General features: G+C 41.7%; 1 protein-coding gene across 1 annotated transcript; it reads left to right on the top strand.

The window, feature by feature from the left end:
* Positions 1-27,283: 27,283 nt before the first annotated feature.
* LOC135517967 (zinc finger protein 618-like) lies at positions 27,284-64,181 on the top strand. The gene is given in 16 exon segments (XM_064942711.1): positions 27,284-27,626; positions 32,244-32,334; positions 38,426-38,688; positions 39,351-39,428; positions 40,299-40,343; positions 46,443-46,532; positions 48,585-48,668; positions 54,817-54,906; positions 55,079-55,174; positions 56,377-56,454; positions 56,874-56,918; positions 57,339-57,422; positions 57,626-57,703; positions 58,344-58,514; positions 58,704-59,236; positions 59,239-64,181. Coding segments are annotated over 14 exon segments (2,805 nt in total). The 5' UTR covers positions 27,284-27,626; positions 32,244-32,334; positions 38,426-38,456; the 3' UTR covers positions 60,340-64,181.
* Positions 64,182-72,089: the final 7,908 nt, after the last annotated feature.

The following is a 72,089-nucleotide window of genomic DNA, read 5'->3' as shown; positions in this document are numbered from 1 at the left end:
GGTGGTTAATATGAAGCCATAAATTCACAGACGATGATTCTCCCCCTCTTACTAAGACTAGGGAATGGGGGCGGCTGAGGTCATAGGAAGTCTTTGGTCTAATTGGGATAGCAGTGAGGGAATAGGCTATTCTACTACTGCTGACATGGTTCTGTTTCATCCTGGCCTTGAACACACAACCGCAGTGTGAAACAGTAACTTTGAGGTTCAATGAAAAAGGGAGGGAGGAAGGTTTTCCTCATATCCAGCCAGCACAAGGAGGGGTGGATGATGTCAGGTTGGGTTTCTGTGGTATTGTTTAAAATGCTCACCACCAGGGTCAATAGACGGAATTGGGAGGCAGACAAAACAATGCATTCCAAAACAGGAAGACTGGGACTAACAGGAAATGCCATTTTTTTCATGTGTGATTTTTGGGACTGTTGAGTAATCAAGGGCCAAAATGACCTTATTTGGTGGTTACAGTACCACCAGTGGTAGGGAGATGTATCTTCCAAATGTTGTCCACAGTGTGATATCAGGGCGTTAGTGTAAGGATCAGAGGAAATTATTTATGTGGGCCCTGCATGTAATCGTTTATACATGGAAAAACTAAGTACATACATGCAACTGCATAAAAGTACAGCTTGGCTTAACTTTGATCCTAGAGATCCTCTGTAGCTCAGTTGGTAGAGCATGGTGCTTGCAGTGGCAGGTTGGTGGGCATGATTCCTAGGATCACCTGTATGTCGTTTTGGATAAAAGAGTCTGCTAAAAGGCATATATTATTATTTTAGAACAACCACTGTTTCTGGCATGGGGCGCTACATCAAAGCTTGGCAGGCTGTCTCTTTTAAATAGATCTGAGTTTTGGAGAGGATTGTCTTTGAACTGCTAGCCATCTGATCTGAAAATACCCATCCAGCAGCCCAGTGAGGGAGCCATCTCTGTTCTATTCAGTTGACCTTAAAAGGTATTTCCCATTGTCACAAAGAAGATAAAAGAGGACAGATATTTTCAGAATTATTCTTGACCATTATTAATTGTCATTGATTTAGCTCTTGGTCTCTGCAATAACCTTTTCAGGTAGTTTGCAATGTTGTGCAAAATGTGGCTGTGAAGCAGAAAATGGGAAAGATGCTTTTTCTGACAGATTAACCTAAATGTCGTCTTGGTAAGAGGGACATGTGTTGCTCGAGGACCACCGTAGCCACTAGCGCCTTTCTAGATGTACTGTATAAACCCATTGTTATGAACAAACAGGACCTGAAACCTAAAACAATTTAAAATTGAAGTTTAATTTACAATGAAGTCTAAAACAATTTACCAAAGTGCATTAAAAACCAAACCTTGGTACATCAATCATTCAATATTCAAGGGATAACCATAGAGAATGATAGAGACTCTAGTGCCCAAAGCACATTTTAGCATGGGCTGTGCCATTGAGGACACTCAGCATTTTGAAGTAGTCAACTCAGTGGGCTTTCTATTGGTTAAGGAAGAATCATATAATTCCATTCAGGTCCTCAGAAGGGATCAGGCAATTAATTACACTTATGAGCAAACATTCCATAACTACAAGTGCCAATAAATTGCAAACCTTGGCTTTATACCTGTTCAAGCAACACACACCAGGTGGCAGTATGCACCCTTTCAGTTTGTTTACCATGTCATAAACGCAGTACAATAAGAAAAGTGACTACTTTGAAATATAGATGGCCTCAATGGCACTGCCCATGCGCTCACAGATGACATTTATTTTATTTTATTTTAATGAACCTTTTTTTTAACTAGGCATAATGGGACAGATACAAAGAAAAGTCCTCTATCATTCTCTGCCGATAGCCAAATCAGCTCATTCATAGTTTCCAGCTTTCCATTCACAATTAACATATAGGAATTAGGTCATTTTAATGGGGTGTTTTACACAAACCATGGTGGTAAACACACCCTCTGTGGCCCTGGGGTGACATGGCAGTAGCAGTGGAGGAAAAGGACACCACCCATTGTCTGTCTGGCTGTCCCTGCTCTCCCTCACACTGTCTGAGTCTCGGCCTTAGGGAGGTCATAAGACAGTTGTGGGAGGACAATAATCATAAATGTGACATAATATAGACCCAGTAAACTTGATGTTGTGCAGTGTTAGGATGTTGATTTTAGGTTGCGGTTGTACTTTGTTGGTAACAAAAATACTATATGACTATGACACGATACTACATGTCTAATTCGAGACCATTCATGACTGCAATTAACTCTAGAAAGTGCATGACTGTCATAAAAAAAGATGTTGCATCACTGTGGGAAGACTATCCTCACATTCAGCCTCAATATCCTGTGTTTTTCCTAAACGTTCACAAAGCTGTAAAAAAAGGGAGGCCAGTAACATTGGCACCGACAATATCATGTCATTCTCTTTTCGTTCTGTTGCATTATCTTTATAAACAGTGCATTCAGAAAGTATTCAGACCCCTTGACTTTTTCCACATTTTGTTACGTTACAGCCTTATTCTAAAATTAATTAAATTGATTTTGTTCCTAATCATAATCTACCCATAACATGACAAAGCGAAAACAGGTTTTTAGAAATGTTTGCAAATGTGTTAAAAATAAAAAAACTTAAAACTTAAGCATTCCTCATTGAGTTCCCTGAATTCCTATCGGACCTTGTAGTCATAGCAGATAATATTCTAATCTTTGGTGACTTTAATATTCACATGGAAAGGTCCACAGACCCACTCCAAAAGGCTTTCGGAGCCATCATCGACTCAGTGGGTTTTGTCCAACATGTCTCTGGACCTACTAACTGTCACAGTCATACTCTGGACCTAGTTTTGTCCCATGGAATAAATGTTGTGGATCTTGTTTTTCCTCATAATCCTGAACTATAGGACCACCATTTTATTACGTTTGCAATTGCAACAAATAATCTGCTCAGACCCCAACCAAGGAACATCAAATGTCATGCTATAAATTCCAGGACAACACAAAGATTCCTTGATGTCCTTCCAGACTCCCTCTGTCTACCCAAGGACGCCAGAGGACAAAAATCAGTTAACCACCTAACTGGGGAACTCAATTAAACCTTGCAGTTGCAACCCTAAAAACTAAAAACATTTCTCATAAGAAACTAGCTCCCTGGTATACAGAAAATACCCGAGCTCTGAAGCAAGCTTCCAGAAAATTGGAACGGAAATGGCACCACACCAAACTGGAAGTCTTCCGACTAGCTTGTAAAGACAGTACCGTGCAGTATCGAAGAGCCCTTACTGCTGCTCGATCATCCTATTTTTCTAACTTAATTGAGGAAAATAAGAAAAATCTGAAATTCCTTTATGATACTGTCGCAAAGCTAACTAAAAAGTAGCATTCCCCAAGAGAGGATGGCTTTCACTTCAGCAGTAATAAATTCATGAACTTCTTTGAGGAAAAGATCATGATTATTAGAAAGCAAATTACAGACTCCTCTTTAAATCTGCGTATTCCTTCAAAGCTCAGTTGTCCTGAGTCTGCACAACTCTGCCAGGACCTAGGATCAAGAGAGACACTCAAGTGTTTTAGTACTATATCTCTTGACACAACGATGAAAATAATCATGGCCTCTAAACCTTCAAGCTGCATACTGGACCCTATTCCAACTGAACTACTGAAAGAGCTGCTTCCTGTGCTTGGCCCTCCTATGTTGAACATCGGCCTATATCGAATCTTCCATTCCTCTCAAACTTTTTAGAAAAGACTGTTGCGCAGCAACTCACTGCCTTCCTGAAGACAAACAATGTATATTAAATGCTTCAGTCTGGTTTTAGACCCCATCATAGCACTGAGACTGCACTTGTGAAGGTGGTAAATTACCTTTTAATGGCATCAGACTGAGGCTCTGCATCTGTTCTCGTGCTCCTAGACCTTAGTGCTGCTTTTGATACCATCGATCACTACATTATTTTGGAGAGATTGGAAACCCAAATTGGTCTACACGGACAAGTTCTGGCCTGGTTTAGATCTTATCTGTCGGAAAGATATCAGTTTGCATCTGTGAATGGTTTGTCCTCTGACAAATCAACTGTAAATTTCAAAAACATAATGCTAACTTTCACTGCTATGCGGATGACACATTTCAATGAAACATGGTGAAGCCCCAAAATTGCCCTCGCTAGAAGCATGTGTTTCAGACATAAGGAAGTGGATGGCTGCAAACCTTCTACTTTTAAACTCGGACAAAACAGAGATGCTTGTTCTAGGTCCCAAGAAACAAAGAGATCTTCTGTTGAATCTGACAATTAATCTTAATGGTTGTACAGACGTCTCAAATAACATTGTGAAGGACCTTGGCGTTACTCTGGACCCTGATCTCTCTTTTGAAGAACATATCAATACTGTTTCAAGGACAGCTTTTTTCCATCTACGCAACGTTGCAAAAATCAGAAACTTTCTGTCCAAAAATGATGCAGAAAAATTAACGGCTGCTAGAATCCTGACTAGAACCAAAAAATTGTATCATATTACCCCAGTGCTAGCCTCCCTACACTGGCTTCCTGTCAAGACAAGGGCTGATTTCAAGATTTTACTGCTAACCTACAAAGCATTACATGGGCTTTGTAGGTTAGCCTATCTCTCTGATTTGGTCCTGCCGTACATACCTACACATACGCTACGGTCACAAGACACAGGCCTCCTAATTGTCCCTAGAATTTCTAACCAAACAGCTGGAGGCAGGGCTTTCTCCTATAGAGCTCCATTTTTATGGAATGGTCTGCCTACCCATGTGAGAGACGCAAACTCGGTCTCAACCTTTAAGTCTTTACTGAAGACTCATCTCTTCAGTGGGTCATATGATTGAGTGTAGTCTGGCCCAGGAGTGTGAAGGTGAACGGAAAGGCCCTGGAGCAACGAATCGCCCTTGGGGTCTCTGCCTGGCCGGTTCCCCTCTTTCCACTGGGATTCTCTGCCTCTAACCCTATTACAGGGGCTGAGTCACTGGCTTACTAGGGCTCTTTCATACCGTCCCTAGGAGGGGTGCTTCACTTGAGTGGGTTGAGTCACAGATGTGATCTTAGCGCCCCCCCCTTGGGTTGTGCCGTCGCGACGATCTTTGTGGGCTAAACTCGGCCTTGTCTCAGGATGGTAAGTTGGTGGTTGAAGATATCCATCTAGTGGTGTGGGGGCTGTGCTTTGGCAAAGTGGGTGGGGTTATATCCTTCCTGTTTGGCCCTGTCAGGGGGTGAAATCGGATGGGGCCACAGTGTCTCCTGACCCCTCCTGTCTCAGCCTCCAGTATTTATGCTGCAGTAGTTAATGTGTCAGGGGCTAGGGTCAGTTTGTTATATCTGGAGTTCTTCTCCTGTCCTATCCAGTGTCCTATGTGAATTTAAGTATGCTCTCTCTAATTCTCTCTTTCTCTCTTTCTTTCTCTCTCTCGGAGGACCTGAGCCCTAGGACGATGCCTCAGGACTACCTGACATGATGACTCCTTGCTGTCCCCAGTCCACCTGGCCGTGCTGCTGCTCCAGTTTCAACTGTTCTGTCTGTGATTATTATTATTTGACCATGCTGGTCATTTATGAACATTTGAACATCTTGGCCATGTTCTGTTATAATCTCCACCCGGCACAGCCAGAAGAGGACTGGCCACCCCACATAGCCTGGTTCCTTTCTAGGTTTCTTCCAAGGTTTTGGCCTTTCTAGAGAGTTTTTCCTAGCCACCATGCTTCTACACCTGTATTGCTTGCTGTTTGGGGTTTTAGGCTGGGTTTCTGTACAGCACTTTGAGATATCATCTGATGTACGAAGGGCTATATAAATACATTTGATTTGATTTGAAACAACTTATTTACATAAGCATTCAGACCCTTTGCTAAGAAACTCTAAATTGCATCTTGTTTTCATTGATCATCCTTAAGATGTTTCTTCAACTTGATTGGAGTCCACATGTGGTAAATTCAATTGATTGGACATGATTTGGAAAGGCACACACCTGTCTATATAAGTTGTCTGTGCATGTCAGAGCAAAAACCAAGCCATGAAGGAATTGTTCGTTGAGCGCCGAGACAGGATTGTGTCGAGGCCCAGATCTGAGATGGGTAACAAAAAAATTCTGCAGCATTGAAGGTCCCCAAGAACATAGTGGCCTCCATCATTCTTAAATGGAAGAAGTTTGGAACCATCAAGACTCTTCCTAGAGCTGGCCGCCCAGCCAAACTGCGAATTCGGGGGAGAAGGACCTTGGTCTGGGAAGAACCCGATGGTTACTCTGAAAGAGCTCCAGAGTTCCTTTGTGGAGATGGAAGAACCTTGCAGAAGGACAACCATCTCTGCAGCACTCCACCAATCAGGTCTTTATGGTAATATTCAGACGGAAGCATGTAACATCCATAGATTAGGACCTCATTTGTTTATTCAGACGGAAGCCACGAATTCAGTAAAAGGCACATGACAGCTTGCTTGGAATTTGCCACTATGCACCTAAATGACTCTCAGACCATGAGAAACAAGTTTCTCTGGTCTCAAGAAACCAAGATTGAACTCTTTGGCCTGAATGCCAAGCTTCGCGTCTGGAGGAAACCCGGCATCCTATGGTGAAGCATGGTGGTGGCAGCATCATGCTATGTGGATGTTTTTCAGTGGCAGGGACTGAGAGACTAGTCAGGATCGAGGGAAAGTACAGCGAGATCCTTGAGGGGATCCTTATTAAATACAAAATCATTGATGAAAACCTGTTCGCTCAGGACCTCAGACCATGGCAAAGGTTCACCTTCAAAAGGACAACGACTCTAAGCACACAGCCAAGACAACGCAGGAGTGGCGTCGGGACAAGTCTCTGAATGACCTTGAGTGGCCCAGCCAGAGCCCGGACTTGAACCCGATCAAACATCTCTGGAGAGATCTAAAAATAGCTGTGCAGCGACAGTCCCCATCCAACCTGACAGAGATTGAGAGGATCTTTAGAGAAGAATGGGAGAAACTCCCAAAATATTGGTGTGCCAAGCTTGTAGTGTCATACCCAAGAAGACTCAAGGCTGTAATCACTGCCAAAGGTGCTTCAACAAAGTAATGAGTAAAGGGTCTGAATACTTATGTGAATGGGATATTTAAGTTTTTTATATATATATAAACATGTGCAAAAATGTCTAAACCTGTTTCCTCTTTGTCATTATGGGCTATTGTGTGTAGATTGATGAGGGGGAAAAAATATTTAACCAATTTTAGAATAAGGCTGTAACTTAACAAAATGTGGAAAAGGTAAAGGGGTCTGAATACGTTCTGAATGCACCGTATACACCCTCCAAAATGATTTATCTTATTTGCCTTTTGCTTATCAGATGTTTATGTTCTATGTCGGGATATGACGTTCACGCAACTATCCCCTTCACGCAGGCTTCTAATGACTTAACTAGCAATTAGGAATGGTATGCAGAATAGAGCATTCAATTGCCTGGGGTCATAACAATATCATCCCAAAATGAATAAAGTGCTACTCTGTCTCGGTCTCGGCCATAACCGTTTTGGGCTTTGTGCCTTTAAAGCCTTGTTCACATTGGTAGTTTGAAGTGACTCAAATCCTATTTATTTGCATATCCGATTAGAATCTGTTCTTTTTTTTAAAAGTCTGAATAGTCAAAAAGCACATGGAATTGGATATTTCAAGCCACATACAAATCTGATTCATGAAGGTTATTTCTGTCTATAATGAAGCCCTTTGTGGGGAAAAAAACTAATTCTGATTGGCTGGGCCTGGCTACCCAGTGGGTGGGCCTATGCCCTCCAAGGCCCACCTATAGCTACGCCCCTGACCAGTCATGTAACATCCATAGATTAGGACCTCATTTATTTATTTCAATTTACTGATTTCCTTATATGAACTGTAACTCAGCAAATCTTTGAAATTGTTGCATGTTGCGTTTATATTTGTGTTCTGTATACATAACATTTTTGTTGATAGCCCCAAGTATTGTATATACAGTAGGATAACATGTTTAATTATATGTGATGGTTTGTATGCTATTGAAATTTTTTAATATCATTTATACAACAACCGTGACAAAAAAAGGCTTGGGCTAACAGTGTCAATTCACACTGTTTTTATTTGGATATCTTATTGGCCCAATCAAACCCACTGAATTGTTTATCCATTGTGATTGTGAGGTTAAAATTTTGGAATTGGTTAGTCACAGTCTCTTGTAAGTAACAGGTTACACCTGGGCCACATGTCATGTGTTAGCCACTCTGCCCCCTATAAAACCTGCAATTATTAGATAAAGGGTATAGCTAATGATAGGGGTGCATTTACTCGCTTCTATTCACTCCCCGAACCGATGGGTGAAGCTCAAATAGCTGGTCTTCCTCTTTGACAGAACGCATTACAGGAGGACAATACAGCTGGCAGTGAACCGAGATACAAAGCCCTTGCAGCATAGCAGGTGAGGTGAAACCATGACACGTGCAATTGTGTGTGTGTGTGCGTGCGTGCGTGCGTGTGTGTGTGTGTGTACGTGCGTACGTACGTACGTGCATGCATTTGAAGCGGAACGGGGGCCTTGGTATGTGCACATGGCTGACAGGGAAAAGGGCATCTCTGTCTTTGCCTGTATTTATAGTAGGCAGGGTCAGTTCCTTTGGATGCCCTCCGCTCGCTCGCTAGCGAATGGTCAAAGCAGATGCTCCCAGTTGCCACAACAGAACAAGTGGTTTGGGAAAATATAGCAACACAATATGTGCCTCATATCTGTTTATCAATAAATCCAATAGAGATTCAAGCCACATGCTGTCAATCTTTATTTGCACGAGTTGTTCTTTGTGCTTAAATTACATTAAATCACAATTCATTGCTGACTGTTTGTATAGTTGTTGTGTTTCTCTATTGCAAAGAACACGTGTTGTTTGTCATGTTGAAATGTCAAGAAAAATAAAATATAATCGATTGATTTTGATTTGATCCCTTCTAAGACTGTGTATTGTATGTGTGCTTTTATACTGCAAAATACATTGTGTGTGTGTGTGCCTGTGTATGTGTGTACATGTCTAGTGTGTGTGTACCTGTGTATGTGTGTACATATCTATGTGTGTGTGTGTACATGTCTATGTGTGTGTGCGTGTCTATGTGTATATGTGTGTACGTGTGTGTGTGTGTGTGTGTCAATGTCTGTGTGTGTACATGTGTGTGTGTGTATGTCTGTGTGTGTGTGTGTGTGTGTGTGTGTGTGTGTGTGTGTGTGTGTGTGTGTGTGTGTGTGTGTGTGTGTGTGTGTGTGTGTGTGTGTGTGTGTGTGCGTGTGTGTGTGCGTGTGTGTGTCAATTTCTATATGTGTGTTTGTGTATGTGTGTGTACATGTCTATGTGTGTGTGTTCCCACTATACAGTATACGATTCCAGGTGTTCTACCCTATTGAGATATTGCTAGATCACACTAGCTAAAAACAGTTCTCTAGCCAGCCAGCAGGATATAAGGGCTAAAATGAAGAGCACATTGGAGTCTCTCCTCTCCTGAGGAGCAAATGTGTTTTTCAATCACTCAAGTCTATTTATAGCCTCTGGAAGTATCTGATTGGACAATCTTTGCTGTCATTCTACTGACCTTGACTCCCTCTCTGTTCTAAGGCTGCAAACTGAAACTGGCACTCGAGCACTGTAAAACACATTGGGTTACATAACAATTTAGTAAGTAAACCCACATGAGGAATAGAATTTCACTCCCAGCAAGAAGGTGGTTGGTTTTCCTGAAACTTATTGATTGGGTCTTATTTGGAGAGATTTAAATGAGTCTCTGGTTTGTCCCAGGATGTGGACTGTGCTGGAGGTCCAAAATAGAACAATGTACTGTAAATTCTTATAGGGTTTTGGGCTAACAATGCTTAACAATGGTGACTGTTTTTCAGGACTCATTGGTTGGAGAGACTATCCTGATAACAATTTCATTTTGTAACAACTGAGTGTTTATCTATGCCTGTGTGCGCATGCAGACCTCGGCCCATCTATGCCTATTCCTACTAAGTGTGTGATAGCATTTTTCTGCTTCCGTGTTTGTTTCTGTCTGAGTGGCTAGTGTTTGTGCATGTGTCTGTCTGTTTGTGTTGGGCTTTGAGGGATTCCTCCAGAGGACACACCACAGTGAGACAGATTGTGTGCACTGTAAACACAGGAGACAGGAGACACAGTGGAAATAAGGCCTAGAACTCAGTCCTCTTTGATGCTGATATGGAAATCCTTGTGATAGTGTAACTGCAGACAAGGGTTCAACCTTCAATTTTTCAAATACTTAAGAGTGTTTGCTTTAGACTGTCTAGAGTGTCAGCGGGGCGAGGCTGACAAAGTTTGGTTATATTGCAAGAGGCAAGCCCAGTTTTTCTCAGTTTCACAATTCCTGACATTTAATCCTAGTAAAAATTCTCTGTCAGTTAGGATCACCACTTTATTTCAAGAATGTGAAATGTCAGAATAACAGTAGAGAGATTGATTTCTTTCAGCTTTTATTTATTTCATCACATTCACAGTGGGTCAGAAGTTTACATACACTTAATTAGTATTTGGTAGGATTGCCTTCAAATTGTTTAACTTGGGTCAAATGTTTCGGGTAGCCTTCCACAAGCTTCCCACAATAAGTTGGGTGAATTTTGGCCCATTCCTCCTGACAGAGCTGGTGTAACTGAGTCAGGTTTGTAGGCCTTCTTGCTCACATGCGCTTTTTCAGTTCTGCCCACAAATTTGAGGTCAGGGCTTTATGATGGCCACTCCAATACCTTGACTTTGTTGTCCTTAAGCCATTTTGCCACAACTTTGGAAGTATGCTTGGGGTCATTGTCCATTTGGAAGACCCATGTGCAACCAAGCTTTAACTTCCTGACTGATGTCTTGAGATGTTGCTTCAATATATCCACATAATTTGTGTGCCTCGTGATGCCATCTATTTTGTGAAGTGCACCAGTCTCTCCTGCAGCAAAGCACCTCCACAACATGATGCTGCCACCCCCGTGCTTCACGATTGGGAAGATGTTCTTTGGCTTGCAAGCCTCCCCCTTTTTCCTCCAAACATAGCGATGGTCATTATGGCCAAACAGTTCTAGATTTGCTTAATCAGATCAGAGGACATTTCTCCAAAAAGTACGATATTTGTCCCATGTGCAGTTGCAAACTGTAGTCTGGCTTTTTATGGCGGTTTTGGAGCAGTGGTTTCTTCCTTGCTGAGTGGCCTTTCAGGTTATGTCGATACAGGACTCGTTTTACTGAGGACATAGATACTTTTGTACCTGTTTCGTCCAGCATCTTCACAAGGTCCTTTATTGTTGCTCTGGGATTGTTTTGCACTTTTCGCACCAAAGTACGTTCATCTCTAGGAGACAGAACGCGTCTCCTTCCTGAGCGGTATGACAGCTGTGTGGTCTCATGGTGTTTTTACTTGCGTACTATTGTTTGTACAGATGAACGTGGTACCTTCAGGTCTTGGCTGATTTCTTTTGACTTTCCCATGATGTCAAGCAAAGAAGCACTGAGTTTGAAGGTAGGCCTTGAAATACATCTATAGGTACACCTCCAATTGACTCAAATTATGTCAATTAGCCTATCAGAAACGTCTAAAGCCATGACATCATTTTTTTGAATTTTCCAAGCTGTTTAAAGGCACAGTCAATTTAGTGTATGTAAACTTCTGACCCACTGGAATTGTAATACAGTGAATTATAAGTGAAATAATCTGTCTGTAAACAATTGTTGGAAAAATGACTTGTGTCCTGCACAAAGTAGATGTCCTAACCAACTTGCCAAAACTAAAGTTTGTCAACAACAAATTCAAGGAGTGGTTGAAAAATGAGTTGTAATGACTCCAACCTAAGTGCATGTAAACTTCCGACTTCAACTGTATGTAAAAGTACAGTGCCTTGCGAAAGTATTCGGCCCCCTTGAACTTTGCGACCTTTTGCCACATTTCAGGCTTCAAACATAAAGATATAACACTGTATTTCTTTGTGAAGAATCAACAACAAGTGGGACACAATCATGAAGTGGAACGACATTTATTGGATATTTCAAACTTTTTTAACAAATCAAAAACTGAAAAATTGGACGTGCAAAATTATTTAGCCCCTTTACTTTCAGTGCAGCAAACTCTCTCCAGAAGTTCAGTGAGGATCTCTGAATGATCCAATGTTGACCTAAATGACTAATGATGATAAATACAATCCACCTGTGTGTAATCAAGTCTCCGTATAAATGCACCTGCACTGTGATAGTCTCAGAGTTCGGTTAAAAGCGCAGAGAGCATCATGAAGAACAAGGAACACACCAGGCAGGTCCGAGATACTGTTGTGAAGAAGTTCAAAGCCGGATTTGGATACAAAAAGATTTCCCAAGCTTTAAACATCCCAAGGAGCCCTGTGCAAGCGATAATATTGAAATGGAAGGAGTATCAGACCACTGCAAATCTACCAAGACCTGGCCGTCCCTCTAAACTTTCAAAATAACTGTTCGCCGGGAGCTTCATGAAATGGGTTTCCATGGTCGAGCAGCCACATACAAGCATAAGATCACCATGCGCAATGCCAAGAGTTGCCTGGAGGGGTATAAAGCTTGCCGCCAATGGACTCTGGAGCAGTGGAAACACGTTCTCTGGAGTAATGAATCATGCTTCACCGTCTGTCAGTCCAACGGACAAATCTGAGTTTGGCAGATGCCAGGAGAACGCTGCCTGCCCCAAAGCATAGTGCCAACTGTAAAGTTTGGTGGATGAGTAATAATGGTCTGGGGCTGATTCTCAGGGTTCGGGCTTTGCCCCTTAGTTCCAATGAAGGGAAATCTTAATGCTACAGCATACAAGGACATTCTAGATGACTCTGTGCTACCAACTTTGTGGCAATAGTTTGGGGAAGGCCCTTTGCTGTTACAGCATGACAATGACCCCGTGTACAAAGCGAGGTACATACAGAAATGGTTTTGAAATCAGTGTGGAAAACCTTGACTAGCCTGCACAGTGCTCTGACCTCAACTCCATCAAACACCTTTGGGGTGAATTGGAACGCCGACTGCGAGCCAGGCCTAATCGCCCAACATCAGTGCCCGACCTCACTAATGCTATTGTGGCTGAATGGAATCAAATCCCTGCCACAATGTTCCAACATCTAGTGAAATGCCTTCCCAGAACAGTGGAGGCTGTTATAGCAGCAAAGTGGGGACCAACTCCATATTAATTCCCATTATTTTGGAATGAGATGTTTGACAAGCAGGAGTCCACATACGTTTGGTCATGTAATGTATTTAAGTGCCTTTGAACGGGGTATGGTAGTAGGTGCCAGGTGCACCTGTTTGAGTGTGTGAAAAACTGCAACATTTTCCCTTGTGTATCAAGAATGATTCAAGAATTCCTTGTGGAATGCTGGAATGCTTCGGAGATTCCATTCCCCGACTAATTGAGGCTGTTCTGAGGGCAAAAGGGGGTGAAACTCAATATTAGGAAGGTGTTCCTAATTTTTTTGTCCACTCAGTGTATAAAAACCATTCTAGCATATTGCTAAATACCAACAATCTCCGTAATTTCTTTCTTTGCCCTCTATATATTTCCACTTTTGCAAGTGAAACCCATTTTTTTGCAAGTCAGTGGACCTAGACATGGCCATGTGTGATATTCATGTAGGTGTTCATTTAGCCTACATTGTAAGACCCAGAGAGCAGCACATGTCCACTGATGGGTGGTGCGGTTAAGCATGCCGCCAAGGTCTGTCAGCTCACTAGCTAATGTAGGACAGAGAGTGAGAAAATAGCATCCTTGTTGTCAGCCCCTTAAACCAGTTGTCTTTGCAGCCACTTGAAGGAACATTACCATTAAAGTAGATTGAAGAGGTCAGAGCAAACTTAAGACCTGTTACAATGGGAAAAATAAAACTGAGCCGGAGAGACTGAGAAACAGCTTCTACCTGCAGATCAACAGACTGTTAAACAGTCACCACTAGCCGGCCTGCACCCAGGACCCTGCCCTGAACCTTAGTCACTGTTCTAGCCGGCTACCACCCAGTACTCTACCGTGTACCTTAGAGACTGCTGCCCTACGTTTTTTAAATGTATTTTTAATTTCACCTTTATTTAACCAGATAGGCTAGTTGAGAACAAGTTCTCATTTGCAACTGCGACCTGGCCAAGATAAAGCAAAGCAGTGTAACACAGACAACAACACAGTTACACATGGAGTAAACAATAAACAAGCCAATAACACAAACAAGTCAATGACACAGTAGAGAAAAGAAAGTCTATATATAGTGTGTGCAAAAGGCATGAGGAGGTAGGCAATAAATAGGCCATAGGAGCAAATAATTCCAGATTAACACTGGAGCGATAAATGAGCTGATGATGATGTGCAAGTAGAGATACTGGTGTGCAAAAGAGCAGAAAAGTAAATAAAATAAAAACAGTATGGGGATGAGGTAGGTAGATTGGGTGGGCTATTTACAGATGGACTATGTACAGCTGCAGTGATCGACTGGCCCTTGGGAATCTTTGATGTTGGTGGGGGCCACAATATGTACCTGACATGTAACACTTACAATCACACACTGGCTGCTGCTGTTGTTGAATGTTTGGCTCAAGCCTTGTTGGCCGATCAGAATTCCCAGGTGTCTCTCTTCTGTCCAATGGAGGTCTGATAACTGGTGCAGGTGGCAAACCCGTAGAGGTGTTTGACTGGCCCTTGAGTGAAAACTTTTCCATTGGCTCCTCATCCTAAGTTTCAGTGGCACTGAATATTTGCGTATTTGTGCCCCTGATGTTAAAAATACAAGGTTATTGAACTCATAAGAACGACCAGTGAAGTAAACATATGTTGGATATTTAGGCCTAACACTGATAAATGTATTTTTTAAATCATATTTGTTATAGTTATACCTTCCTTTTCTCTTCATATATGCAGGCGGTCATCCTCCTCCTCAGTCTGAAGTTCAGATTGGACCACAGCCATAGGAAGCTTACGGCGAGCCTCTTCATATGTGTCTGTAAGGGAATATTAATGCATCGTGTTTAGATTGCAGATACATATTGTCTCAGGAGGTTGTTGTCAGTTATAAATCGTTGACTGCAAATATAACATTAACTCACCTCTAGTGTACCTGATGTTCACATCAAACAAGTCCCATGTTTCGTCAGGTGCTTCTTGCCGTTTCATTGTCCTTGTGCAGCATTCTGTGGATGTATAAGAGGACCCATGATGAAGGCACAACTTCGGTCTCCTTCTTCTCCACGGATATAAAGTCCACAATGTGAAACATGCTGTGTAAATTGAGAATGAATATGCATCATTTATAGTACTGAAAGTAAGACTCTCATAAGAGGACTAGCTCTGCTGACCGTCCAAACGCAGGCTCTGCTGTTGATTGTAACCGCTGACCCTCACTGATTCTGAGTGTCCCACATTTAGCCCACTAGATTGGGTATTTGTGCCATGGTTATTTTGTAGACCTGTTTTACTTTACCATGCTAGTTGGGGACTTATGTATGATCACAGGTTTGTAGTGTATGTATATTACTTAGTACTTCAATATGATATTAATGATGTAGTGCTCATTACTTTAGACACACATTCATGCACTTTAAAAGACACATTTGTTTTTAGAATAGTTAAAACACATATATTTCACACTTTTTATACAACCATATACATACTGATGTTACAAAAAGCAATTTCTCAGCTCTGGCATCCAACCAAAATGCAGCAGTTTTATGTTATGTTTGTAAAAATACAATCAAGTATATGGCAATATCTGTTAGATTACAGATTGCAGCTGTTAACCTTCAACCAAATGAAGAAGCAGCATACCCACAAATGTGTTTTTAAATGGCAAGAGCACATACTTTAGAAGGCTTTCATCTACCTTGACATATTTCAGATTCAAAGACATATCTGACAGAAGGAAGACTCCCAAATGTGATGATTTAACTGGGTAGTCAAAAAGGTCTGTAACAGAAGTGAACTCATTATATACAACATAGGAACCCCATTATGGGCTATTGTGTGTATATTGATGAGTAAAAAAAACTATTTAATCCATTTTAGAATAAGGCTGTAACGTGGTAAAAATAATGTGGTCTGAATACTTTCCAAAAGCACTGTATATGCTGTATTCTAGTCATGGCTCATCCTATATAACTACAGATGTACACACTGTTCATACTCTCTATATATTTATATACATTATATATATAGATATACTTATATTCCGGTCTCTGACATTTTTCTGGATTATGTGTGTATAGTTTTATTTGTATTAGTGCTAGGTATTACTGCACTGTTGGAGCTAGAAACACAAGCATTTCGCTGCTCCTGGGATAACATTATGCAAATCTGTGTACGTGACCAAATGTTGATTTGATTAGATTTAAGGAGTCCCAGGAATAATGATATAATCAAACACAGGCTTGTATCAAACACAAGAGAGTGTGAGATGACAAGAAAGAGATACAATGAGAAGTTGTATCTACAACTGCATTGCTTGCTGTTTGGGGTTTTAGGCTGGGTTTCTGTACAGCACTTTGAGATATCAGCTGATGTACGAAGGGCTATATAAATACATTTGATTTGATTTGAAGTAACCCACTCAGGCTGCAGCTATATGGGAGTTAACATGGATTTCTTCAGTTATCATGGCAGAGCTACAGGCTTTTGACCGGAGAGCTGATCCTCGTAGTTGGAAATTTTATAGTGTGCTGCTCTCTACTGGGCAAAAACTATACTAGCTCAGCTGGATTGACTTGCTACAGTACTAAGGCCAAGTTGTTAGCTCTGAGGCCTTAAGATTCATTCCCCACCATTTACACTAGCATCACATCATGATTATTCACTGTCAAGCCATTGACATGCTTTCATAGGTTTGATGTAATCATTTCAATATTACAACCGATGATTTAGGAAATCATAGTTGACCATCAAAACTGTGCTGTGATTTGGAATGAGCAATTCAAAGCATGTCAGCCGTAGTAATCTGCCATGACCATATGGAAACGTGACTTGTGTGTGTTGATACAGTCCTATTTCAGAACATGACATACTTGGGTTTCTGGATTTTACTTACAGGATTTGAACAACCCTAGTCTACAGTAGATAACATGACAGAAGTATGAAGTTCTTACCTCAAAACGATTCTGGAGGTTCTGGAAGTAATGTTTTCTTAGACAGAGATACTCCTGTGATGTACACTTCACATCCTGGAAAAAGACAAGACATGCGGAATCATTTCAGAGACTGTTTTGATTGCCTATGTACTGTATGATATTTTATATTACCTTATGTTATTGACCCTAATTGTCATTGGCTATTGAAGCCAATACATGCATGGCTGCTTTTACATTTGTCCCCCATTGTAGTACATTTATCAGCCAAAACATGACACCCACCCTGTATTCAAGAGCATGTTGTGTCTCAGCTGATGCCGGCACAACACAACAACCTTCCATGATGTAAAATAGGTTCTTTGCTTAATAGCCATTGATTCTTGAATAATATAACTTATAAATGTCTCATGAGCTTAGTTCAACTGTCTAGTCGTACAGGACCCAAAATATAAGCTTGTTTAACTCCAATGTTTGTAAACAAAGTAAATGTATACAAACACTATATAGCCTCAAAACATGGTATCAACTATAATTTTGAGATGGTCAAACCATAGTTTACAAGTTTTTAGATAATTGCCATTAAAGGTAAAAAAAATATATATAATTTTAATAAAAATATACATTTTTCCAGAAATTCTAAAATAGTTTGACGAGCTAAGTGTTGCACATTAGTAGGGCTAACTAGCCAATACAGTAGCAGAAGGAGAGAGATTTTTCTAGTTAGGACCCACCTGGGTCTGAGCATGGCACAGCGTCACCACACGGGCAAAACAACAACATACGACAATCAATGCAGCAGAGATGGGGAACTGACGAATATAGTGGAGGTAATAATAGAGTCCAATAATACACTAATGCGCCTGACGAGAAAAGGCAGGTGTGCATAATGCTGGGGAGCCTGGCGCCTTTGAGCGCCAGGGAAGGGGAGTAGGCGTGACACAGAAGTACGTTTAACCCTAACCTTAAACCGACACGGTTCTTGTACTATAAAGCTACAAACATTTAAATATATTTTGTTCTTGAAGAAAAGTTTAAGATTTCAAGTCAATTTTCTTCTGATGTTCTTTTCAGCATAATGTCACTGCAGGTATACTTTTCAGTCAATCACATGCATTCTTATGCCACAAGTATCACATCAGGCAAACCATTTGGAACATTGAGATAGTTTAAAGGGAAAATTGTAGAAATGTCCTTTTATCCAATAAATCGTAGCAATTTGACCCAATCTACCCATACAATGCAGACTTGATTGTTGAATTATGGGGAAGCAGTCCTGATCTCAGTGAGGTAATCAAGTCCCTAAACCTCAAATCCAACTAAGTCCCTAGTGTTTGAGTCCCGAGTCCTATAGATAGAGTACCAAGTTGAGTCGTAAGTCCCTTGAAAGGCTAAAGATGTGGTTCAGCAATATTTGAAGCTACATTTCATAATGTTGAAAGCTAGCTGACTTACAGTGATGCACATTAGTAGGGCTAACTACAGTAGCTACTGTTTAACAAGGGAGAGGTTTTCTGATAAAATCACTACTGGTTGAGTTCGAGTGACAACTGGTCGAGTCCGAATCGAGTCACGGGAAAGCTGAATTAGATCTGAGTGAAATCTGATTCCTGGAGTGTATTCATTAGACCAAGACCGTAGCAAAATGTTAAAACTATTGCAAAAAGTTTTTCTACGGAAACCGGTTACTACAAAAATTGTTCATGTTGGACAAATGCAAGTCGGTCCCTCCCCGTTTCGTTACGTTTGCTTCTGCTGGCTTCCATTTGGTTCCTAGTGAATACACCCCTGTGGTGCGTTCAGTTTGGTTCAATGTTTGCTATGTTGTGTGACGGTTTGGACGTAAAACACAAATTTCCCAAAATGGTTTGCACTGTTATTCAACAGCTTTTGAAGTATGTTTGCTCCCCGTGGGTGTGGTGAGGTATGGCCTGATCAATATAGGTGTGACCATTTGAAATCGCAAAACTAGTGAGGCACACCATACACCATCTGGGTTATCATTATCACGCCATTCTTCAACTAGTCGTTCAGTACGGTCTCTGTTGAATTGAACATGTACTAAACGCACCCCAGGGGTTTGCTTAATATAAGGAAGTTGAAAGGGTTTATACTTTTACTTTTGATACTTAAGTGGTTAACGCGTTGGGCCAGTAACTTGAAGTCTGCTGGATAGAATCCCCAAGCTGACAAGGTAAAAATCTGTCATTCTGCCCGAGCAAGGCAGTTAACCCACTGTTTCCCAGGCGCCAAAGACGTGGATGTCGATTAAGGCAGCCCCCCGCAACTCTAAGAATTAGAGGGGTTGGGTTAAATGCGGAAGACACATTTCAGTTGAATACGTTCAGTTGTACAACTGACTAGGTATCCCCCTTTCCCTTAAGTATCAAAAGTAAATGGAATTGCGAAAATGTACTAACCAAATACTTTTAGACTTTTACTCAAGTAGTATTTTACTGGGTGACTTTCACTTTTACATGAGTAATTTTCTGTTAAAGTATCTTTACTTTTACTCAAGTATGACCAATTGTTCCAGATGACTGTGCGATCACGCTTTCCGCAGCTGATGTAAGACCTTTAAACAGGTCAACATTCACAAGGCCGCGGGGCCAGACAGATTACCAGGACGTGTACTTCGAGCATGCACTGACCAACTGGCAAGTGTTTTCACTGACATTTTCAATCTCTCCCTGTCTGAGTCTGTAATACCAACATGTTTCAAGCAGACCACCATAGTCCCTGTGACCAAGAACACTAAGGTAACCTGTCTAAATGACTATCGACATGCATTTCTCACGTCTGTAGCCATGAAATGCTTTGAAAGGCTGGTCATGGCTCACATCAACACCATTATCCCAGAAACCCTAGACCCACTCCAATTTGCATACCGTGCCAATCCCTATTGCACTCCACACTGCCCTTTCCCACCTGGACAAAAGGAACACCTATGTGAGAATGCTGTTCAATGACTACAACTCAGCGTTCAACACCATAGTGCCCTCAAAGCTCATCACTAAGCTAAGGACCCTGGGACTAAACACCTCCCTCTGCAACTGGATCCTGGACTTGATGGGCCGCCCCAAGGTGGTAAGGGTAGGTAACAACACATCCGACAAGCTGATCCTCAACACGGGGGCCCCTCTGGGGTGCTTGCTCAGTCCCCTCCTGTACTCCCTGTTCACTCATGATTGCACGGCCAGGCACGACTCCAACACCATCATTAAGTTTACCGATGACACAACAGTGGTAGGCCTGATCACCGACAACGATGAGACAGCCTTATAGTGAGGAGGTCAAAGACCTGGCCGCGTGGCGTAAGGACAACATCCTCTCCCTCAACGTGATCAAGACAAAGGAGATGATTGTGGACTACAGGAAAAGGAGGACTGAGCACGCCCCCATTCTCATCAACAGGCTGTTGTGGAGCAGGTTGAGAGCTTCAAGTTCCTTGGCATCCACATCACCAACAAACTAACATGGTCCAAGCACACCAAGACAGTTTTGAAGAGGGCACGACAAAACCTATTCCCCCTCAGCAGACTGAAAAGATTTGGCATGGGTCCTCAGATCCTCAAAAGGTTTTACAGCTGCACCATCGACAGCATCCTGACGGGTTGCATCACTGCCTGAAATGGCAACTGCTCTGCCTCCGACCGCAAGGCACTACAGAGGGTAGTGCGTAGGGCCCATTACATCACCGAAGCTAAGCCTCCTGCCTTCCAGGACCTCAATACTAGGTGGTGTCAGAGGCAGGCACTAAAAATAGTCAGACTCCAGCCACCCTAGTCATTAGACTGCTCTCTTTGATAACGCATGGCAAGCGGTACCAGAGCACCAAGTCTAGCTCCAAGAGGCTTCGAAACAGCCTCTACCCCCAAGCCATAAGACTCCTGAACAACTAATCAAATGGCTACCGAGACTATTTTAGCTATAGGAATGTTTGTTTGCAGGAAAAGGATTGTCCTGACTTTCAAGAATGTCTGAATTGTTTCACTTTGCTTTTCTGGTTGGCTGTCAAGTTTCACCATCCGATTAATTTAGATCTATAAGGGTGCATGTCTTACCATGGAACAGACCTTGGTGATATGTTGGCATGTGAGATTTATTAGCATATGGCAAATATGTGTAAATTATTGCATTCTATCCATGCTGGCTTTCGTGGCTACCTGAGACATGAAGCAAATGCGTGGGAGGCCTTACAGGTTGTTGCCAATTTATTAATGTGTAATTTGTCTAAATGGGTAATGGAAACACTTCAACCACTCAATTTTTATTCGACACTAGCTAGGTTTTCCTCCATTTGGCGACACATTTTCATGCAAATATTAAAAAATCTGTATATAGAAAATGTTCGCATTTTCCCATCAGTGGTGTGTTTCCACCAAACTGACTTGTTGCAGATAAAAATCAGTGTGTGATGACGTGGTGCACACAATGTACTTTTTCACTTAAGTTTTAATGTACTAAATAAAAATCTAAAGTTCAATGTATTTCCATTGCATTTTCAACCCTACCGATTTACTTTTGTCACACAAACTGTTGCATTAAATAACAAATGTTCCTACTCTGATCTAGCCAACAGCTCAAAGACGTGCAGGTAGACTAGTCTACATGATGAGACTCTTATGGATGAGAGCAATTATATTTTTATTTATCAAACCGCAGTCAAGCATCAATCATCATGCCACCAGAATAAAACCCTCAATATTTATTGGAAAGGAGCATCAAGATCACCGTGCACTTTCACAACTCTGTGAAGTTCATAACTTATTTCATCTGTTGCCCAATAACCTGAATGGTTTCACGAGCCGTAGTGGGAGGACGACACACACCGTGTTATCTCGTGGCTCCCAATTTTACTTTGATATGATGGTTGTTATATCAATACCATATCATTTTTCGCATAATTCATTTTACAGACACAAAAGGATCCTGCCATGTCGAACAAACAAATGATCTGACTGCATTTATAACATCACAGCTGTCATGTTTTATTTATATGGTATGACTTTACTTGCATTAATAAATCTGGATGGAAACGTGGTTACTGTAGGTTGTGAAAAAAAGTTCTGTTTTTATCGATACAAGATAGTTAAATGGACAGGCCCCCTAGCAGACAATTGTCTCATCTATTTTCTATACAAACTTTCTGTTGACAAAAACAATCACTGGGCAACTTTTTTTTTCTTTTTACCTTTATGTAACCAGGTAGGCCAGTTGAGAACAAGTTCTCATTTACAACTGCGCCCTGGCCAAGATAAAGCAAAGCAGTGCGACAAAAACAACAAAGAGTTACACATAAACAAACGTACAGTCAATAACACAATATAATTTTTTTTAAATGGAAAAATAGCTAGTGTTAGGGAGGAGATGGGGCTGCTGCGATGACCCTATTACCGCCACACCGGCGGTCACGAGTCATGAAGGCAGTCAAATTACAATTAGGCTTCTCCAAGCTCTGATGCTGCTGATGGTCATTAGTAGGCTACCAAACTTGCTAACTGCCTCACTCTATTGTCCCTCTAATCACATCAATGCAAATGTTTTCGAAAATCTAATCAAACAAACCATTAGAGCCCATGAGCTGATGTTGCGCAACATTTTTATAGGCTATGCAATTGCGCAAGAAAACAGAGTGATGACCTCTACTAAAAAGAGGAGACTTCCATCAGCTTTCTATAGGCTAGGCCCACTACATATTTATTTATCTACTTTCCTATATTAAGCACATTGTTTATCGTTACAACAGGAGTGTAGCCTACCTGGCTGGCATGAAAATGAACAATGGGAAAGGTGTCCTCCATTTGCTAATTAAGTGCATAGATGACATTGATTTTTTCCCCTGCCGCCCCTGTTTTGAGGTATATGTAAAGACAAGATTACATCAAGAATAGTCTGATGGGACAATATTAGCCTATCACTTGTGAATGACATAATACCACTTGTGAGTGATGCCAAGCATAAAACTGCCTTTTTTTGGCTATTTTGTCTAATCATAGTCACACACCTCATGTAGCCTAGCCCATGGGCTTATATGTTTTGATAAGGTTTGTATCACAACTAAAGTAGTCAATTAACTTCTTCAAATTAAACACATTAGTCTGCTTTACAAGGGGTTTGGAGCACACATAAGGCACAAATAAGCAGCGAGTGAGTTTCAAGTTTGGTGAAGATAATTTTCACCATACAAATGCACCTTTATAATAAAAGGATTACATGCATAATTGCATTTGCCATGTGTGCATTGCTGCGCTTATAATGTGAAGAAATATCCTAATAGTTTATCAAAATTTTATTAAGCTAAATGTTCTGCTCTGTTGCGTCAGCCACATTGAGTAATAAATATTTTGTGATGCTAGTGGTTGTATTAATTTGGGATCTATTACATCCCACAACTGTCCCAGACTGTTTGAAATATTTATTTCTCGCACAGAATAGAATAGGTTAACTTTTGTACTATAGTAGATTGACATAGGCTCGTGCTTTTGCTGTTCGTTAGGCCTACTCATCTTGTTGGCTAACGAAAGGTAAATGTGGACAGTTCTTCCAAGATCTTCAATATGCACCTCGGAATTGGATCGTAGTACGAGCGTAGTTGCATCACCGATGTGTCTGTCTTCACTTGTAGCCTGTGAGAAAGACCCGATCACATGATGGAGAGGCATGTGAGTGAGAGGTGCTTAGGAGGGCGTAGCACTCAGGGAGACAGGCACAATGCAGCACTCTGGGCCAAGGGCACAATGGCCACTGGGTGCAAAAGGCATGGATTGTCTTAGGGTGCTTTACGGCCACAAAGCCGATGTCGCCGTGAAATTTGAGGCATTATCAAGTGCTTGTCAAATTGTGAATGTGAGGCTGATGAAGTGTGTACAGCCTGCGCAAAAAAAAACAAAGCAGAGCTCATGCCTTTCAAGCGAGTCACATCGTGCAGCCTTACACTGTGTTAAAAATCACAACATATAGCCGAACAAATTATATTAACAACTCTAAATTAAGTGTGGAAGCCAGAAGATGTTAAATGTGTTTATGTTAAGTAATGGTCAATTACTGTGAGACTGACAGTTATTTGCTTGACAATCACCGGCTGATTAAATTTCATGATCTCAAATGTGTTCAACATGGTTGAGGTCAGGGCTCTGTGCATGCCAGTCAAATTCTTCCACACCAATCTCGACAAACCATTTCTGTATGGACCTCACTTTGTGCACGGGGGCATTTGTATCAAGACTTACCAAATATGCCTAATTGGTATATTAATACATTTTCAAGTTCCTAACTGTGCACTCTCCTCAAACAATAGCATGGTATTATTTAACTGCAATAGCTACTGCAAATTGGACAGTGCAGTTAGATTAACAAGAATGTAAGATATCTTCCCATATCAGATATGTCTATGTCTTGAGTTATAAAATGCTAAAATTAAGCTAATTAATGTAAATGCTGATTTGTTTGTCCTATAATTGTATAGAGTGATTCTTCATGTTTCCAGGTCAAAGATGGTGACAGGCAATCGGAAGTAAGTTTGAGAGCTCAATATAAGATTTTTGGTTGATGCCAACCTTTTGATTGACCGAGTGGAATTGAAATGTTGATATGTTCCATAGAAAATTATAGAGGCCTCTAGTGGCCAAAAGGCTGTATTAGCATGGGCAGTGCAATTGAGGGCTTCCACCATTTTAACTCAGTCAACTGGGTGGGACTTCCTACTTCATTGGCTGATCCCTCTTGGTGACCCTGTTGGAGTCTTGTCAAACCGGGTGGGAGGGATCAGCCAATCGTTTAAAATGCTGTCACAGATGCTATAATGGCACAGATACAAAGATGAGTCCTCTAGCTCTAGGGTATGTTCCATTCTGAAATGCATTATTGGTAAAAGGTCTTAAAATAATTCAAACCCCTCATTTATCTGGGGTGTAACCATTACTTCAGACTAGTGTTTCTATTGAACAGGTTCAGCAAACAGGGAGGGACCTTTTATCAACAGTTTGGAGTAATGATTACACCCCTGTAGTGGCCAGACAGGGAAGGTTGGGTTGTTCCTGCTGCTGCAATTACTAAGGCAATGGTTGCGTTCTCCTGCTCAGATGTTGCATGCATCAACCAATGGTTGCGTGCCACTTCATCGACTGTGTCATCAACTGACTGATCGATACGATGTGGTTAGCTGCTACCTAAAATACATTCCAGACGTTGTAAGATGTAGCAGGCATCAGCAACTCCTGTGCAGAGGAACACTCAACTTGCTCAGTTAGTTCAGTGCATGGATATGAAGCGAAATCAGTTCCAACATAAATTGAATTTAGTCATTTTGAATTTGTTATGTGCAAATTGAATCACTGAGTCAAAAATTGAACTTGTATTTCATGATTTGAAACTTAACTGAAAGAATATTGCATTCAGTTTTAACAAGTAATTTCAAGTTAATCGAATATTCAAATTCAATTAAATGCATATACTCAGTTTCAATATGGTTGATATTACATTAATTCTAGGGTTTGAATGCAACATACCCAGGGTGTTGCCTGTGGTTTTGAATCTGTATTTAGAGAACTGAATTAGAAAACTGAATCTGAAAGCATGCATATTTAAAATTATGGAATTCAAATACAATTTCTGTTTGACACTGAAATCGCTCCATACTCTGACTTATTCAATTCAATTTGTGTTGATTTATAGATATATAGGTTTCAGTTTATTTGTCATATTTATTGTAAATATTGTACTGTAAGTACTGTTGGCGCAAGCATAGTACTTTTAGGCCTATTTTATTCTTAATTTTGCAAATAAAAGCCCTCAGAGGTAGAGGAAAAAGTGAGGGATAGGGAGAGAGGGAATGGGAAGGGACAGAAACAGATAAGAGGATCAGTTGATCACATAATGGTGAAATCAAGTTTTTAACAATGCTGTGGTATAAAACAATGTGCATTAGTAATAATAACAATAATAGGGCTATATAGTGCCATAATAGGCTATACGTTTTTTGTGTGTGTGTGTAAAGGGTAGGCCTATTGTTAAATTGGGTCTTATTTCAGTTACTTCCTGAAGTATGCAGCGAATTCCGGCTAAGCATGACTAGGCTGGTATATTACAAAGCCCTATGAGCATGACATCCTGGCATTTAAAGCACACAATATTTTGCAGCACAGCCTAGGCCTACTATCCTTGTACATTCCTGTGTGGCTTAGTTGGTAGAGCATGGCATTTGCAACACCAGGGTTGTGGGTTTGATTCCCATGGGGGACCAGTATGAATGAATTTAATTCACTCACTACTGTAAGTTGCTCTGGATAAGAGTGTCTGCTAAATGACTAAAATTAATTTTAAAAAGTACATGTACTTACCCTAGGACATTGTATGAGCATTTGGACTGAAACTAATGCAGCATTCATAACTAAGTGGGAAGGTGGAACTTACCAGTTGGATGTATTCTCAAGCTTTAAACCTGTTGACTAAGGCTGATTGGCTTTGGACAAGCTGTCATTCATCAACTAAAAGTACATGCTTGTAAAATGAAAAATGGCGTTCAAAAACAATATTGATATATTGGGTTTTATAAATAATATTATGTTGCATTTAACTGACGAAAATGCTGTTATCAAGGTAATTTCCTTAGTAGGTGATGTCAGCATGTGGGAGAAGTCGGAGCTCAGGGATGTAATTACCAGTTGGGGCGTTCAAGTGGATTTTCAGTTATGTTACAAATATCACCTTCCCACTTGATTATGAATGCAGGGTCAGCATACTCTTTGAATTGCAAATCTTCTAAAGTGTTGGCCAACCAAGAAGTCAGCAATTCTCATCTAGTTTCATTAGCCTAGCAAGCTAATAGTGTTTTTTTTTTCCAACAACAGTCTGAAAAAATACATCACTACACAGATGCATATACACACGTGTATATGCATGTCTGAATTATATATATATATATTTATTTCAGACATAGCGAACTTTATTGAATAAAAAAATGGCGTGAGTGACAAAATATACAACATAATATCCTCATATGTTTTATGGACGTATAGATTATAATTTGGAAAAACGAACAAAGTGTGCATTCCACAGAATATTTAGAATGTTCAACATCATTTGTAATCATGTGTGTCATGAAGATGTTACTTGTTTCAACTTTCACATTATTAGATGCAGAAATGTTATTCTGCATGTGATTTCTAGTCTCTAATTCCCTGCGCAACTTTACGGTCGTTCGACCTTTTTTTCGCTCTGCCCAGAATCATTTTGATATAACTAGCAGGCGTAGCAATTTCGGAATCTGTCCTTGTATGATGGCGGACGACGAAAATTTCCACTGGAGAAACCGCAACGCATAGCCTACCCTGAATACTGGAAAAGCTGAGCCTGGGCGGACGAGCCTGCACCTTCGTCAACACAATCATACACTCGAGTTCATGCCGGAAGATGTCAAGGTTGCAATATCGAAAATAAAGCAGTTTTAGTTTAGATAATTTGAGAATTAATAACTAATTTTTTATTTCAAAGCGCTAGTTGTGCAGTCACCTTTGGTGTCCGAGGAGGATTTTGGAGCTCGAGCTATCCTACTCGCATGTGGTGCATCATTTTGGGAGGTAACGTCAAACCATTCTTAATCGTTTTTTTCTGATTTAGAAATCCAAAATTTGTAAATTTTATACAGGCCGCGGTTGCTGATAGTTTTTTCGACTCACTCTTCATAATTAGTGAGGGTGTGTGTTTTCACCATTTGGTTTTCACGCTAATGCATGTTTGGTGAGCTTTATCAAAAGCAAGGGTGCTGGCTTTAGTTTCCGTCGCAAATAATCTGTTGATTTTAGACAGCGATTTCGAAGAAAGTTTGAGTAAACTCCGTTGTCTACACTGGCTAATTAACCCAGTGATACTTTGTAAAATGTAGCTTTAAAAGCGCGTGGTAAATGAGCAGTGGTGGTTAAATGAAGGACGAAGAACAATCTGAAAACACAACCTTGCAGCCATGTTTTGGGAATTTTGCTTCAAATTTCTGTCAACATTTTATAATCGCTCCACTTGAGTCGTCCGTGTTTGTTGTTAAAGCGAAGTTAGCCTATTTGGTTCCGTTTCAATCGGTCGATATGAAGAATTTCCCCATTTCGAATATAATTTCTACTTCTGTTTTCAAAATGGTTGTAGGATTTAAATTAATTTCATTTTGAAATTGGCGCCACCTGTTGGCGGTTATTTTGTGAAATTAAGAAATTCCAATTAATTTAACATGTTTAAGCTTTTTATTCTAACCTTTTTAGTTTTGTGACTTTGTTTTTGTCGAACGTGTTTTTAAATATAAGTAGGCTACATTGGTAGCCAATGATAAGATCCCTTGACTGTGGACCCTTTAGAGGATAATTAGTAGAGTGCACGAGCAGCTCTGTTTGAGTGCATGAAAAACGATAAAATTGATACCAGTCACAAAATTACCTCCGTTTAGAAACAGATTAGTTTTATCACCATGCGCTATTTGATGTTGAATGTGAGCAACGATAGGACTAGGCTACAGTTTGAAACAGGGTGTGTGAACTCATTTTAATGTCTTATCTAAGTTTTGACTATTTTGTTTAATACTAACTATGTCCTTAATTCAAATACTCTACTAATTAGCAGGCTCCTACTTAAAATAAGCAATTATAAATTCATTATATTACAGTGACACTGTTTTACCCAATCATAACCCAAGATCTAGGCTGTATTGATCCAATGTTGATGTTTTTGTCATTTGACAACAATGTAGGCTTTAGCTTCAAAATCAGTTTAGAACTAATCCTTGTTTCCACAGCTTAGATGCATTTGAGTGGTTACATTTACCCAGCCCCACCCAGCGGTACCAAACAGTGGCAGGCAGGGCCTGGCTGTTGAAATGGTAGATTTAAGCAATAAGGCCCAAGGAGGTGTGGTATATGGCCAATATTCCACAGCTAAGGGCTGTACTTACGCACAAAGCAATGCGTATCACAACCCCCAAGGTGCCTTATTGCTATTATAAACTGGTTACCAACATAATTAGAGCAGTAAAAAATATTGTTTTGTCATTCTGTGGTATACGGTCTGATATACCATGACTGTCAGCTAATCAGCATTCAGGGCTCAAACCACCCAGTTTATAATATGGCTTTGATACTACTAACATCCTCTCTGATGTTGCTGGTAACTGTGAAGAGGTGTTTAGTAGGCCACCAAATAAAGTAACAATCAGCCTAATCTGTCAGCTTGTTGTGCATTTCCATAATATTAAAGAAATGATGACGGGGTATGACACATCTAAGACCTTAGATGTACATTAGAAGAGCGGGTAAAGAGATGGAAAGCACCACTGTACATTCAAGTAAGAGATTCTGCATGTCACCCATTCTAAGATTCTTCTATAAGAATTCCCTTTGCAATAAACAATAGAAATGCAGTGTTTGAAAGGTCAAGGTTGGTCATGTTCAATTTGTTTTTTTGTGTATTTTGAGAAATGATAGAGTGATTTCATGGTCTGCTCAAATGGTGAAACAAGGAATGCACCGGACTTGTTATGCGTCTAAACTTAGGGGTGAAGAAAACCCTGACCAAACAAAAGGGAACAGTACACGAAAGAGGACAAATGCAGAGGAGGACAGAGGTGACACATTTTAAGAAAAGGAAAAACAATCTCTGCTTTTTACAATCTTGTAGACGCAAAACAATTTTCTGTCTTGCATGGTTTGTCATTGTAAGTAGATCTCGCCGAGCCATTTTACTTTGTTAATTTTGAAGCTGACCTTCAGAACTGTAGTATGAATTTGAAGTGTTTGTGGAATTTATTTGGTGTGTATGCTAAATTGGAACCCTGACCTTTTCCCTCCACATTCGGTGTAATCAAATGCAGGCTATGAATTACATTAGGAAATTCCATGTTTTTAATAGAAGAGAATGAATGTATGCATGACAGAATGTTGTTTATTATTATTTATTATTAAATGTCAGAGCAGCCAAGTAATAAAATGCATTTAGGATTTGTTTTGGAGGAAGGTTGCATTGAAGTGAAAGGTGCATATAGTACCAGTCTCAGAAGTTTGGACACACCTACTCATTCAATGGTTTCTTTATTTTTTACTATTTTCTACATTGCAAAAATAATGGTGAAGACCTCAAAACTATGAAATAACACATGGAATCATGTTGTAACCAAAAACGTGTTAAACAAATCAAATATATTTGAGATTCTTCAAAGTAGCCACCCTTTACCTTGATGACCGCTTTGCACACTCTTGGCATTCTCTCATCCAGCTTCACCTGAAATGCTTTCCCATTGCAGCACTCCATCACACTCCTTCTTGGTCAAATAGCCCTTACACAGCCTGGAGGTGTGTTGGGTCATTGTCCTGTTGAAAAACACATGATAGTCCCACTAAGCTCAAACCAGATGGAATGGTGTATCGCTGCAGAATGCTGTGGTAGCCGTGCTGGTTAAGTGTGCCCTGAATTCTAAATAAATCACAGACAGTGTCACCAGTAAAGCAACATCACTCCACCTCCATGCTTCACAGTGAGAACCACACATGTGGAGATCATCTGTTCACTTACTGTGTCTCACAAAGACAGGACGGTTGGAAACAAAATTCTCAAATTTGGACTCCTCAGACCAAAGGACAGATTTCCACCAGTCGAATGTCCATTGCTTGTGTTTCTTGGCCCAAGCAAGTCTCTTCTTATCGGTGTACTTCAGTAGTGGTTTCTTTGGAACCATTTGACTATGAACGCCTGATTTGACGGAGTCTGCTCTGAGCAGTTGCTGTTGAGATGTGTCTGTTACTTGAACTCTGAAGCATTTATTTGGGCTGCAATTTCTGAGGCTGGTAACTAATGAACTTATCCTCTGCAGCAGAGGTTACTCTGGGGCTGCGGTCTAAACACTTAAAAGACACACCCTTTTCCACTTACCCTCACCTTCTGCCCTTGGCGAATCCCTTTCGCCATCTTGGAGGGCAGTCCAAATGATTAGCCAAGCAATGGAAATTTGCAATGTATGCCCCTCAGTCCTCGTTTTTAGTTGGCTTTGTGAGTGTACAATTATGTTCACTCCGGGGCCTGAAACTCCCCATAATTCAGTTTGTGCCGATTGTACATCCGCTAAGAAAAGTCGGCGAAAACTTGCATACATGTAAGTAAAAGCAAATGCAAATAGGTTAAATTGTGCTACTAATGCACATGACGGCACAAACATGTCTCGTAAAAAGCAAAAATGTTTTTGTTTGGTCATCTTTGGGAAATTGTAGAAATAAAACATTTTCCTTCAGAGGTTCCAGCTAGGCAGGCTAATGTTAGCTAATTCATTTGCTAGCTATCATACAGTAGGCGTATATTTACTATAAGTAGACATGCATTCATAATTGGCTGTAGTGCATATAAAGCACCCACAAGCTACCGGTAGCTGAAAAAACAATCATCGCAGGATGGACGAGTGACGAATTTCCGGCAAAGGGTGGTCCATTTAAAAAGTACTAATAATAATTCCTTCCCTTGCCCTACAAGTATATACTCGTCAGACGTCTTGATACGTCATCAGAAGTGTCCCCTTTTAATTTGAGGGATAGGGTGTGTCTTAAGTGTTTTGACCGCAACCTGGGCCTTCCTTTCCTGTGGCGGTCCCCGTGAGAGCCAGTTTCACCATGGCGCTTGATGGTTTTTGAGACTGCACTTTTTTTGGGGGGGGGGGGGGTGTTGTCTAACCTTTATGCCTTAAAGTAATGATGGACTGTTGTTTATCTTTGCTTATTTGAGCTGTTCTTGCCATAATATGGACTTAGCCCTATTTGGTAAAATACCATCTTCTGTATACCCCCCCAACCTTGTCACACCACAACTGATTGGTTCAAACGCATTAAGAAGGAAATAAATTCAACAAACTAACATTTAACAAAGCACGCCTGTTCATTGAAATGCATTCCAGGTGACTACCTCATGAAGCCGGATGAGAGAATGCCAAGTGTGTGCAAAGCTGTCAAGGCAGAAGGTGGCTACTTTTGAAGAATCTCAAATATGAAATATATTTTGAAAAAACAGTTTTTTTGGGGGGGTTACTACATGATTCCATATGTTTTGTAGTTTTGATGTCTTCACAATTTTACAATGTAGAAGCTAGACACAATAAAGAAACCCTGGTGTTCTAACTTTTGTGTGTGAATTCATAGTAGTTTGACACCTTCTCAGACCTAAACACTCTACCCACCCAGGTCACACTGGCTTGCGGGACGCTGCAAGAGGGGAGACCGAAGACTGAGCAGGACAGGGCTATTTGCACCTTCAGACACTGATCACCAAGAGGTAGGATGTCCTGGTCTGCTTGTGAACCAAAAAATATCTGCCACCCCAATTAAAACAAAACTCAATAGGTCTGGAAAGAATGATGGACAACAAGATAGTAAACCATCTTGTCAGTTCATAACAATCCATGAAGGCCTCCCTAGACCATATATACCAAGTCCTGGCTAGTGATGTCATTTATTTCTATTGCCTAGAGTGCAGTCACAAACATTATGTAGGCATACCTGTCGTTCAGTAGACCTTGTTGAAATGCAGATAGATGTAATCCTTATGATGTTCTTGCTGAGACCTGCAAAAGTTAAGCAATTGCAGTTTATAGTGTGTATTTATTGGGCTTCCGCCCAAATCTGCTAAATGTATCAACATTTACCTTCCTTATATAAGCATCGTTGTCCTGATAAATCTCTGAAAATGTTACCACTCAAATTAGGGCCAGCAGGATGGTATTTCAGGTTTGGATGGCTACATGAAGAGCTTTTGGCATTTGGGGGAATATGTGCATTCTGTGCATATTTCCTTCCCCTTCTCTACTTAAAATGGACCTTATTGGTCTCATGAATAATGCACAGGGATGTTCAATTGCTGCTGCAAAGATGATTTAAGGGCCGTCTTTGTGGTTATATGCACATAGGGTGTTTTTGTCAGTTTTCTAAATGTTTCAGAGCTCAGTTTGCCTTTTCAAAAAATATACATTTTTACAAAGGGAAATCTCATTTCTGTGAAGGGGGGGGGGTCTTCTCTTGCTCTAATGAATCCATAAATCACAAAGGAGCAGGTTTACCAGACCTGCCTCAGACTGCACTGCAATTTAGATTTTCACTAAAATAAAATCTGCTAGTGTGCAAGGGCTTAGCGGTGGACCGGATGCTGCCCTGAATTTCAAATTTTCGGGCTGCTCTTTCAGGATTTATTTTTTGTATAATTCAAGGCCACTTTTCAATATCTAGTTATTAAATTTTAATTCACAGCATTAACATATAAATTGAAAAGATTTTATGGGGTTTCGGACTGCATGCGGATGTAATTTCAAGAGTTGACACAGTTCTGTTTCTATACCATTCCGGCTAATAGAAGGAAATGTAAAAAGGGGGGGGGGGGTATTCTCCCATTTCTCTGCATTATTGCTTTTTTGAAATCGTTGGTTGGAAGCAATTTTGAGAGACATTACACAGAGGAGGCTAGGAAAATGTGCTTCTGATTTTTAAGGAGCGGGGGAAAGCATTCAGGCTGAAATGGGATTTGTTCATCCCTGTGGCAGATAATATTCTACTCTGATACTCCCCTCTGCATAGCAGGAATATAGCAAACCAATGTATTGATCTAATTTACATTAGTATTCACACCCCTTTGCTATGACACTCCAAATTGAGGTCCGGTGCATCCAATTTCCCTTAATCATAATTTTTAGATGTCTCTGCACTCTTGATTGCAGTCTACCTGTGGCCAATTAAATTGTTTGGACACGATTTAGAAAGGAACACACCTGTCTATGTAAGTTCCACAGTTGGCAGTGCATGTCAGAGCAAAAACCGTACCACGAAGTCCAGGAACTGCCCATAGATCTGAGAATTGTGGTGAGGCATATATCTGGGTATGGGTATAAAACAATTTCTAGAGTGTTGAAAGTTTCCAAGAGCACAGTTGTCTCAGTCAGTGGGAAATGGAAAAAATTATGGAACTACCCAGACTCTGCCAAGAGCTGACCATCTGACTAAACTGGGCAAGAAGGACCTTGGTCAGGGAGGTGACCAATAACTACTGACAGAAGTGGAGTTCCTTGGCTGAGATGGGAGAACCTGCCAGGAGGACCACAGTCTCTACAGCACTTCACCAATCTGGGCTGTACAGGCGAGACGGAAGCCACTCCTGAGAAAAAGGCATGTGAAAGACTGAGATCATAAGGCATAAGATTCTGTGGTCAGATGAGACAAAAATGTCAATGGCCTGAATGCAAAGTGCTATGTCTAGGGAACCAGGCTCAGCTCATCACCCGCCTAACACCATCCTTACTGTGAAGCATGGTGCTGGCAGCATCATGCTCTGGGAATGCTTTTCAGCGGCAGGGATTGGGAGTCTGGTAATACTAGAGGGAACAATGAATGGACCAAATGCAGGCAAATCCTTGACGAGAACTTGCTTCAGAGTGCAAACGACCTTAACCCCCCCCCCCCACCCAGTCTATGCTCCAACAGGACAATGACCCCTAAGCATACAGCCAAAGCAACACTGGAATGGCTTTAGAACAAGAATGCGAAAGTCATTGAGTGGCCCAGGCTTGAATCCCATTAGACAATCTGTGCAAAGACTTGAAGATTGCTGTTCACCGCCGCTCCCCATTTAACTTAACAGAGCTTGGGAAAATCTGCAAGGAACGAGGGGAGAAAATCCCCAAAGCCAGATGTGCAAAGCTTAAACAGACATACCCAAGACGACTCAAAGCTAAAAATCACCGCCAAAGGTGCTTTACAAAGTATTGACTTGGGGGTGTGAATAGTTCTGTTTCATTTTCTATAAATGTGCACAAATTTCTCAACATGTTTTCAATTTGTCACTATGGGGCATTGTGTGTAGATGGGTAAGAAAAAACATCTATCTAATCCTTTTTGAATTCAGGCCTTAACAACAAAATGTGGAATAAGTTAAGGGGTATGAATACTTTCTGAAGGCACTGTAATTTGTTATGGTATTAGCCAATGTACTTTCCACATATTGCCTAGTATTTTTAAAGTATCTTGACAAATCAGTACTGTTAAAGAAATATTAATTCCTTTATTTCCCCTCTAATGTTGACCTTTCCGACATCGCTAGCATTGAGACGGATTCGCTTAGGGCTGTAGTCCAGCACAATATGTTTAATATCCATGCAGTGACATTAACTGAACAACTGCCCTCAATCTTAAGGAAAGTAGTCTATTCAAATGGGTTCGTTTCAAGCTAAACTATTTTCATAACATGCAGTCTCACATACACACAGGGCCTATTGCCCCCCCAAAAAACCTTCATCTTGTATTAATGCTGCTTTTATCCAAGGAATAATAAAATGTTTGTAATAAACTGTTCAAATGACTATTGTATTAGGGCTGGGAACTGCCAGGGGCCTCGTGTTTATTTCTTTTGTCAATACATTTTCAGAAGGATCTGGTCATGTGTTCCTATTTCATATGCATTTTTCCTATCAGCCATGAAATGGGAACATTTTAACCATGACATTCATTTTAACGTTTTATTAAATAGGAATATCATTGATGTTTTGTGTCAAAACAAGGTTGAAAAACATTGATGGGGATTTTTTTTATAGATGCAGCAGAAATGATTTATGATCAATGAAAGATGGTTTCACATTTTTAATTCAATAAAAGATACAGCAAGCCATTTTGTTTGCAGGGTATCCATTCTATATACATGAAAGTTATACTCAATGGAAACATTCTATGGGTGCCAAAACAATTCATCGAAATTCTGAGATTCCTGACATAATATGACCTATTTAGAAGCCCAAAGCAAGCATTTGTTCAAAATTTGAATGGGTAAATTCTTTAGTTTTCATTTGATTTCCTCTTTCTCTCAGGGTGAATTTACCATTTTTAGTCTTCATTTTAGCAAAACCTTAGTACAGCCCATTACATAAGGCATGAGAAATGTGCTCAATACCTGACCTTTTGGCCATTGATTTTTCATCCATTTCAACCAAATCGGGGGGGGGGGGTTGGGATCAATGCTGCCTTGCCTTCCCAGAATTAATTTGTCAATGTCCATGAATGCTATTTCCAGGCTGTGTTCAGTGTTGTGCTTACCGACACCATGGTGGAGTTAACTTCAATTCTGTTTCACTGCATTAGATTATTTGGACACATTCTGTGGTATTTTTTTTGTTCCTGATATTGAATCTTGGAAAGGATATTGTCAAATTCCATGATGTGAATAGCAAGAGGTCTAAATCCTCCATTTTGAATGTAGAGGAAAAAATGTCATGTGACTATCATGCCTCTGTAGTTATGTGATGGAATTATTTAAACGGTGATGAAATGGAATAACCAAATTAGGCTTACATGAGGCCTATAAATTAAGTTATTTCTCATTTATATATGCAGGTAAAAATAACTATCATTGTATGGCTTATGAGAGAAATTCCCTGAAACGGCACAATGTTTTTTTAAATATGGTGTGTTTGCTTTTTCCACCATGATATTTCACAAGCTTGATTAGATTTATTACATGGTGGTTCCAGCACAGAAGCAAACACAAATAGACTGGGCTAACTCACAATCGCATAGCAGCCGACCAAGCAGCACAGCATTAATGCCTACGTGTGCTAAAAGGAATTTTGTGGAGAAATTAATCACATTCTGCCATTAGGGTATGAAATCCAATCATGTCCTGCTCTGAGAGGGATTTCACTTTTCTGCTTTTTCCTCTCAGCTGATATTCCCCTTCATGTAGCTTCCTGCCCCCACCTGTTCCTGATGGGGCTGTTTTGTAAAAAAAAAAAAAAAAAAGAACTCTTGTCATAATTTCCAACACAACATGGCGCATGGCGGTGACACGGCTGCTGCTGAAATGAACACTCAGCCGTTCCCTTCGCTTCCCAAATTAGCTTTTATGGCCTCCAATCTGCCCAGGCTTGTGAATTGGCCTCTTTTGAGGGAGATTAGAATTTTCAATATTTAGATTGTCGGCTAGCTATTTCTTTGCATGCATCATTTTATCAAGTAGGCTAATAGATGTCTGAGGTGGTTAGTCGTTTTGCATGTATTCTAATGCTATATGAGGTTAGTATAGCATCATCCCCTTAAACTGTTGCACCCATGCTGATATGAAAACATGGAGGTTCTGCCATTGTCCATTTCTCTACCAGATTAGGAATGTTTTCTCTACCACGACAAACCAATGTAGGGTAGATTGCAGAAATGGGGCATGAAACGGTGGAGCAGGTAACACCTTTTTTTAAATTAATATTTAACAAAGTTGGAGTAACTGGGAATTGTTTAATGTTTTAATGACTAGCCTACTTGCAATGAGCTTCTTCCCTCCTACCACACATCATTCTATTGAACCAATACCCTTTTACGATATTGCCAGCTTTGTAAGTAACTCTGACTAACTAATTGCCATCCAGAAATACTCCCTCCACAGCTTAGGAATCTAAAAGTTCTGCACAATTCATATTTAGGGTGACAAACAGAAACATAGCAATGCTGTATTTTTGGGAACAACAGCTGTCCATGTATCCATGATCTGTTTTAATCATTAGTGCCAATGTCAATCAGTTATCCCTTCCAAGAAAAGGTGTTGCCCATGAAAGGTAATTTCTCTTTACACCAAAAATCTGTCATCCTGGTTACAACTCTGTTTTGCTTGGTTGCGTTTGACTTTATTTGAGCCCCCTCATTATAGTCCTAGTGTACAATGGTACTTACTGTAGAAGGCTGGGTAATTTGGATTTTTCTGGAATTAGAACACCTGGGTGCTGTGGATTTATTGTCAAAGGTCACCCATACAAAATGAATCACTGCACTGTAGGGCAAATAATGGGTAATAATGCATTTCTCCCATCTATTCCCCTCCTATTTTGGACAAACCCCATTTGTCACGAGTAGAGCAATGGTATTGAAATATTCTTTGTTTTTTAAATGTATTTAACTAGACAATGTCCTAAATAATGTCATTATTGAGACAATTTTATAGACCCATTAAATTGCACTTTCTCTCATTGGTATGCCGGACAACCTCTAACTTTTTGATGTACCTTGGTCAGGCATATGGCAATCTGAGTGTCATGTGTCTTGCTTTAGAACTGGCTAAAGATATGGTTTGGCAGAGCTCTGCTTTAGAACTGGCTAAAGATATGGTTTGGCAGAGCTCTGTTTTAGAACTGGCTAAAGAGATGGTTTGGCAGAGCTCTGCTTTAGACCTGGCTAAAGAGATGGTTTGGCAGAGCTCTGCTTTCTTGATGTTATCCCTTGCTATATTTGAACTGCACCCGTTTCAAAGGAAGGCTGCTGTATCTTGAGAGTTGTATTAGTAATTCTGACTTGTTTTGTTTCTTCCTCCTTCTACCTTTTGCCTGGCTGTCTGTTGCACTCACTCACAGTCCCAGGAGCACTGGCCCTGAGCAGTCAGTCATGAGTGCTCAGGAGGTGCCCACCAATCCTGGACAGGAGCAGGTTGATGCGGGGGGTGGAGTCCCAGATGGCCCCTCTCCTACCACCACCACCACCCTTGCTGTCCCGGTCACAATAAAGAAGGAGCTTGACATGCAGGGAGCCAGTAACGGGAAAGATGTGCCAGCTGAGATCTGTGTGGTCCTCGGCGGAGGAGCAGGAGGAGGACGGTCGCGCAATGACCAGACCCAGGGTACGACCCCCCCCAACACGTCACCTCCCACTCCATACACAACGGGCATGTTAATTTTGCATCGCCATCTGTGCTCCGGGTTGTTGGAGTTTGCACATTTTAGACCATGATGGAAAAACGGGTGACGCAAATCGAACGCGTCAACTCTCTCCATCATGCACCTGTCGTTTTAACTTCTCCCTCTATCTGTCTTCTTCCAAATCTGTGCACCTGGCCATGCAAATGTCCTCATCTCAGCTGCTTCCTTTTCACCTAGTCCCAACATTTGGGTTCGTTACACAAAACTGTTTTGCACCGGTGAGCAACTACCTCACCCTTTTCAGACTGCCCTCATTCACACTGGCCTCCTGACATTGAACATTAACTATCTCCGCTGGTATTAACTGCGAAATTACATGCTAGGAAACCGGTACATTTCTGTACCTAATACATTTCTGTACCTATTTACAAAAAAAGGTAATCATTACGATATTATGACGTATCTGTCTGACCATGTAATATATTGATAAATACATATGAATCAGGACTGGTCACCTATTTTACAGTCTTAAATGATTGCACAAGGTTTGTCTTAAGTTCCATGTTACACACCAATGATATCAATGCAGTTAACTCTTGTAGCTTTTGCAGCGCTCTCTATTTAGCTTTCCTCTCTCATACAGGCTCCTACGTTTGCGGGATTTGTGGGAAGAAATACAAGTACTACAACTGCTTTCAAACACATGTCCGTGCACACAGAGGTAAGGAAGGCCTACCCTGAAACACTAAGGCTTTGTGTGACGACATGGGAATTGTTTGATACACAACATGATCAAAGGTATGCGGACACCTGCTCGTTGTACATCTCATTCTAAAATCATGGGCATTAATATGGAGTTGGTCCCCCCCCCCCCCCCACACACACCTTGGCTGCAATAACAGCCTCCACTCTTCTGGGAAGGCTTTCCACTAGATGTTACATTGCTGCAGGGATTTGCTCTCATTCAGCCACAAGAGCATTGGTGAGGTCGGGCACTGATGTTGGGCGATTAGGCCTGGCTCGGAGTTGGCATTCCAATTCATCCCAAAGGGGTTCGATGGGGTTGAGGTCAGAGCTCTTTGACGGCCAGTCAAGTTCTTCCACGTCGATCTCAACAAACCATTTCTGTATGGCTCTTGCTTTGTGCACATGCTGAAACAAGAAAGGACCTGTGATTTTCAAAACCTCCAATGAGTTTCTAGCCAGATGGAGGGTATTTTCTTGCTCCCCACGTCACAGGGAATATCAGTGTTTGAACATTTGTTTTAACTTTTGATGTCATTGGGTAGAACCGTTTTACTTTTATATTTTTCTACAAAACATAGAAATGTGGGGATTTCACATATTTAGACACTGGTATGGTGAATTTGAGGTTGAAAAATGGTGGAGTTGCCCTCTAACTTGTCAGCTGCATTCATCTGCTAATACTTTTCAAGTAGTCTCTACTTTCCTGACATCCATTATCTTTCATGTGATCAATGCCAAATGTTGTGTGTGTGTGAGAGATCTGAGTGAGTCGAGCTGTTAAGCGTTGGCGCCACGCCAACAGCAGATCTTTTATGCATGTGCCTTTCTATCTCCCCCCCCGCAGAGTCCGACAGCATGCCAGGAGAGGGGGCACCAACAACTCCCAACAGTGAGTACACGGATGTGTATGCACACTAGGGTTGTGAACGTTTAAATGAAATTTAATAGTTAACGTTAAGAAAAATCCCTAATGGAAAAACCATGTCATCCCCTCACAAAATGTTAATCACAGTGCAGTTATCAAAAAGGTACACCATCCTCACAAATGGGGAAAAAATAACAAGTAGGCCTACATAATAGGCTTGGGCGGTATACCGAGGTATTTGGAAATAGCCATGGGTATGTTTTTCTACACCGTTAAAACAATATCTTCAAAGTTTTTCAATACATTTTAATATTTTTAGCTACATTTTTAAGTTAATAACTGCAGTCAACTTGTGCATACACTAGGATAAAGCATATTGTGTTCATCTACCCCCAAAAAAGGATGCATTTTTTTCATTTTACCTATCACATAATTTTACATTATGAAGCTTACTGTAGTTCCCCAGAACAGTTGAGCCAGTCACGTGTGTGTTTTGTAAATATCACAACGGGAGAAAGCAGGAGCAGGTGTGTCCAGCTGTGTAGTGTTTCTATTATTTTTTTTATATATATGTATATATATTTTTATTAAGAGTTATCAGGGATGTGCTACTATAGTTTTTTTTCAAAGAATATACATTAGTGCAACACGTTCTGCAAAAAATTGCAACGCTATTTGGCTGGCAGCCACACGTCAACTCTTACGTATTAGCAAGGTCTTGTTTATCATAGAAAGAATGGAGCCAGCTACATTTCCTTAAAGTTCATCTTGCATTTTACCGGTGAAAAGTAGGCTGGCTAAACCTAGAAAAGTAGCTACACCAGTCAGTGCTGTCTGCTGATAGAATGCTCATTTGTAAGTTTAGAAGTGCAGCTGAAGCATGAATTGAGTCTGATTCCGAGTAGAAATTACAATAAGAAGCATTTTACGTCTGCTTTTACAAAACGCAGCAAGATATTTCTTGGTTGGTCTTTTTTCTTATTTTTTGTGAAAAATGCAAGATTCTGCGTTAACACGACCCCTAACTTTAACTTGCTAGTTAATTATCTGAGTAAGTGGCTGAAATAATGTGATTGTGCATCATACTGTCTTAGCTTTCTGCTGTGTTTTAGAAGTCAAAGCCCTTCAGATGCATTATTTGTACAGCTGCCTCTTGATTTCTTTTCCTCTCTGTTCTCAACCCCCTCAGTCTGCCCCCCCTCCCCCTCTCTTCTCAGAGCAGGCAGGCCCATTGCCTTCGCACAGCATTCCCCAAACATTTTGGTTTTTGCCCTTGCACTACACAAGTGATTTTTAAATAACCAACTAATCAGCAAGCTTTGATTATTTGAATCAGTTGTGTAGTGCTAGGACAAAAACGGTACCCAGGACCGAGTTTGGGAAACGCTGTCCTAGCGATTGTCCTTCAGACAAGCATGTGTCTAAACTTTGTTCATTTATATAACGCCTCGTTCACGTTTGCTTGCAAATGCTCGAACTCACCAAAAATGACATTTGGTAGCTTGTGTGTGTGTGTGCTCAGCAAAAAAAGAAACAACTTTTTCAGGACTCTATCTTTCAAAGATAATTCGTAAAAATCCAAATCACTTCACAGATCTTCATTGTAAAGGGTTTAATCACTGTTTCCCATGCTTGGTCAATGAACAAACAATTAATGAACATGCACCTGTGGAATGGTCATTAAGACACTGACAGCTTACAGACTGTAGTCAATTAAGGTCACAGTTATGAAAACTTAGGACACTAAAGAGGCCTTTCTACTGATTCTGAAAAATACCAAAAGAAAGATGCCCAGGGTCCCTACTCCATTTGCGTGAATGTGCAAACTAGGCATGCTGCAAGGAGGCACGAGGACTGCAGATGTGGCCAGGGCAATAAATTGCAATATCCGTACTGTGAGACAGGTACAGGATGGCAACAACAGCTACAACTGCCCGAGTTACACCAGGAATGCACAATCCCTCCAATGCTCAAACTGTCCGCGGTAGGCTGAGAGATGCTGGACTAAGGGCTTGTAGGCCTGTTGTCTGGTGAGGACCTGCCTTACATCATCCTGCAACAACGTTGCCTATGGGCACAAACCCACCGTCGCTGGACCAGACAGGACTGGAAAATAGTGCTCTTCACTGATGAGTTGTGGTTTTGTCTTACCAGGGGTGATGGTCGGATTCACGTTTATCGTCCAAGGAATGAGCTTTACTCAGAGGCCTGTACTCTGGATCAGGATCGATTTGGAGATGGAGTGTCCGTCATGGTCTGGGGCGGTGTGTTACACCATCATCGGACGGAACTTGTTGTCATTGCAGGCAATCTCAACTCTGTGCGTTACAGGGAAGACATCCTCTTCCCTCCTGTGGTGCCCTTCCTGCAGGCTCATCCTGACATGACCCTTCAGCATGACAATGCCACCATGCACAGAACGAGCAGTATGGCTGATATCCTGCAAGACAGGAATATCAGTGTTCTGCCATGCCAACGAAGAGCCGGGATCTCAATCCCATTGAGCACGTCTGGGACCTGTTGGATCGGCGGGTGAGGGCTAGGGCCATTTCCCCCAGAAATGTTCGGGAACTTGCAGGTGCCTTGGTGGAAGAGTGGGGTAACATCTCACAGCAAGAACTGGCAAAACTGGTGCAGTCCATGAGGAGATGTTTCACTGCAGTACTTAATGCACCGGATACTGACTATTACTTTTGATTTTGCCCCCCCCCCCTGTTGAGGGACACATTATTCAATTTCTGTTAGTCACATGCCTGTGGAACTTGCTCAGTTTGTCTCAGTTGTTCTTGTTATGTTAATACAAATATTTACACATGTTAAGTTTGCTGAAAATAAACAAAGTTGACAAAGTGAGAGGGCGTTTCTTTTTTGCTGGGATTATGTATGCATATACGTGTGTGTGTGTGTAGGTATAACTTCATGAGTTGTATTATCGGTCTTTTCAATTTCTTTATTTTCATTTGCGCTTGTTAGACTATTTAGCTAGCAGCCTCTATTGAACTTTTCTCTTACTTGGTAGCATTCTGGTAATAGACGCACAATGTTTTATTTTTGTCCCTTTTGGTGCCCCCTTGTACACTAAGCCGGTAATTATGTATATCCCGGTATGAGAGAAGGACAGTATGATGAGTTGAATCTGCATACCGCCCAGCCTTACTACCTAACGCTACAATTCCTGTAAGGTTAGTAAGAGGGGATATGCATCTTTAAAATTCTATAAGCACATTGTCATTAACAGTTGGAAAAAAGTGTTAAGTACAGAAATGATTATAGTTGAAATGCAGCCACTGTCATTGGCCTACTTGAATTGCGAGGTAATTTGCTAATTGAAAGACTGCAAGTGCCATTTGAGCCGTGACTCACTACTGAAACAGGTGCGTCTTTCTCATCGAAAACACTTCGTTTACTCCTTTACACTGTTTACTCCTGTTTCAACACCGTGTTATTTCCTTTTTATAAAGGGAGTTGAGACATGCAGTTTAACAGCATTAGAAAGCTAAACATCCTCCAGTTTTAACCAGTAGATACCTGCATTTGGCATGTATTTACCTTGTATTTGATTTGTGACCTTCTACTTGGTGGACAGGCTTTTGTTAAACATGAAACAAAGTATGTCCCTAGACTGATAAATCTGTTGTGATTTGGCAAGGAATGTAGTGGTCGGTTCGAAATTGAATGAGACTCGTAACTGAGGGAAAAGAGAATGTAGGGAGAAGAGTTGTGATCACTTGGTCTAGGTTTCTTTTTTTTGTTGTGAGTTGCTAATGCGCATAAAAAATGGAGGGAACACTAAAGTCGACGTGAATTAAGGGTTGGCTTTGGGACAATTTCAGCTGTATGTTCAGGCAGGCACAAAGCAGATTCCAGATGCTTAAGCCTACTGTATGACTGACAACTGGCCTTACTGTATGACTGACAACTGGCCTTACTGTATGACTGACAACTGGCCTTACTGTATGACTGACAACTGGCCTTACTGTATGACTGACAACTGGCCTTACTGTATGACTGACAACTGGCCTTACTGTATGACTGACAACTGGCCTTACTGTATGACTGACAACTTCATTGTCCCTTACACTTCAGCTCCACTATAAGTGTTTTGTTGCTTTGCCATCAGCATTGTCAATCGTCGTAGGGGTGTTGAGGGTGTTGCAGCACACCCTGAAAATCAACAAAATTATATAAACGCTCAAAATATTGAAAAGAAATTGATTTATGCATATCGGGTCCGGGTGAAAAAGCACCAGGTCCATTACAGAACGGGTCCATTTTGAAAGGCATTTGTACCTTCATCCTCCAATTTACACCAGCGATCTATATATAATGATGAGATGTTCATGTCTCCGCCCTAACAATGGGAGTCATTGTCCCAAAGGTGGGAAGGCAGGCAACAAGCTTACGTCCAAAATAAACCCATAAAAACGCATTGGGCTTGTCTTTGGACAGATTTTGACGAGAGTGAAACCTCTTCCTCTCTGTTAAAACACACACACACACAACAAGCCCCTGCCACTCACAACAAAGTTGTCACTTCTTCACCTCTAACAAGCTGTTTCAGCTCGCTATTTGCAGTTGAGGTTTGGTCCAACAGAATGGGTCAAATGGACACAAACACAGAGACATTATTTTACTGTAATAGAGAAGTTACCTTTTTGTACCATACCCTTTTTATTGGGTCTCAGCTCCTTAAATTGCTCGCAGAGCAGACAATACTAAAACAGTATCAATGAACATTGATTCTGGGAAATCAATGCTCAGTTTGTCTTGTGCCCATTGCTGTACCATGCTCTGCTAGCAGCATTTTAGTAAAGGATTCTTATATTAGCTTATATTAGCTGTCTAGTCTGTTTTTATAAATCAGCACTACGCATAAAACACTTTATGGAGTTGGCAACTCATTCTCATTCTGAGAAATAAGGTAGCTAAGCCACTTGATTTCAACATCTGAACAAAGTGGACAGGCCAGCATGTTGTTCAAACAGTTGGAGACAGACAGAATGGTGTGCAGATAGATCCAAGTTAGCTGAACTTGAAATATTAAGGTTAGCTGGCTACTCACTAGCTCGTGTGCTTGAAAATTGTTTGAGACCTGTGCTCATTTTCTATTATGCCTTCTATAAAAAGTTAGTCATTATTAGTGAATGTGCACTATGCATGGTTCTGGTTGAATTTGCAACAAAAAGGTCATTTTCATAGACCAACTTGAAAGCCAGATCGGTGATTATTGCAGAAAATCAGGTTAAACGACTGTTATGATGATACAAAATATACTATGATTGGGTCTTATGGTTGTGTAAGCCTTATATTTACCCTATATGTCACAAACCCTGAATTCAATAGATTACTCTTGACTGTTTGAAATGCAGTGTATTTGACCTTTTTAATTGTACAGTATAGCTTATTTAGAGAGAACATTACAAAAGAATCGACACATTGTGAATCGCCCATAAGTTTATGGGGAGTGAAAATAAAAATATTATTTTTAGGCCATATCATCCAGCCCTATCCAAAACACCATCTTAATCATTTTTCCAGTAAGACAGGGCTGGGAATTGGTAGAGACCCCCTGATACAATATTATCACAATATTTTGGTGCCGATACATACAGAATGGCAATACCTATCATATCACAATTTATCAGGTACAAGAGAGAGCAATAATAAATGCTGGGAGTCATGGAAATAAAAGTGCTGAAAGCATTTTGTCTCACCATTTTTATCTTTTTTTTAAAGAAGATTGAGTCTAAGCTATAAGTTGAGAAATACCGAAGTCTTGGCGCAGTTACAGCCAACTAGCGCAAACTAATGTTAACTACCTGGCAATTATTTATTTTTTGAGAATCTGTACTTTGAGTTAGACTTGATATGTTATAAAAAATACTGCAATACTCAACTGTGTTGATTCCATCCCTAGTAAGAGTAGGTCTGCATGCAACACTACACACTAGCAAAGTCGATGGACCCATAACACAGCAAACCATCCACTGTTTTTTTATACCTTACTGGGTGATATGAAACAAATCGGTGCTGTGCGCTAGACTATGACCAGCAGGATGTGATGTCATTGAATGCCAGTGTGCCACAGACCAGACAATGCGATCTCTGTGTATCCGAATGCAGATAGCTTCCGCTACTCCTGTGACATCTGCGGGAAGAAGTACAAATACTACAGCTGCTTCCAGGAGCATCGCGACCTGCACGCTGTGGACGGTAACTGACTACCTACCTACCCTCTTCTCATTTACTCTCCATTATTGCATTCCTACTAGGCCTTTTCTATTCTTTGTCTGTTTGGATTCGAATGGTAGCTTGTTCTGCCTTAGACCTGGCACTGCAGTCGGCGTTCCAATTAATCCCAAAGGTGTTCGATGGGGTTAAGGTCAGCTCTTTGGAGGCCACAGTCATGTTCTTCCACACCGATATCGACAAATCATTACTGTATGGACCTCTCTTTGTAAATGGGGGCATTCTCATGCTGAAACAGGAAAGAGCCTTCCACAAAGTTGGAAGCACAGAATTGTCTAGAATGTTAAGATGTTCCTTCAATGGAACTAAGGTGTGGGGGGAAAAGCAGCCCCAGACCATTTATTCCTCCTTCACTAAACGTTACAGTTGGCACTATGTGTTGGGGCAGGTAGCGTTCTCCTGGCATCTGCCAAACCCACATTTGTCTGTCGGAGTTCTCCTGGCATCTGCCAAACCCACATTTGTCTGTCGGACTCCCAGATGGTGAAGCGTGATTTGTCAATCCAGAGAACGCGTTTCCACTCCCCAGAGTCCCATGGCGGCAAGCTTTGCACCACTACAGCCGACGCTTGGCATGGTGATCTTAGGCTTGTGTGCGGCTGCTCGTCCATGGAAACCCATTTCACGAAGGTCCCGACGAACAGTTCTTGTGCTGACATTGCTTTCGGAGGCAGTTTGGAACTCGGTAGTGAGTGTTGCAGCTTTTTATTTATTTTTTTACCTTTATTTCACTAGGCAAATCAGTTAAGAACAAATTCTTATTTACATTGACAGCCTACTGGGGAACAACTGCCTTGTCCAGGGGCAGAATAACAGATTTTTTTCCTTGTCAGCTTGGGGATTTCTATCCAACAACCTTTCGGTTACTGGCCCAATGCTCGAACCACTAGGCTACCTGTCTCCCCTTACAGTTGACCGGGGCAGCTCTAGCGGGGCAGAAATCTGACATACCGACTTGTTGGAAAGGTGGCATCCTATGTAGGTGCCATGTTGAAAGCGACTGAGCTCTTGTCTACGCATATTGCATAGCTGTGTGCTCGATTTTTATACACCTGTCTGCAACGGGTGTTGCTGAAAAAGCCAAATACACTAAGGTTTTCCAGACCCTAGTGGATTGGCTGTTAATACCTAGCACTGCCTAGCCTGCTTTCTAGCACCTACCTGATGGCAACGCTAACGTGGCTATCCAAATTATCGTGTTGTGGAAATGTACTGTATACCGGACACATTGATTTTGTCCCCCCCACACCAAACGCAATCACAACACGCAGGTTGAAATATCAAAATAAACTCTGAACCAATTATATTAAATTGGAGACAGGTTGAAAAGCATTGAACTTTTATGGCAATTTAGCTAGCTAGCTTGTAGTTGCTAGCTAATTTGTCCTATTTAGCTAGCTAGCATTGTTGCTAGCTAATTTGTCCTAGGATATAAACATTGAGTTATTTTACCTGAAATGCTCAAGGTCCTCTACTCTGACAATTAATCCACACACAAAACGGTCAGCTGAATCGTTTCTAGTCATCGCTCCTCCTTCCAGGCTTTTTCTTCTTTGAACTTTATATGACTATTGGCAACTTTCATAATAATGTGCATTACCACAACCGACCTAAAGTTCATCTATCAATCACCCACGTGGGTATAACCAAAGAGGAGATGGCACGTGTGTATATGCATCCAAAAGCCAATAAGGAGTAGGAGAGGCAGGACTTGCATTGCGTTCTGCGTCACAAATAAAAGCAACTTCTATTTTTGCGCCTGGCAACGCTGACGCTTGTTGGTGCCATGATTGAATAACATACATGTGTACATTTATTTTGAAAAGCTCGTGCATGCGACCTGAGTGGTCTGGTCAGCATGTAAGCATAAGTATCATTGTTGCCCTAAAAAAAAAAAAAAAACGATTTCATTAACTTCCACTCATGGTTACTGCTGCTTTAAATAAAGTAACCTCTGTCAATTAACTTGACCTCTTTCTCTCCATATATATTTGTCGCACCCCCCTTTCACCCCAGACCCATACGAGCAGGTTGTTCTAGGACCTGTGGAAGACGTCAAGGAGGAGGAGCCAGTGGAACCCTTCCAGAAAGTAGGGCCAAGTAAGGCTGCACTGTATGCTGGTCTACTGTTGCTTTGCAGATTAGGGGTTTGTGACTGGGCACATCGTACTTTGCTTTATATACACTACAGTTCAAAAGTTTGGGGTCACTTAGAAATGTCCTTGTTTTCCATGAAAACATACATGAAATGAGTAGCAAAGTGAACAGGAAATATAGTCAAGACATTGACAAAGTTATAAATAATGATTTTTTATTGAAATATGAATTGTGTCAAAGAATCCTCAATTTGCAGCAATTACAGCCTTGCAAACTTTGGCATTCTAGTTAATTTGTTGAGATAATCTGAAGAGATTTCACCCCATGCTTCATGAAGCACCTCCCACAAATTGGATTGGCTTGATGGGCACTTACGGTCAAGCTGCTCCCACAACAGCTCAATAGGGGTGAGATCCGGTGACTTTGCTGGCCACCCCATTGTAGACAGAATAGCAGCAGGCTGCTTCCCTAAATAGTTCTTGCATAGTTTAGAGCTGTGCTTTGGGTCATTGTCCTGTTGTAGAAGGAAATTGGCTGCAATTAAGCACTGTCCACAGGGTATGGCATGGTGTTGCAAATGGAGTGATAGCCTTCCTTCTTCAAGATCCCTTTTACCCTGTACAAATCTCCCACTTTACCACCATCAAAGCATCCCCAGACTATCACATTGCCTCCACCATGCTTGACAGATGGTGTCAAGCGCTCCTCCAGCATCTTCATTAATTTCTGCGTCTCACGAATGTTCTTTTTGTGATCCGAACACTTCAAACCTCAAAGATTTGTATGTCCATAACTTTTTTCCAATCTTCCTCTGTCCAGTGTCTGTGTCCTTTTTGCCCATCTTAATATTTTATTTTTATTGGCCAGTCTGAGATATGGCTTTTTCTTTGCAACTCTGCATAGAAGGCCAGCATCCCGGAGTCGCCTCTTCACTGTTGACATTGAGACTGGTGTTTTCCGGGTACTATTTAATGAAGCTGCCAGTTGAGGACTTGTGAGGCATCTGTTTCTCAAACTAGACACTCTAATGTACTTGTCCTCTAGCTCAGTTGTACACCGGGGCCTCCCACTCTCTATTCTGGTTAGAGACAGTTTGTGCTGTTCTGTAAAGGGAGTAGTACACAGAATTGTATGAGACCTTCAGTTTCTTGGCAATTTCTCACATGGAATAGCCTTCATTTCTCAGAACAAGAATAGACTGACAAGTTTCAGAAGAAAGTTTGTTTCTGGCCATTTTGAGCCGGTAATCGAACCCACAAATGCTGATGCTTCAGATACTCAACAAGTCTAAAGAAGGTCAGTTTTATTGCTTCTTTAATCAGAACAACAGTTTTCAGCTGTGCTAACATAATTGCAAAAGGGTTTTCTAATGATCAATTAGCTAATCCAAGTTTATAATTTTATAAAAGCTAACACAACGTGCCATTAGGACACAGGAGTGATGGTTGCTGATAATGGGCCTCTACGCCTATGTAGATATTCATAAAAAATCTGTAGTTTCCAGCTACAATAGTCATTTACAACATTAACAATGTCTATACTGTATTTCTGATCAATTTGATGCTATTTTAATGGGCAAAAAACATGTGCTTTTCAAAAACAGACATTTCTAGGTGACCCCAAACTTAGAAAGGTTGTGTGTGAGATATATAGAGAGAGATATGTAGATATATCTACGTAGAGCTATATCTCTATACACATACACACACACACACACACACAGTGGTTCTTCCTATAAAAGTTGGAGTACTGCTTGCAGGCTGCTGCAAAATTCTATGGCATGTTACTTGTCAGCCATTGTTCCCATTAATGGTAGTACTAGTTTGCCCACCAGAGGGCATCTTTGAGACGCTAAGTTATAGAAATTACTTGGAGCTGGTGGCCTAAGAGTCAAAGGGAGCCTTGAATAGCAGACTATATGGGATAGGTTTATTTTTTTGATAATTTGATGAATATTATGGGTTTTCTATTCCAAGAAAAACAAATGCATTTCTTACTGTAGCTGTTTTAGCGTAACTTATTTGCAGCAAGGCCTACTTAAATATACAGTATATCAATCATTCATTTGTGCATGTCATCACACAGCATACAAGTCATCAATGTCTTTAAATACAGTCAAGCATTTTAGTTATAAAACTAAATAACAAAGGGATGCTTGATTAGTTTTACAATCACAGCTAAAGTGATTTAATTAAGGGTTTGAGTTAGGAAAATATGGTGCTGTACAACGTGACCGGTTGGAGTAGGCCTAGGCTATTAAGTGACTGCGAGTGAAGAGCAAAATAATCCTTACATTTCCACATAAAAATCTGATTTTTAAAGACCAGTCCCCATGCTCTGTCATTCAGTGAATTTTATTCCCATAGTAATTTGTTATGGAGCCATCCAGATGTGGTTAGAAAACAGTGCATTTGGTGGGCTATGCAAAAGAGATGGGAGAATTGACATGCCTCGCAAACATTCATTAATTCTGTACATTTAAAGTCCCTAAACTCGGCAAGTCTATTGTCCTGCTGAGAGCTCACCGGTGTGCCTGGAATGGATTATACTCAATTTTGTTCTTCGCAATCTTCAACTTGTAATTTTCCGCCTGGCTCTCCGCCAATGCCGCCTGGCTCTCCGCCAATGCCGCCTGGCTCTCCGCCAATGCCGCCTGGCTCTCCGCCAATGCCGCCTGGCTCTCCGCCAATGACGCCTGGCTCTCCGCCAATGACGCCTGGCTCTCCGCCAATGCATCAGCTGTAGCCCGTATTGCTACCCTCAGAGAATTTCGTTTTGTAGCTTAAAATTCATTTGATTAATATTATGGTGTTTCTATTCCATGGAAAAACCTTTCTGATTGTAGCCGATGTAGGCCTAAGTGTTTCCGTTAGGAAAATGTGGCACTATTCAGTGACATTTATTCCCTAGTGTCCTGCTGATAGTTGAAATAAACATCTGCATTTTGTAAGTGTTTTTAGAATTTTATTAACAGAAGCATGAAGATGTTGATGAACAAATACTCTACAGTATATGCTTTATCCAACATTTTGCAGTTGCATGAGGTTTGGAGTTAGAAATGTAAAACTTTAGAGGACTTAATACATTGCTAGTTGTGGGGATTTTCTTTTCACACCTAGCCGAGCTATTAGACTATCCTTTTTGTGAAAGTATGAAGTCTATTGTCCTGCTAATAGCCCATCATGGAATCATTGTTTGCAGAATTCACAGCTTGCTACGCTTGTGAAAAACAAAAATGCCTTCAGCTGTCCATCACTACTGTAAATAAAAACACAGCATCTACAGTGGCACAAATATATAATGGAATTTGATAAAAAAAGGTTAATGCACATCATTTTCAATCTTATACTAACAAGTGGTTGCCATGGTGAATAATCCAATAATAATTGGTATGACACGGTTCTCGGAACTCATTATGGGGCAGTTTCTAAATGAAAATACTCGTAGATCAATAATATGTCCCTGTAGATCTAATTAAATTGAGGATTGGAGGATTCTAAATTAATATCTAAGCGGCATTTTTCATTAGGGCAAATCTGGTATGTGATATTGAGTTAGAAATGTAAAATCTTAGAGAATATCTAAGGGGCATTTCTATAATTATAATGCAGGAATAATAAAAAATAATAATCATCATAATAATAATCCCACAAGTCATTAACTGGCTACTATCTTCAATATAATCGTTAATTCAGAAGGTTAAACCCATAGGTTTTAGGCCTGCAGTAGGTTGTAATAATCCCTGCCTTCTGGGAATGTTAAATCCAAAAGTTATGGGTGGCGATAGAATTTTGGCTGTCAGAAGTATTAAAATCAAACAATGTCAGCCTTTTTAAATGCTCTATTATCCAAATGTTTTTAAGGTGGGTGTGGGCGATGGAGAGAAACAAAATTGTGAAGTTTGAGGCCATGAGGTGGAGAGTTATGCGGGTGCTGGATATAAAATTAGTGCAAAAAAATAAGGAAAAATGAAGCTTGCAACACGCATCTGATCTATTCATTAGAAATAGGTTTTTGTTTACATTCTTCATTGTAACCACAATGTCACAATTAATTGAACACACACATGAGCAGATTACACACATGAGCAGATTAATTTGGTCAAAACATTTATTAATCAAGACTATCAGAAAGAATGTTGGTGCTTATGTATTTTGATCCAAAGCCATGAATGAGTGAGTCACTCACTGACAAATCCTCGCTGGACTTTCATTCTGTTTCTTCATCACATCAGCAAAGGACTCTGTGTTTCAGAAACTCCCTTTTTTATATAGAGGGGCAATCACTCGTTCACACTGGTAAATAAAGACAGTTTGTTATTTATAATTAATTATTTCTGTTTTTAGAGGAAGATAAACCAAAACCCTTTTTTTGTTGAAAATCAAGGGTTTTTCTTTATTTTTCTATTTTCTACATTGTAGAATAATAGTAAAGACATCAACTGTGAAATAACACATGGAATCATGTAGTAACCAAACAAGTGTTAAACTAATTTGAGATTCTTTGAAGTAGCCACCCTTTGCCTTGACGATTGCCAAGAGTGTGCAAAGCTTTCTCTCATCCAGCTTCACCTGGAATGCTTTTCCAACTGTCTTGAAGGAGTTCCCACATATGCTGAGCACTTGTTTGCTGCTTTTCCTTCACTCTGCGGTCCAACTCATCCCAAACCATCACAATTGGTTTGAGGTTGAGTGATTGTGGAGGCCAGGTCATCTGATGCAGCACTCCATCACTCTCCTTCTTGGTCAAATAGCCCTTACATAGCCTGAAGGTGTGTTGGGTCATTGTCCTGTTGAAAACAAACGCTAAGTGCAAACCAGATGGGATGGTGTATTGCTGCAGAATGCTTTGGTAGCTATGTTGTTTAAATGTGCCTTGAATTCTAAATAAATCACTGTCACCAGCAAAGCACCCACACACCATCACACCACCACCTACATGCTTCACGGTGGGTACCACACATGTGGAGATCATCCGTTCACCTACTCTGCCTCTAACAAAGACACGGCGGTTGGAACCAAAAATCTCAAATTTGGACTCCACCTGTTTAATGTCCATTGCTCGTGTTCTTGGCCCAAGCATGTCTCTTCTTCGTGTCCTTTTTATTAGTGGTTTCTTTGCAGCAATTCAACCATGAAGGTCTGATCCACGCCGTCTCCTCTGAACAGTTAATGTGTCTGTTACTTGAATTCTGATGCATTTATTTGGGCTGTGCTTTGAGGCTGGTACCTCTAATGAACTTTTCCCCTGCAGCAAAGCTGGATGCTGGGTCTTCCTTTCCTGTCGCGGTCCTCATGAGAGCCAGTTTCATCAAAGGCGCTTAATGGTTTTTGCGACTGCACTTGAAGAAACTTTCAAAGTTCATAATTTTCTGGATTGACTGACCTTCATGTCTTAAACTAATGATGGACTCTATTTCCTTATTTGAGCTGTTCATGCCATATATGGACTTGGTCTTTTACCAAATAGGGCTATCTTCTGTTTACCACCCATACCATGTCACAACACAACTGATTGGCTCAAATGCATTAATAAGGAAAGAAATTCCACAAATGTACTTTTAACAAGGCATACCTGTTAATTGAAATGCATTCCAGGTGACTACCTCATGAAGCTGGTTGCGAGAATGCCAAGAGTGAGCCTAGCTCTCAAGGCAAAGGGTGAAGAATCTCAAATATAAAATATATTTTGATTTAACATTTTCTTTTTGGTTACTACATGACTCCATGTGTTATTTTATGGTTTTGATGTCTTCACTATTTTACAATGTTAAAAATAATTGAAATCCTTGACTGAGTAGGTGTAAACTTTTGACTGGTACTGTATATTTTTATTTATATTCAAAGTTGTTTTTTAATATCTGAAATCCTACTTTTGCAGTGTGTTAAGGCAATGTTTTTTTAGTTTTATCCTCATTTAAATTGCAATGCAATTTTGCTCTCGGGATAGGTGTAATTAGTACATATAATTTATGACAGTAATAACATATTATTTAGATGTCTATCAATGTCCCAACTATTGAAAATTAAGGAAACCATTTCAGTGAACCACCAAGGATGCTACTCTTACCATTGCAGAATGAGATTTTGTATATTTATCGCATGCAAATGTGATATTTTATGTAACCACTTTTTCTCATTGTACCCCACAGAAACGGGAAGCTACGAGTGTGAGTTCTGTGGGAAGCAGTATAAGTACTTCAACCCATACCAGGAGCATGTGGCTCTTCACCAACCAATGAGTAAGTCATCTCACAGGTGTACAAAAGGAACTAGTCGTCTGTTGTAGTCAATATCCTCCCTCTGTTAGCTATCAAACTCACCGGCGTCCTCAAATCACTTCTCATTGGTTCATGTAAAGTAAAATAATGAACCACTATTTATTTGATGATAATGACAACTCTCTTCCCACAGATTTCTCCTTTGATAATATGAAGTCGCCTCGATCCCGTGGAAGTGTGGATGGAAACATGCACGTTAGCAAATACAGTGCCACTAAATTAGAAACAGGTATGGAGAACTGGCCTGGGATCTGTGCTTAAGCAGCTCTCGCACTCTCACAACTGAGACTTTAGCAATCACTGCGCGTGAACGAATACAGTATAATGTATACCACTTAAAGGTGTAAACTTTTAGACCATCAAATAGACTTGCAAATTTACCCAAATCGTGGGTAGGTTCAATCAAACCCCACAAACCGTTAGCTGTAACATCATTTGACATCACTGTAATCCCTCGGAACTATTCCCCTCAACCCCACCTATTGGTAGCGGGGTAAAACATATTTTAAAAAGCAGACATTCAATATTTTTTTGAGAATGGAGAAGTTATTCATACTTTCTGAAGGCACTGTATCTAAACTTGTAGTATTCATGGTCAAATTACCGGGGCCCACATTGATTTTATTAGCCACTCTCACTGTGATGTCATATTAAAAACGTCAAACATTTATCTTTGCCCCATGGCAGAATGAGTAGAATTGCATGAAATTAGTTATACAATTGCAAAATCTTCTCTCCGCCCCATGGCAAAATGTGTAGAATGGCAGCAAACTTGCATTTAAACTAACATTTTCACTTTTTTCTCTCCGCTGTTATTAAGATGGGGGCCGCTGGAAAGGTGGGTTGGGGTGGGGCACTGCAGCCCCTCATGAGGAGTTCACATTTATTGTAGTCCCCATCCCTGCCATAAACCAAGGCTACAATCTCCTGCCGTGATCTGAAACGCTGCCTTCGCGCTTCTTATCTATCATATCGCTCACCTGATCAGTTCCTATCTCTCTCCACTGAGCAGTTTGTCTATGGAGAGCTATTTAAAGCTTGACAGTCTCTCCTAGCGCACAAATATGGGTCAAGAGAGTGGAGAGGAGTACTCGGACCCATATTTAAACGCCATGGGTGAATTCTCATTTTATTTAAAAACATTGTGATGAAAAGGGAGTGAATCATACCAAGGACATGATTGAATTCAATACACAGAGTATAGTGGTCGTTTCGCTATGGATTGGTATTGTGTAGGCTTCGGAAATCATCTATTGCGTCAATATCCCCTACTATTGTATGATATGTATCCACCTGCTTTTCAGGTCTGCACTCAGATATTTTTTGTGTATGTGGAATAACTGGTTCTACGCACCAGGTAGGAAATGTTTAGGGAGCGCGCCATGGTTTTCCTTTTTCCCTGTTAGTTCAAACATGGTTTATCTTTCACAGACAGTCCCTTTAGTCGGAAAATGGAAAGCAAGACCCAGTCCAGCCTGGTGGACACCAACAGTTCCCAGAACTCAAGCGGTAAGCACTGAGGCACTTCTCATAAGCTGTGTGCCTGTGTGTTTTATGAATGTCTTTCTGCACAGATGTGTTCTTACTGAGACCTGGGTAGAACACTGCGGTAGATGGAGAGTGAATCAGACAGGAGTGTGAGTGTTGGTTTAGTGTCCAAGCACATTCAAATTGAGGCCTTGGTCTGATTCTCTACCCCTCTCCCTGAAGTACACACTAATTTTCTCCCCCTTGTGGATAAAAAAAATAATTGATTGGCTTAGAAATATGGGGTAACATTCTCTAGCCAATGTTTACATCAATCGAATGCTTTTAACTCCACAAGGGGAGGAGAATAAGTGCACACTCTGAAATTGGTGACAAGTAGGGAATCTTATCTAAAAATCCATGCAATGTCTGTGATGTCACTTTCTCACGCTCTCCCTCAGGTACTCCAAGCCCCCTGGTGGCCGGTTCGTTCCCTGCATCACAGAGTGAGTCCACCTCTCTCGCTGCCTGCCTGAAAACACAAATGTGACCATTTCACCCTCTCCATGTTTTCCTACTCACTTGTCATTTCTTATCAGTCTCCCTGTTAATTTGGGCTTGTCACACTTGCACCTCCATTTTGTAATTGTTTGTGATCCTGTAGTAGTTGATGTGATGGTTTGGATTTGGGCAGGTTACTCCATGGTGAATTGGAAGAGACTATGTTGGCATAACTGTTTTTTTTAGTGTTGTTGTGGCAGCAGATGACTTGTACTTTACTTCAGCTGGCCTTACTGCTTCTGTGCCCTTCAGCAAAATCCTGTTACTATTGACAAGCCAGTTGGGAAATGTCATGAAAAAGGTATTCAATTAAGCAAGCAATCAAATGATGTTTATTTATTTACATCTTTTTGCAAATGCATTAGTCACAAAGTGCTTCACAACAATCCGGGCCTACAGCCCCCAAAACCCCAAAGACAAGGCGACAGTGGCAGAGACCAAGTCTCTAGGTAGGAAGACTCAATCACTCCTCAATGGCATAGATAGATGATATTAAATAGGATTAACATGTGTTTTTATATGTGTTAAAATTAAACATCTTGTCACAGTGGCCTAGATCTTGGACCACTCAGGGGATAGACTGGGCAGGTCCACAGTGGATGTGCTCTTGTTACAATACGGGAACCCTTTTTTCTGGGCCTTGTGTTTCTAGAACCCTACACATGTGGCGCCTGTGGCATCCCGTTCCAGTTCTACAACAACCTGCTGGAGCACATGCAGTCCCACGCTGGTGAGTTACCTGCACCTCGAGGGACAGATACAGCACCAGACTGGCTGTAAGCCCAAGTGTAACACTAAAGTGTAACACTGTCAGTCAAATGGGTTGGAGAGGGGCTTTCAGCAGAAGTGGAAATGTACTGTTGTAATGGCTGAATACTTCAGATACTGTATTTCCAGCTATTAGAATTGCTTATTCCTTTGCACAAAGCTCAGCCAAATTAGGTGGCCGAAATAGCTGCTGGTACAGCACTCCAAGCTAAAACGTACAAATTCCTAGGAGAGAGAAGGGATATTTTCATCTACACTTTGATTTTTGCATTTTCTAATTTAATTTTTTGCATATTAAATTGAGTATGCTCTTTGTTACAACCATTTCACCCCTGTTGTTTTATAATGTGTAGCCACTATTAGAGGCTAGTGGTTGTTTCCTAACCCTATGTAACTATCTGTTAACTTTCGAGCTAGTAGCCAATAGCCAACCCTCTGGTTATTAACTTTTAGCTAAATCCATTGTAGCTCGTTGCTAGCTGGCCCATTAACAATTAGTCATTAGTTAACCCTTTAGCCAACCTCATGTTATTATTAGCAATTAACCAACTTTTAGCTGTTGACCTTCTCTATCACAGAATGCTAACCCTCTATCCCCCCAGCGGATAATGAGAACCACACCAAAGGGGGGTCTCCAAAGACATCACCAGGCCCAGCCTCACAGGAACAACTGTGGAGGTCCCCCCAGCCCCAGCATCAGGCCCAAGCTCAAATAGTTCAAGTCCAGATACAGGCTCAGCCCCAGCCAACACAGAGAAACCACTACACCAACCGTGAGTAGGCTACTATTCATGATGTCATAGTCATGCTGCTTATGAATGAACACACTTAGGCCACACTTCCTATGAAAACACACTCAAACTTGTTCTCCTCTACCTCATTTTCCATCTATTTTTCTATTACTCCTTTCACTCTTTCCTCCTCTCTCACTGCTCCTCTCCTATGCCTCTCTCTATCCACAGAGAACAGTGGTGGGCTACCAGAGAAGGAAAGGCAGCAGGTGGCTGAGCGTCTCCTCAGGGTGATGTGTACAGACCTGGGCGTGCTCAACATGCTCAACAGCAAGGACTTCCTGAAGCTGGCCCAGACTCTAGTGGACACGGGCGCCCGCCACGGTGCCTACTCCACCCGCGAAGCCCTGGGCAACATGAGCTCACTGGCCCTGCGCCAGCTTCCCCGCATGTACAACCAGATCAAGGTGAAGGTGACCTGCGCCCTGGGCTCCAACACCTCACTGGGCATCGCCGTCACATGTCACTCCCAGACAGTGGGGCCTGACGCCTGCCTAGTGCTGACAGCCTACCAGGTGGAGGGATCCAGGCTCAAACGCTATGTTCTAGGTGTCAAGGAGGCAGACCTGAGGGAGGGACCTGAGCAGGTACACCAGTGGACCCAGAACGTGCTGTCGGAGTTTGTCATGTCGGACATCCGCACGGTGTACGTGACTGAGCCGAGGGTGTCTGCGGTGGGGGTGGGGGGCTCGCCGCTGGGTGGAGGCGGGCGGGGAGGGTGTGTCTGCGATGCGCCGGGTGCTCGCTGGGTGTAGTGGTCCAGGCGGTGCTTGGGAAGCGCAGCCTGCAGGCGCGGGGGCTCCACGAATTGACTGAGCTGCTGGCTACCTGCCGTGACATTGCTGCCTCCACCAGCCTCTCGTTACGTGACGACTCCACCAGTGCCACTATTGACGAGGGCACATCTAACCTCTCCCCTCCCCCCAGGCCTAGCCCCACCCCTCCCTGCTGGGACCGCACGGCTGAGGCCCTGCTTCAGGTGCATGCCCACTTTGAGCAGATATGTGAGGCATACGGGAGGAGCAAGGCCACAGCTTCTACGCTGCAGGGCCTCAACAAACACCTGCTGGGGACACTGGCCTGCCTGCTGGCCCCTCTACGCCTTGCCGCCCTGGAGCTCAGCAGTCAGAGGAGGCCCACCCTGCAGCAGGTGCTACCTGTCTACCTGCGACTGGAGAAACTGTTCACTTCCAAGGCTGGGGAGGTGGGGACCGCCAGCAAGCTCTGCCACTACTTCCTGGAAGCCCTGAAGGAGAACTTTAAGGTGGAGAAAGCCCACCAGGTAGCCATGGTCCTGGATCCTCAGCTGAAGCTGCGTCCCGTCCCAGCCTACCAGCATGAGGAGATCATCGCCCGTGCCTGCGAGATGGCCACAGACCCCCACGATGGGGGGCAAGCCACCGGTGGGGGGTCCGGAGGTGAGGATGTGGATGGACCCTCAACACCCAAACGGCTTAGAGTGAACGTCCCCGGGGGTGGAGGGAACACCAGAGGGGTAGTAGCTGTGTCATCGGAGGCATCGTCAGATGAAAGCCAGACCCAGGTGAGACAGGAGGTGTTCCAGTATCTGGCTGAACCGCTCCTCCAGGGCACCACCCCAGACCTCTTCCACTACTGGAGCACCACGGTGGGCGACCGCTTCCCCAGACTGGCACGCCTAGCACTGTGGCTGCTGGCCGTGCCCGCCGTGGGCATCCGCAGCGAGTGTGTGAGCGTGTGTGAGCAGAGCCTGGCCATGAAGAGGAGACAGCAGGTCACCACTGAGGAGATGAGCAAACTCATCTTCCTGCGCTCCAACATGGCCTGAACGTTAGCCTGACCACCAACGCTGACCTAACCATGACCTCTCCACCAATGACTACAGACCATCTACATAGGGATAGGGGAACCCTGAGGGGCCATACTCGTAAACTTTTGCTTAGACCCAAGGTTTATACCTGTTGTCTAAAATGGCTAGCTGCTAGCGTTTCTCATAGGCCAACCTGGCACAATTAGCTATGATGCTGAGGACAACCAGCTGAGCACATCATTAAATTATGTAAAAGATTCTGTATCGGCCAATTCAAATCATTGACATAGTTGGACGTGATCCAGCACATTTTCACGAAAGCGTCCTTGCCAGAAGTCCACAGGCAAGTTAGTAACTAGCTAGTTCACAGTGTAGAGCGTCTGGTTCCTGACAATTGTTACAACTTGCGGCGTAGGTTCGAATCCCCCATGGGATGTTTTATTTTATCAAACACCTGGACTGGTTGGATACTGTTCAAGAAGGTGAAGAATAGGGGGATCTTCTCAAGATGCTGATCTGGTTAGTGCCAAATGCAACAACCAAGAATTATCAGCAGTTGAATGGCTTAAAATTCCTAGGATAAATGTCAAGGATGTTAAGGGTGTTGCATATGGTGCTAGCTAGTAACCTCTATTATTAGTTGAACCTTAAATAACTTTCTCTGTCTTTCGCTGAATCACTTCTAGCCTAGTCTCGTCCACCAGCCGGCTCTGCTTCTGTCGAGCAGTATGGTTTCACAGCGCCTCAGAATGAGACTTGATTGGAAGTCTATGGCAGGAGCAGATGAAACAAGCACTGGTTTTAATTGACTGGTCTCTTTCCATCACCATCTAACCATTAGTTAGATCCTCTTCCCTACATAGTGGACTTCAAAGCATGAGCAGCGCAACTAATTTAAACAAGGAAGTAAGTTCAGAATATCTGAAAGTATGCATCTTATAAATGGTTTTCACATATCAAAGTCATATCCCCGAACTCCGACTCGACTGGGTTTCCCAAAAGTAATATGGTCAATGTGATAACATTTTATTTAGATATTTTAAAATGTCCCATGTAATACAGCTGTAGCTGCTCTCTACATTGACATATAATTCATTTAGCAGACATTCTTATCCACAGCGACTTACAGTACTGGGTGTATACATTTGTATACTTTTTTTTTCATACTGGTTACCCGTGGGACTCGAACACCCAGTCCTGGCATTGCAAGTGCCATGCTCTGCCAACCAAGCTACATGGGATCACAGGACCGCTCTCCTCGATTTTAACCACACACACTTTTCAAGTCCCACTTTATTGCACTGTGTTACCAGGCGAGTTTACTTCTGACCTTAGACGTCATAGTCAACATCATGCCTTCACATTATCAAATTGCCTTCTTTTCATCCATGGCTTAAAGTTGTCTGACTTTAGTAACTACTTGAAGGACTAAGCTAGGCATACATTAGACAACGATACAAATCTTTACGTCGTTGGCCCACTCACATTATGCAAATTGTCTGCATAATCTTGTCCCCCTGATGTCTGCGACAGGTGTGCTCACATTACACCAGTTTGCTCACATTGTGACATGTCTAGACCCCTCCCTGTCCTATTTCCAGATGTGTCATGGCCACCTCCTACTATGTGGCTGTAGCTGAGCAACGGAGGACAAGTTGCAAGTCACATTGTAGCACCCCCCTCAGAAAACTTTGTGCAGAAAAATAATCGGGACCTACAATGTGGATCGGGACTGTGCAAAACCCATAATCGTACCCAATCACATAATGCCACCTACGGCATCTTGGTTGGAGCTTACAACATCACGATTTACCTGCGATTGTAGTGGATCCCAAATTGTGGCAAAATCCCAGTTTATAATCGTATGATGTATGGTCAGTTTAAGGCGAGCGTGGCCTGCGGTGGTTGTGTATGGCCTGGCCTCAGATTAGTTCTGGACAGTGTTGCGATTCAACTCCACTGTGTTACTGAATGACTTGACAGTTGGGGTGGGTATGTTTGGGAACTCATTGGTCTGATTGCCCCTGGCTTGTTAGTGGCATATTTCTACTTTTTCATTGTGGTGTCTTTCAGTCTGGTCCTCAATTGTCTTTAGCCATGTTGTTTTTAGACCGTCTTCCACTACACCAAGCATCATGTGTCTTTATGTACTATGTCAGTTTCTCATATTTATTAGTCTTTCTTAGACTCCATTTGTTGTTTGTACTTTTTACATCAAAGATAGACCCATGTGTTAATTTATCCAAAAGCAAATAGTCCAAAGAAAAAAGAAACTTACTGGTGTGGCTGTTATGGTTTCATGCTTTTAATTAATGCACTGGATTTGTTTATGATTTCAATTGAAGGATTAAATGTTTTGCCAATGTATGTTCAACCTTCCCCGCACTTGAATTTTGTCTGTCCTCCGTTCAGAGAGACACTTTCTCATTTAGGAGTTGAGTGTGTGAAATCGTTGTTGCCTTTGTACAAACGTGCACAAATTAGTTGGAATGTGCATAACATCTCAAATGGCTTGACCAATGCTCTATTGGAAGTGAGTGTCACACACCAAGGTACATGTTGATAACCTTCCCATTCAGTATAGATAGTTCAGACTGAACTTTCCTCTGTCCAAAGCAGTGGTGTGCTTTTTTTTTACCTCAAATTCTATGACTGAAGGACATGCAGTAAAGGCTCTGGTCTGTCCGACATGATGATTTTTGGATCTGTCCAATATGATCAAATAGTAAGTGTAGCATATAGATAATGGAACTGAAATTGATGTTTTTAGTTTGGTCTCTTTTTTTTTTTTTTTCTTCTTTTTTTTAGCAACCGTAGTGAATGTATTTTACATGTAGATCTTAAATTAGGATTTGAAGCAAAAAATGATCCTGAACACGCAGTCGGTCGTTGATGTCGGTATCTCCAATACTACTACTACGATTTGTCTCATACGCTTTCTTTGGTAAGATTAGAATTATTACAAGATATGCATGTAATCAATATTAGAGTACGTATCTATTCTATCATATAAGCCAGTGTGTTTCTTCTAAGACGGAACAGTTTCAGGGGGTTAGAAGTTGCTCCTAGGCACAGATCTAAGATCTGCTTAACCTCCCAAAACCCTAGCTTTAAACATTAGGGGCAAAGGCACAAACTGACTTTAGCTCAGTCTAGGGGCAACTTTGATGTACTCCTTTCAGGGGTGGCAGTATGTAAATACAAGAACTGCTGTTTTATTCCACTAGAGGGAGCAAGTGTTGCAGAAATGGGGAGCACCGTTGATAACACGATACCTCTTTTTATAAACTAGCATTTCAAAGGTTTTGATACTCACAACTCAAGCTAAATACTGTTATAGAGAACTAAATTCAAACTTAAAAGAATAAAAAAAAAATGCTGCTAACTTATGGCTTCACAGGAACACAGGTCCCAGTCTGTTTCCATTGGGTGTGTTGAAAGATGCCAATGTTAACTGTAAATACAAGATGGCTAACATGAATAGTCTTTCCCTCATGTTCAGAATTTTTTTATGCTCAATTGGAATTGAGAATAGTCTATGTTGTGTTATTTTATGGAGACTTGTCATTCTTTTCTTTTTATACTCTGCTGGGCTGCAAAAATATATATATTTCAAGTTTCTTATTTTGATTCCATAATTTGTCATTTTATCACGCTTTGGCAAATAGTTTTGTTCCGTTTTTGTGGATTTGAGTTGTCTTATCGGTAGGCTTAATTTATACTTTTGTAGTGACACTATTTTTATACTACTGATAGGATCAAGAGTCTTTTGTCAGGCGTGACAGAGCTGTACAATGTTATGAAATACATTACCCACTGTAGTATGTGCTGTGTGAATAAACTGGCTGAAATGAACATCATCAGCTTCTGGCTGTGCAGTGTCCATGCATTGAGTGGAGTGTGTGTAAAAGACCGAAAGGGCTCTTAACATATAGACCAAGTTAGTTAGCCCCTCCATTCAGATATGAACATGATGAGAGATTGGTGGCTGCTTTTCAGTGGCATAGAAAGAGAGGGTTCCCACATGGAGAGGGAGAGCAAGGCCTTACACAGTGGCTGAGTGAGACTGAGGGGGCGAATAGGCCTTACATAAAGGCAGAGTGAGAGAGAAGACTCACTTGCAAGGAGAAAGAGAGTGAGGCCTTACAGAGAGGCTGGTTGGTTGGAGGTGCGTGCAAGGGTTCCCCGGGGGCCACTGGTGAGAGGGGGAGTGTGTGTGTCTCGGCCTGCTGTCTTTCTTCCTCCCTTCGCACCCGGGTCACTGAGCCCCTGAGGCACTGCAGACTGCAGCCATGCAGAAACACCCGTGCTGGTTTCCAAGGTTACTTCCACCACAAGCCTACCCGCGAAAGCTAATTCACAGCACATGCGCCCATCTTTGTCTCCCCTTCTCCCTCCCCGCCACACTGCTGAAGGTGAGTTTTTCCACACCGTTTAACCACAGTTGGATGTTTGCTTAAAGCACAAGTGTTGGGAAACTCATTTTAAGTCATTTAGAAAGGAAGGTGGAGAAAAACGACCCACCTCTCAGACAATTATGTCCCATTATGTGCTAGTGAGAGAAGTTGTTGCAGATTGGCTCTTTTCTAGGTGTAGTATCCAAATACAGGTAACTGCCAAAATAAAGGAACACATTCTTCCATGAGAAATTCAATAATTTGTTTTTTGTTGTTGTTGATAGTGGTGGAATACGGTGTCTTGGGTACCGCTCCAGAACCTCCCATAAGTGTTCAATTGGATTGAGAACTTTTTTTATACCAAGATGGGATGTTTTAATGACTTAATTAACTCAGGAACCACGCCTGTGTGGAAACTGCAGCTTTCAATATACTTTATCCCTCTTTCAAGTGTTAACTGCCAAAATAAAAGTTATCTGTATGTTGTGCACATACAATGTGTTTTCACATTAATTTTAGCACTTCTATAACCTGTAGCTTTATAACTACTTTAACCGGACTAGTGCTTCATTACATTGGCAGGCAGAGGTTAGTTTCCCAGGACTCTGGGATTGAGGGGTTCCCCTGTTTACTCCCTGTGCCAGCAGGTGGCAGTACCAGGCTTTAGCTCGACTTAGCTCAAGCCATTCTTCAGGGGTGAACTGGGAACACGTTGATAGATAGCCCAACTCCAGGTAACCTTTGGCTTTGCTGAGCTGTGCTGTGTGTTATGGGGCAGGAAAAGGCGCATGGATCCCCCTTAGACATGCATATGTCAGGACTGGAAGCGGGAGGCAGATTTATTGAACAGGTAAACTGCCAAGAGCGGAGGGCCATCCAATCATAGTTGTTTTGGCTTTGTTTTGCAGTCCCTGTCCAGCGTGTGTGTGTGTGTGTGTGTGTGTGTGTGTGTGTGTGTGTGTGTGTGTGTGTGTTTATTTAATATTCCATATACATGGAGACAGGAGTGAAAGCCGAAAGCCAGGATCAGGGAAGTGTGATGGATATAGGCACTCCTTCTGTGTTAACCTCTACTTAAACATGAGATGACTCTTTTTCAGCCAGTAGGAGTTTGATGAATGAGAACTGATTATTATTGCACCCAGTACCGTGCAAAGTCTAATTAAGTAAGCAGCCCACACACTGGTTCAATCTGATGACTCTCTGGGCATTATGCCATGTCTTCTACAATACACAACACTACTAGCCCTTCACACTCACTCTCCACCATGGCTGTGCCTCAATAGTATCATGTTCACTTATTCATCTGCGCTAACTTACTAACACTAGCGTGTGCCCCATTGTCATTTTCTAATAAAGTGTTAGCCAGATCCTGCCTCTCCAGTCGAAGGAGAGGAGAGGCACTTTGACTCACACAAGGTCACATCCCAAGTGGACTTCTTGACTGTTACCCAAGCAGAGAGAGAACCACAGCTTCAGCTTGTGTTCTGTACATGCATTTCATACCATGTGCCTGACAATGACAAGGGTGCTGGCATCTCCACCAGTGCCCACCTGTCCCTAGCTGTCTGTTTAGTGAGCACAGGGAGACCGAGGAGGACACAAGAACCAAAATATATAGAACTCCTTCTGTCCCTGACCGTGGCAGCAGTGCTGTAGTTCTTCTTCACAGGTGCTGACTTTATCCGCGGTGACATGAATGTACAGAAGTGCCAGGGCGCATACACCCCACTGCTGTCAGGTGTCTCCCCTGTTAACACTCCACCTATCCCCCCCCCCCCCGACCTCACAGGCACCCAATGTACCTTCCTGCCTGCTTGCCTGCCTACATCTCCCTCCCAGCACTCCAACACACACACACACACACACCTTGGCCTGGATCCAACTAGCTTTTTGCAGACGATACAGTAAAGCAGAAAGATTGTCGATGTCTTTTCTGAAGACATACAGGCTTTAGACTCCTGCGTTACAAAGTGTACATCTACAACAAATGACAGAAGATGCAGTGTGTTACGCAGTCTTGTCCTATAAGGACACCGCATTCGGGTATCACTGTCGTGTTTGCAATCGACACTGCTTCTAATGGACACCTTATGCAGGTGTATCTACCAACACTAATAGCTACTGTCTAGAGAGAAAGCGCACACAGGTCTATCGCTGTCCAGTGATGAAATACACAGGTGCTACTTTCCCCCATTCAACCCACCCTCCAAAATACAGTATGCTGGTGTTAATATTTCATAGTAAGGAGGTGAGCGAAAGGTGTGAAAGGATGATGTAGTGGTCTTGGCTTGAGGATGATGTAGTGGTCTTGGCTTGATGATGATGACTGTGGTCAGTGTGTGAAGTGAGGTCCAGGTTGAACTGTCTATAAATATAGCTGTGATCTCTACATTTTTAATCATAGTCATAATTTGGGGACTCGGGCTAGCTCCCTGCATGATGTCTGACAACCAATGAGAATGTCAAGATAGAGATGACAAGGAAGGAGAGCGAGCGTAATTGTGGTCTCCGTGGCCAAAGCTGCACAGATCATATCCCCAATCTTCATCAACATTTCATTTGAAAGTTAACTAATTTCCTACCCTTCCCCATGTCACTGGAGGGTGTGCTGCATATGAAATGGTCCATTTTAAGCAAATGTATTATGGAATTCAGCCACTTGGCTTGTAGTGTCTTTCTATGTAGAAAGAATCTAGGGTAATTGTGAGTTGCTGTCAATGAGTCAGTCAAGTTTGACACACAATAATGAAAATGCACAAGCATTTTTTTACTACTTGTTTTGTTGAGCTATACAGGATTCCTGTCATTTTCTTGTTCACCATGTCACTGCCAGTGTTTTTGAAATTCACTTTTTAAAATGTTAACTTTTTGTCATCAGGTAGAAATGTATAACTTTGAAATGCACTGTTTTCATATGTACACATTGGTATTGGCTGAAGATAAGGAAAGTGAAGTTGTAATGTGGAATTGCCTTTTCAAGTCTTGATGAATCTGACTTGAACCCAGGTATGAGCCCCTGTGTCATAACACAAGTCTGCTTCAAAGAATTCAAACTTTAATATTATAAGACAGCAAAACTGAAAGATGACCGAAATCCACTCAGAGCGATTTGTCTGCTTCCGTGATAGCGTCCGTGTTGTGAGGAGTGAAGGTGGTTAATGCATTCCACCTTTAACTGCCCAGCTCTTGGCTCCCGTCCATATTATGTCATCCTAGGGTCCCGCTTTGGACTCAACGTAATGCAAGTTCATTATTAATGATTTAGCAATGAGTGCCTTTCCTATTCCGTCATCTTATTTCTCTGATTTGTAACTGCTGGTGCTCTGCAATTAATCTTTTGAGGAGCATAATTCATTCTTGGAATGAGAACACTGCCCTCAAAATACAACCTGTGCATTTTGTATTGGCAAAGATGCTGAAAAACAGCCCTTATCTGTCTTTTCTGATAATCAAAGCTGACATATTATTTTGATAGTGTTTAGACCATCATCAGAAACTGAGAATTAATCCGGACACATTTCATAATTCCGTCCATATGCATCGGCTAGCTCCCCATTTTTAGTTAGAAATCTACTTTGATAATGGTGATTTCTGGCTCTTCATTACATGCCAAATCTTTCATGTGTGTGATTATTCCATTAAAATCAATGCCTTAATGGCGATTAATGTTCATTTTACACACACACACACACACCCACTGCAGCTTTATTTGGATTTCGCCCTCGGCACTTACTCTGTACAGAATATCTCTGTTAGTCAAATAGGCTACCAATCTGGATGAGAAGCGGAGCAAGTAAGTGTAAATGTCTGGAGATGTGGGCGTTTTTGCCATAAGGAAATAATTACCAACTGGAGAGCTACATCTCCTGTAAGACCCCTCTTTTAGTTCTACAACAAAAACAGCAGGACTCCATTGCAAGGCAGGTGCATCATGATGCACCGCTCTCATCAATGCCTAGTCCTTGACAATGTCAAGCAAGACTCAAATACTTTAGGGATCCTAGAGGGAGGAAGGTAGGAGGCCTCTCTCCCATTCCCCTGTCTCGTTCTATCCCCAGCTGTCTTGTTATACAGTGAGCTTGTATCTGGTTGGTGGAGAGAAAAGAAAAGGCAGTCTGATCGATCAGGCAGGGGGTTATTGATCAGTGATCCTCTGTGACCTTTGACATCAACCCCATAAGGACTGTTCTCTCCAGAGCGAAGGATGGGGATTTGGGATCAGTGTTTGTGGGAAAGACCTGAGAGGACATGTATTTATTTTTAAATGCTGATTTAAAAACACAATCTGTCTATAGAAAGGAAGATATTAGGTCAGTGTTGACCTTGTTGAGATGGGGGGGGTTGTGAGTACTGCACGTTGATTGGCTTAAATGTTTTTGTTTGGAGCATTTCATTCTGTGGCCACAAAGGCGCAATCCTTAATTGCTTTGATGTTACAAATGTACATTTGTTCAAAGGTTGTACATTGTAGTCACACAACTCTTCAGACCTGTGGTTTGTCATGGTTTGGATGCAAGGCTGTAAGAAATACCTCCAAGTATATTGTAGATAGGCTATTGTTTTCACTGTTTATCCCTTCCCTCTCACTGCATACTATACATACCACCGTCATTCAAATACGCTTATTCTTACACAAACAAACACAGCCTACCAGCAAGAACACCACAGATACACAGCAGACGCAGGCATCTGGGTCCAGGCCTGGCTCCAAACCCCTGACCATTAAGAATGCACAGGCTTACATAACAAACCAGGGACAGTGACTTGACTGAATTCTTTTGGCACTTGGAGCTCTCAGGTGGCTTGTTGGAAACCTTTCTGTTTGTCTCTTATGTTGTGGATGGGTAAGACAGAAATACTGTATACTGGCCAATCGCAGTGCTGCTCAGAAATGATGGAATATTGACAGGAATTTAAGTTGAATCATTGGTGGTGAGTACCGTAAACTAAGTCCACTGTTCGCATGCATGCACAAGCACACACTGCAATCTGCTGTGCACCTTTACACAATTCCCACACCCCCCTCTTGATGGGAATTTCTCTTATTGCTTTTACGGGTCACACCGCCCCAGAAGGTCCTGTAGTACTTGTTCAAACAGACACATGGCGCTTGCTCTGGCGCCACTTGTGTAATCGGATGCTTTGTTAATAGTCGGCATTCAATGAATCTTTTATTGTTAGTATGAAGCGTAAAGATCTCCTGTGGGTCAAAATCTATCACCTCAAAGATATTATGCAGTGACTCTTGAAGGTATTAAAAGGGTACTTTTAATCCATGTATATTGACTGTCTGATAGGTTCCTGTGTTGAACTTCACCTACTTTTGACAGCGACTGATTTACTAACTTCAAATCTTCTTTCATCTGCTGGTAGACGGCGCACAGTCACACATTCAATGTTGCATATGGACATGCTTGCTTTGACAGATGTTCATACTTTAGGTATGTGCTCTCTTTCTTCCCGTCACACATACAAACACCCATACACGTGTGGCTGGACATCAATGTACACACACACACACACACACACAGGCCTACTCTCCCGCACACACGCAATTGGCATCTGCAGGGAGTGGAAACGCCTCTCAATTGTCTGCATTACATTGATATAACACCTAATAAAAAGCAAAGAGATCACTTTAATGAGTCTGTTTTCTGCATATATTTAGAAAAGGACAGTGGATACCATGTGGTGACCCTCTCACCCTGGGTGGGTGTGTTTGTGTGGGAGAAAACATTTTGGCACAGAACTGAGGACGACAGTATTGCAGTAATACCTCTGTATTGACCCCAATTACAACCTATTGTGGTTTTCATAAGTACATCTTTTATCTCTCTAGTGACTGAGGTTTTCACTTTTAATTGCCTTTGACAGTGTTACTATACGGCTCTGTGGTTTCCGTTTTCCAACCGGATTCATCCAGAAGCTTCTCCAACAACCCTGCACTTACAGTAGGACGGCTCATTCCATGTCAGTGGCGATACAGTTGATAATTGTAGTCAAATCAATGCAAATACATAGTTTTTTTGTAAAGTTGCGCAAAGTTTATGGCTGTACAGTCTTGGCCAAAAGTTGAGGATGACACTATTAATTTTCACAGTCTGCTGCCTCAGTTTGTATGATGGCAATTTGCATATACTCCAGCATGTTATGAAGAGAGAATTAATTGCAAGGTCCCTCTTTGCCATGCAAATTAACCCCCAAAAACATTTCCACTGCATTTCAGCCTTGCCACAAAAGGACCAGCTGACCTCATCAGTGATTCTCTCATTAACACAGTTGTGAGTGTTGACGAGGACAAGGTTGGAGATCACTCTGTCATGCTGATTGAGTTTGACGAACAGACTGGAAGCTTCAAAAGGAGGGTGGTGCTTGGAAAAATTGTTCTTCCTCTGTCAAACATGATTACTTGCAAGGAAACAGGTGCCATCATCATTGCTTTGCACAAAAAGGGCTTCACAGGCAAGGATATTGCGGCCAGTAAGATTGTACCTAAATCAACCATTTATCGGATCATCAAGAACTTCAAGGAGAGCGGTTCAATTGTTGTGAAGAAGGCTTCAGGGCACGCAAGAAAGTCCAGCAAGCGCCACGACCGTCTCCTAAAGTTGATTCAGCTGCGGGATCGGGGTCCCACCAGTACAGAGCTTGTTCAGGAATGGCAGCAGGCAGGTGTATCTGCACGCACAGTGAGGCGAAGACTTTGAGGATGGCCTGGTGTCAAGAAGGGCAGCAAAGAAGCAACTTCTCTCCAGGAAAAACATCAGGGACAGACTGATATTCTGCAAAAGGTACAGGGATTGGACTGCTGAGGACTGAGGTAAAGTCATTTTCTCTGAATCCCCTTTCCGATTGTTTGGGGCATCCAGGAAAAAAGCTTGTCTGGAGAAGACAAGGTGAGCGCTGCCATCAGTCCTGTGTCATGCCAACAGTAAAGCATCCTGAGACCATTCATGTGTGGGGTTGCTTCTCAGCCAAGGGAGTGGGCTGACTCACAATTTTGCCTAAGAACAAGCCATGAATAAAGAATGGTACCAACACATCCTCCGAGAGCAACTTCTCCCAACCATCCAGGAACAGTTTGACGAACATGCCTTTTCCAGCATGGAGCACCTTGCCATAAGGCAAAAATGATAAGTGTTTCGGGGGAACAAAACATCGATATTTTGGGTCCATGGCCAGGAAACGCCCCAAACCTTAATCCCATTGAGAACTTGTGGTCAATCCTCAAGAGGCGGGTGGACAAACAAACCCACAAATTCTGAGAAACTCCAAGCATTGATTATGCAAGAATGGGCTGCCACCAGTCAGGATGTGGCCCAGAAGTTAATTGACAGCATGCCAGGGCGTATTAGAGGTCTTGAAAAA

This window comes from Oncorhynchus masou, chromosome 28 (assembly GCF_036934945.1).
Source record: "Oncorhynchus masou masou isolate Uvic2021 chromosome 28, UVic_Omas_1.1, whole genome shotgun sequence".
Classification (NCBI taxonomy): domain Eukaryota; kingdom Metazoa; phylum Chordata; class Actinopteri; order Salmoniformes; family Salmonidae; genus Oncorhynchus; species Oncorhynchus masou.
This window is presented reverse-complemented; position numbering and strand designations above follow the sequence as displayed.